General features: G+C 37.9%; 1 protein-coding gene and 1 long non-coding RNA gene across 2 annotated transcripts in view; one reads left to right on the top strand and one right to left on the bottom strand.

Annotated features, from left to right (window-relative positions):
- Positions 1 to 2,662, top strand: part of LOC114671820 (uncharacterized) — a 3,624-nt gene extending 962 nt beyond the window's left edge. Inside the window, exons 2-3 of the long non-coding RNA XR_003721950.2 lie at positions 2,077 to 2,300; positions 2,621 to 2,662. This is a non-coding gene — a long non-coding RNA (uncharacterized LOC114671820). The remainder of the gene's footprint in view (positions 1 to 2,076; positions 2,301 to 2,620) is intronic.
- A 30,412-nt stretch (positions 2,663 to 33,074) lies between these two features.
- SLC5A7 (solute carrier family 5 member 7) lies at positions 33,075 to 57,263 on the bottom strand. Its single transcript, XM_015113065.3, has 9 exons — positions 57,023 to 57,263; positions 55,448 to 55,676; positions 51,595 to 51,708; positions 50,673 to 50,828; positions 46,125 to 46,273; positions 42,322 to 42,465; positions 38,128 to 38,281; positions 35,651 to 35,868; positions 33,075 to 33,787 (listed from the first exon to the last, which is right to left on the bottom strand). The coding sequence occupies exons 2-9, from the start codon at positions 55,623 to 55,625 to the stop codon at positions 33,158 to 33,160; spliced, it is 1,743 nt and encodes a 580-aa protein (XP_014968551.2). The 5' UTR covers positions 55,626 to 55,676; positions 57,023 to 57,263; the 3' UTR covers positions 33,075 to 33,157.
- Positions 57,264 to 72,089: the final 14,826 nt, after the last annotated feature.

Genomic DNA, 72,089 nt, shown 5'->3' with positions numbered 1-72,089 from the left:
CCATAATGATAGAAATGACAAGGCCATAGGCTGAGGCAATTTGAATACAGCTAAATACTGCCAAGCCTGTATCTGAGTCTGTGTACTATGGTGGTATTGTTACTGTGCCTCAGGACAATTTACTAAGGAGGGCTTCAGACAGGGAAGTTGGTAGTGATGCCTTCAAAGAAAGGAAGTCCTCTGAACCTTCACCTAACCCCAGGGGAACATGGCCAGCTTTGGTCTAAGACATTCAGCTTTGGTCTAAGACATTCAGCTTTGGTCTAAGACATTCAGCTTTGTTCTAAGACATTCAGCCTCCTTAGCATAGCAAAATGAAGCTATTCTTGTGTCCCTCTAGTGCAAAAGTTGTACATTAAGTTGAGCAGCCGAATAATAGCCACATATAAAAGGTTTCTTTACTGTGGCTGTCTTCCTCGTGCATAACTGCTCTTTGAGAAGTATGGGAAGGTGAGAGCAGTGATATCACAGTAGGATTTAGGCATTTCTAGGTCTCTTAATTAAAATGTCACCAGCAGAACTTCCCTTATTACTTCCTTCACTGTGAAACTCACCAGGCATAACGAGGACAGGAGAGTCTGCCACAGTCTCTGGCACTGGAGAAAATGAAGTGAACAGGGAACACAGCAAGATAGACCTTGCTTTTTACCAGTGCTTGGAGTAGCCCCAAGGAAAAGGAGGGATCTTTGGGCACCCTGTTCATCCTTGTGACATTGGTGGAATAAAAAGTAAGAAAGAGAGATAGAAGAAGAGGCCTAACCAATTATGTTTTCAAGATTGGGTCCCTAGAACCCTGGGATTGAAAACTGACATGCCCAGTTCACTTCCATGGGTGATGGGTCCCTCCTGAGAGGTAGGGAATATAATAAATATGTAGGATTGGCATTTTACGGGTGCTGGGACCTTGCAGTCTTCTTCAACTGCTCTATCTGCAGAGCTAAGCCCAGATTCTGACATACGGGAGGTCTATAATAAATATTTGTTGCATTTATAAGTGAATGGCCTTTTTCTCGCAAAGGCTGAGAAGGACCTCTGAAGACACATTAACTTACTCAATAGCTTCCATTCAGCTTACCATTACCAGCAATGAGTAAGTTTATACATTCACGATAGTCCCGATAAAACAGCATAGCCTAAGATCATTGTTTCTGGACAGATTTTGAAAGACTCTAGTGAGAAGCACTGTCTTGACTGTAAGTAAGCAGATCCGTTGCGACACTTCCAAGGTGAAGATAGCCAGCTTCAAAACCTATGTCATATTTATATTTTTCGATATAAGGTGTGTCTGTATAATAGCACCTCAAGGAACATAAGAAAGCACTTTTATTCTATCATATGAAATGCACACTACCTATTTATCATTGCTTTTTTGGGAGGAATTAATGAAATCTGTGACATGTACCCAACAAAAGTTTAGGGTAAATGGAGTCACTGCTGGTACCAACCACAGGGTACTCTGTTGCTGCTGGGTTCAGAGGGGATTGCTTGAATTTCTTTTCTTTTCTTTTTTTTTTTTTAATCCTGTTTTTGTGTCTTTCCTTCTCATTTTCAAGCTCTGTCTCTTCTCAATTTATTTATTTATTTTTGCTTCTTTTTTACATGCTATTTTCATTTCCTTTTATGTTCAGCTCTGTTCTGGAATTCCCCCAGTGTTACTCCCCTCTCCAGTAAACTCCATGCAGAGCAATGGCACGCAGGAGACAGTCTCAGCTTCACATTTGGAATGAGCCAGTCTAAGAGATCATCTCCTTATGAAGGGACAGAAAGGTTCTCCCTGAAGTTATGCCAACACAGAGGTATTTGCCAACTAGTTTTTACCACTAGAATTGGAAATTATATCACAGCAGTTTCTAGAAGCTGTGCCTAATACGTGTAGTCACTGAAGAAAACTATGTGTTGACTACATGACTGGCTACTGAATGTATATATAAATAAGCAATGTAAATTTTACAACTTGACATAAACAGATGTAGACTGTCTGTAGTCATGCCATCTGAAAAGGGTGAACAGCTTTGCAAAGGTTCCATCAAATCTCAGGAGAGCAAAAGCCTCACATTCCTTTTTCTCCATCCCCAGGGACTTGCTTGGATTTCTTCAAATCCATCATTTGTGTCGTGTCAGGCCATGACTATTTATCTCTGTGATGAATACTTAATGCAAATGGAAAGCCATCCTGAGGGAGGCTGGCATCCGTACCTACTGAGAAGGCCAGTAAACGGTGTGTGAAGCACCAACGTCAAAAGCCATTAACACAAATGAAAATTAACATTTTTCATCAAGGTCTAATAGTACACCAACAGGTAGGCCAACCACTGTGCTGCCTGTTTACAGAAACACGTTGCTAATCAGTCAGCACAATCTTCTCAATACCAGTGTTCCTCCACATTTGCTTCTTAAACCTTTCGAGAGCATTAAAGTAGCTTCAATTAGTAAAGCTAATGTGCGCAGAAATATTGAACATTTTAAGGTAATGGAAAACACCCTGCTGGCTGAGAAATATCATTTCTATCTGGAGCCCATTTTTGTAGCACAAGCTGCTGGCTGCATATCTTGAAAGGTTAACCACAGGTTCATTACAATCCAAAACATTGATGTTGACATTGTTTTGCATTTCTTACAGATCATTAAAAAGCTTAATATTTATATCTCTAGTGATGAGGTTCCATCTGGAATTTAAGGATTTAATTCATGGTTTTGAATTTTACCTTTTTCCCTGTTAGAGCACAAAAGAAAAACTATCGCACCATGAAAGTCCTCTATCATGTGAATAGTGTCCATACACATACAACAGTGAAATATGACCAAGCAGCAATAATGAAACAGTCACCCTTTTCCTCATGATAGCCATGTACATTCTCAGCTCTCCAATTCGTTGCCACCGTTAGCTCTGTTTTATTTATTGTGCCTGAAGCCTGATTTCCAATGGGAGGCCTTGTATAATGGAATGCCAGTAGACTTTTAGCTCCCTGTGATTTAGATGCCAGCTTTATTCTCCATAATAAAAGGAGAGAACTAGACACACATAATGAGAAAATACATTTTATCTACTGGCCAATGTTCATATGTTGAAGGTTAGAAGGGCTTTGGTTTTCAGCTGTCACTAAATTTCACAGAGTTGGTGACATAATTTCACACCTTCCTGTGGATAATAATAATGACAGGAGAATTTTAAATGAGAGATTTGACATTTGGCTATAGTAAAGTTTACTACAGCCATCAAAGAATGTTATCTCAGTGATCAAATACAAAACAAAAATTAAATACAGCATTATACAGGAGTAGTTATTTATCTTCACCCATCATATTGTGAAGGAAATTATTGTATCAATAAAAATGAAATAAAAAATAGTCTGGTGTTATAGCTGAAGGGGAAGAGTGAAGGTGGAGGGAGGGTGGGAATGAGAGACAGGGAGAAAAGATACTAGTGTGTCCCATGGAATTCAGAATTTCTACTTTGAAAATAGAGAAATCTGAAAGTCTTGACACTGATTTATGGTTGGGTTTGGACCATGGAGAGCAGCAGAAGGAGATCACAGGGAAGGAAAAGGGGTGAGTGACCGACATGCCAAACAGCGGAACCAACTCTGAGATTTCACCTTTCATCATACCCCAGGGGACCAGCCAGTCACGTGGTGGCTGCTGCACATATTAGACCCAAATCCTTGCACTTCATGGGTAGGCACATATTTGACTTACAGATTTGATTTTCCTACCTACAGCTCTTCTTTCACAACTACTATTCCTGGACTTACGGAATGCCATATTCATTGACACACAATGTTGCCACTGCCCAAGAGATGTATTTTACGGCAAAGGAAGTGTAGTAATGAGCTTGCAACTATGAGGTTCATGAGTTCTTACCAAGATCCCCATGCCTCAGGAGCATCTGGCCTGATGGAACAGTGAATAGGCTTGCTGAAGATTCAAATATAGCACTAGTTAGAGCACACACCTCACGATGTGGGACTACACTCTTATACGTGTTGTATATGCCTTTAACCAGTGGAGAATACATGGTGTTATGTCTATCATTAACACAATGCTCAGATCTGGTAACTAAGGAGAAGTGCAAATGGTCTCTTTCAGTATTCTTCCTGTTAACCTACTTGAATTTTTTTCCTTCTGTTCCCACAACCTAGGCCTTGTGTTTTTAGATGGCCTAATAACTAAGGAGTGAGTGCTTCCATCCAGGAATATTATCATCCTTCCATTGAGCTGGAAGCTGAGATTGCCACTTGCCATTTTGGCTTCCTCAAGCTATAAAACAAACAGATAAAGATGTCACTGTGGCAGCTGTAGGGATTGATCTCAATTACCAAAGTCAATTTAGCTTGCTGTTATACAGTGGGGATAAGGGAGACTATGCTTGGGTCAGAGGATTTATTGGGGAGCCTTCTATTACCTTCTTGTCAAAAAGTACTAGCCAGAAAAATTATTCAACAACCCCCAGAAAAATAAAAAAAATATATAAAACAAACAAACAAATGAAAAAAACCTACCACCACCAAAAGGCCACCAAGGAATCAAATCCCAGTGAAATAAATTTTGATTCACTCCACTAGGTAAACAACCTCTGCAATACAGCAGAAGGAGAGGGACAAAGAGGAGGTGGTGGAATATGCAGCTGCAATGACCAATTTAGGCTGCTTGAGCAGCTGTAGGACTGGACTCCAAGATGTGTTTCCTGCTAATGAACTTTTTCTGTTTTCCCTTCTAACAGTAGTGGCTTTGAGATTTCAAGTGTAGAATGACAGCATTGACATTACCTATCAACATTCCCCTTGATTGTTGCTGACTCCAGAGTCCTTGTGGTTTCCCTACACTCTGCACACATCTCTGTGAATAGTCACTTATATAAACTATCCTAAAATTATCCAGTTAATGTGCGGTCTCTTTCCTGCTTGGACTTTAAATAATATACCCCTTAAACAAGTATTTCAAGATTATCTTCTAATTTTTTTGATAAATATTTTATAACAATTATTTTCAATATTTGTTTAATTGTACTATATGAACTTCTTTTACACACATTATCTCATACATGACGCTCATACCAATATTTGGAAAATATATTAATGTTTCTACTTCATAGATAAGGAAAATAAGAATAGAACTGTCAAAATGTCCAGATTCGTAAACGTGAAGCAACAGAGCTGAAATTGATTTTTTTTTCTTCTGGATCCTTTCCATTATACAGTAGCTGTTTCATAAATAGCTCAAGTGCCTTTTTTATTGTATACAATAACATTCACTTCTTCTGATGTACAGCTTTGTGAGCTTTAATACCTGCATAGAGCTATTTAGCCTCCACCACAATGAGAACACAGAAAATTCACATCATCTCCCCAAATTGTCTCATGCTATTTCTTTGCTATCCATCTGTGTTCCCATTATTCCAACACCATTTCTTGAGAAGATTATCTTTATCCATTAAATTATTTTTTTGTAAATTTATTAGACAATAATCGACCATATTACTGTGGATCTATTTCTGGACTCTATTTGGTATCTATATTTTTGCTCACAATGTATTGACTATTGAAGCTTTATATCTGGTGATGTGAGTCCTTCAACCTTATTCTACTTTTTGAAAACAATTTGACCATTCTAATTTTTTTTTTGCTTTCTATGTCATTTTAAAATCAGTTTATCTATATCTACAAAAATATTGCTTAGATTTTTATTGTAATTGAAATAACCTAGTATAAATTTGGTGAAGAGTTGTTAAATAAACTATATTAATTTTTCAGATCCATTAACACAGCATGTCCCTCCATTTATTTAGGTCTTTGATTTCTTTAATCAGTGTGTATGAATTTTCAGCATGTAGATCTTGCTCATACAAAGGGTCTTCAAAAAGTTAATGAAAAATGCATATTATCAATTTTTTGCACCAAAATAAACTCTTATTAATGTAATATAGCGTTTTTGAACATGATCTAGTTTGAGACATTAAGAAGGACAAAAGCAACTGTCCTATGGCAAGCATTCTTATCAGAGCAACATGAACTCTGCTAAAATTAGAGCAAGAAAAAATATCAGATTTGTGGTGAATCTTGGATGGAAGAATGTGGAAATCATTGTTGCTTTATAGAAAATTTATAGGCACAATGCCCCCTCAAAAATCAGCAGTTTATATATGGTTAACTCATTTTAAGAAGGGACAAGATGATTTTGAAGGTGAAGTTCACAGCAGCAGACAATCTACATTCACATTAGCTTGCAAGAAAAAAAAATTACCTTGTTTATGCTGTAATTGAAGAGCACCAAAGACGGACAGGTGAAACAATAGCCAACACCATAAACATCTCAATTGGTTCATTGTACACAATTCTAACTAAAAATCTGAAGTTGAACAAACATTCTACTTGATGGGCGCCGAAACCACTGGGCCCACTTCAGCTGCAGACAAGAGCAGAGCTTTCTGTGGAAATTTTAAACAAGTACGATCAAGATATTGAAGCATTTCTTCAAAGAATTTCCACAGGAGATGGAATGTGGCTCTATCAGCATGATCCTGAACACAAAGCACAATCAAAGCAATGGCTACCAAGAGGTGGAAGTGGTCCAGTCAAAGCAACAGTGGACCAGTCAAGAGCAAAGGTTATGACAGCACATTTTTGGCTTGCTCAAGATGTTCTTCTTGCTGAGTATCTGGAAGGTAAAAGGACAATAACATCTCCTTATTATTAAAATGTTTTGAGACAGCCAACTAATTAGCAGAAAAGCACCCGAAGAAGCTTTGCCAGAGAGTGCTTCTCTATCACAATGCTTCTGTTCATTCCTCTCATTAAATAAGGTCAATTTTGTAGAAGTTTTGGTGGAAAATTATTAGGCATTAACTTACAGTCCTGATCTGGCTTTTGTGGACTTCTTTTTGTTTCCCAAATATTAAAAAATCTGTCAAGGGCATCCATTTTTCTTCAGTTAATAATGTAAAAAAGACAGCGTTGACATGGTTAAATTCCCAGGACCCTCACTTCCTTAGGAATGAAGTAATTGGTTTGTGTAGTCACTAACAAAAGTATCTTGATGTTCATGGAACGTATGTAGAGAAATAAAGTTTATATTTTTTATTTTTATCTTTTGATTTTATTTTTCTATGAACATTTTGAAGTCCCCTTGAGTGTTGTTGTGTTTACACCTAACTAATTTTGTACTAATTTTACACCTAACTAATTAGAACTGTTTTACAAATTTTAGTTTACAGTTCTTCAATTTGGAATTGTTTAAGTATGTGGAAATACGAACAAGAATTATAAGCTGACTTTGTATTCTGAAGCCATGCTAAATTCAATTATTTGTTCTAGAAGGATTTTTTTGGTAGATTCCTTGAACATTTCTACATAAATAATGATGCTGTCTGTGAATAGGAAACATTGCATTTTTTCCATTTTGTAGACATTTATTTGTCTTGCTTTGTTATACTGACCAGACAAAACTCTTTTAAAATTTATATGAAACCAAAAAAGAGCCCAATAGCCAAAGCAATCCTAAGCTAAAAGAACAAAGCCAGAGACATCATGCTACCTGACTTCAAACTGTGCTACAAGGCTGCTGTAACTGAAATAACCTGGTGCTGGTATAGGAACAGAAGCATAGACCAATGGAACAGAATAGAGAACCTGACATAAGGCCACACATTTACAACTATCAGATCTTTTACAAACCTGAGAAAAACAAGCAATAAGGAAAGGATTCGCTATTTAATAAATGGTGCTGGGATAACTGGCTAGTCATATGCGGAAAATTGAAATTGGAACCTTTCCTTAAACCATATACAAAAATCAACTGAAAATTGATTCAAGACCTAAATGTAAAACTCAAAACTATAAAAATCCTGGAAGACATCCTAGGCAATACTATTCAGGACATAGGCACAGACAAAGATTTCATAATGAAGACGCCAAAAGCAATTGCAATAAAAGCAAAAATTGACAAATGGGATCTAATTAATTTAAAAAGCTTCTGCACAGCAAAAGAAACTATCAACAGAGTAAGCAGACAACCTACAGAATAGGAGAAAAATTTTGCAAACTATGCATCTGACAAAGGTCTTATATCCAGCATCTTTAAGAATCCAACATATGGAAAAAAAAAGCTCAACATCACTGATCATTAGAGAAATGCAAATAAAAACCACAGCGAAATACCATACCACACCAGTCAGAATGGCAATTATTAAAGTAAAAAAATGACCTGATGGTGATGCTGTGGAGAAAAAGGAACACATTTATACTGTTGGTGGGAGTGCAAATTATTTCAACCATTGTGGAAGACAGTGTGGTGATTTCTCAGAGACCTAAAGACAGAAATACCATTCAACCCAGCAATCCCATTACTTGGCATATACCCAAAGGGGAATATAAATCATTCTATTATAAAGACACATGCACGTTTACATTCATTGCAGTACTATTATCCTTACCAGACGAACACAGGAACAGAAAACTAAACACTGCATGTTCTCACTTATAAGTGGGACCTGAATGATGATAACATGTGGACACTTTGAGGGCAACAGCACACACCTGCCCTATCAGAGGGCCAAGAGTGGGAGAAAGGAGAGAATCACGAATAGTAACTAATGGGTACTAGGCTTAATACCTGGGTGGTGAAATAATGTGTACAACAAATACCCATGATACATGTTTACCTATGTAACAAGCCTGCACATCCTGCTCATGTACCCTTGAACTTAGAATAAATGTTAAAAAAAAGGATTTGAAGAATATGGTAGTGTAGGTCATTGTAAACTCCCAAAAGGTGGATGGAACCACACAGAGAGGATATTTATGAGGAAAAGGCCCAATGGCAAAATCTTGTGATTAAGAGGTAGTGAGAAGAAGGGACTCTAGCAAAAAAGGGGCCCACACCACAGAGTATGGGATGTTCAGAAAACCTGGAAGATGGGGTTTAAGGTCAGTTTCATTTAAAAAACTCCTCTAGAGAGTCTAATATGCAGTTACATTTGAGAACCACAGGACTAGAACGGTAGAGCTCAAACTTTGGTGTTTGTGAGGATGATCCGGGGATCTGCATAAAATGCAGGTTGTGTTTCATTAGGTCTAGGAAAGCCTCGATATTCTTCACTTGGACCAAGTTTTGCAGAGCTCCTGGTTCAAGGGCCACATTTTGAAACACAAGAGTTTACTGGACAATCACATAATGTCTTCCACCATACCCTTAGGGTGTGGTATTTTATCTGCCTGAAAGAGTTTCTTCCCTGGTACCTGATCCCGGTAGATGGGTGTGACTTGTCACCAGGACCTAGCTTCTCCTGATGTGGCCTCAAGACAAGGATATGCCCTGTCCCTACATGCTGCCCTCATTTGGTCTAGTCCAGGCATCAGGCTTCTCTGGGTCTCAGAAACATTGCACAAGCAGATGTGCTTATTCTTGAGAAGCCAATGGGAGCAAAAGTTCTGGAATGTCCTTTTATTTTTGTTATGGTTGAGTTTCTTCCCCATTACCTGTCGTTTTGCCCTAAGTACCATAGGCATGAAGGTCATGATAAAATTTTCTACTTTGGTTTTTCCTCTGGTTCTAGACAATAACCAAAAGTGAGTTTTCTCTCTGCCTTGGACAAAATGTAGAATTGAGCTCTGCTGCCAGGGGGGCATCCTTATACAGCACATCCAACTGGATCCAAGACCTCTCTTCATCTGACCTCTCCCCTACCTCTCTCTATGGTACTGTCAAAACAACAACAACAGCCAAAAAAGAACGAACAACAATAACAAAACAAAAACACCTTTCCCACTAGCTGTCCATGGCTTAAGTCAGTGTATAGGCATACACTGGCCAGCACCTGCCTCAAGGAGCTAAGAGCAGCAAACTTCATGCTTTCCACTTCGTTGCAGAGAGCCTGCCCTTGAACTTTGATGTACGTGATATTCAGGTTAGGGAAGCTGCTGTCCTGTGCTTCTAGAGTCCAAAGCAAAGACTCTGAAGGCATGCAAGTTTTAATTTTCCTGTGCTTGTTCCTAGAAAACATGTAGCATCCAACTCACTGAGACCTTTTGGCCACACAATGTATACATAGGACATGTGCCCCTTGAGGACCGGGATTCCTGAGGGTTGGCTCTTTATGGGCTGGAATTGATGCTGTTTGGCACCTCCTGGCAGGAAGGTGAAGATCCATGTAACCTGCCTCATAGACCCCCAGGGCCCCAGTTCATGCTATCAATTGCTAACCAAGAGTAAGAGAGACAAACTATATTATTGATGACCTGTGTACTCATTGAAATGGGTTTTAGCCAAGTTGGAAAGTATCAGGATGGTGAGATTTTGACTCACAAAGGATTTTCTACAGGCACCACGTATGTGCTAGTAAGGTAATGAGTAAGCACTTAAAATTTCAGAGAGGACTCTAAGTAATGCCACCAGGAACTCAGCAGTGTGACTGTGGATGTTCTTGGAGTCACAGCCAAGGGTGAGAACAGTCAGAGGTAGTCCTGGTCTGTGTGCTAAAGAGAAAAAGGGATCAGAAGTCTCTCTTAGACTTGGCCAACTGCAACTCTAAACAGTTCAATTATGGCTGGGCTCGGTGGCTCAAGCCTGTAATCCCAGAACTTTGGGAGGCTGAGGTGGGTGGATCACGAGGTCTGAGATCAAGACCATCTTGGCTACCTGGTGAAACTCCGTCTCTACTAAAAATACAAAAAACATTAGCCGGGCATGGTGGCTGGTGCCTGTAGTCCTACCTATTTGGGAGGCTGAGGCAGGAGAATGGTGTGAACCCAGGAAGCGGAGCTTGCAGTGAGCTGAGATCACGCCACTGTACTCCAGTCTGGGTGACAGAGCGAAGACTCCATCTAAAAACAATACAAAAACTAAACCAAAAAAAACCATACCAACCCAAGTATGAAATCGCAGGGAGTTTATCCAAGTGCCAGGGTGGACCCAATAAAAATGAGATGGGGCACAAGCCTGCAGAAGCACTGGGGGGATTTCTTGGGGTCATGGAAAGAGGTGGGGATGCACCTCGTGAGAGGTCATAGTTTGGAAACTGCAAGAATCTTATGGGCTGCTGCCCATGGCCCATTTGTACAGTGACCTCACCATGCACCGGGTGCCTACTGCTGAGGCACCATCCTGGTGCCCTCATTTCCCAGTTGTGAGGTCTTGGGGAATTCCTTTAAGCTCACTGCCCTCCAGATTCTCATCTGGAACATGGGATGTAGGGATGTGTCTAAGAAGTTATGGATATGTGAAGGATGGAGCAGTGTCCAGCATCGTGTGATTGCTTAATAGATACTACTTGTTGTTTTTATTATTGTGGGTTGTTATTCTTTACAAAAGATAAATAATAGCTATGATTGGCTATAATAGTCAGTGAATTATTATCTCTCTTCATAAAATAAAACCCCGTACGCCTGAGTGTACCAGTGGAAGTGATGTCTCCTGGCAGGAAAGGGCAGTTGAATGATAGATAGAACTGTCCCCAGTGTCTCTTCTCCCTGAGCTCCCCTCTTCCATCACTTAGGCCCCAGGCAGATGTAGTATAGGGACGTTTCCTGTACCATCTACCTCTGAGCCAAGAGTGGATACAAAAGTTGCCTGATCTCTCAGCAGAAACAGTAGAACCTATGAAACCTCACCTATGGGACAATAAAGGGGAGATAGACCAAGAACGTAGAAAAGCCCAAATATCTTAAAAGTATAATTTTCTTTCTGAAACTTATGGGTCTCCATTTTGAGTGACGTCTCCACCATTTTAAGTGAGGTCTCAGAACAAACAGAGATCTTTGTGCCGACTCCTTATCACTGCCCTGCCTCTGATGCCTTCTTGATGGCTCATCTCTCAAAAGTCCTTGCAAAGGTATCTCTAGAAAGTGCTCCACCCACCTACAGCTTCCCTCCTGATTTCCCCTTTTTATTCTGAGCTATTTTTCATGCAAGTGACCTCTACTAAAATGTAATGAGGGCATTCTACTGTGCACTCCAAAATAACTGTGTCAGAGCACCACAGCAAAGGCATATGGCTCCACGATCAGAATCGTGTATACACCATAACCAAGTTGTTTTGTCATAGGAGCCAAATGACTTTCTTTAATTTGCTTAATATTCACTGAGAAAATATGGTTATAATGAATATTTTTCATTGACTTTCACAGGTTCAGAGTCCAATGATGAGAATTAAATTTATTATTCCAAAAATAGGTACCGTTTTAATCTAGGTTTATGGTATTGTCCAGATTCACTTTCGTCTTGCCCCCTCGACTGTGACATACAGCTGTGTGGGTGGCAGCTCAGGTTCCCTGGGTGGCAGACGTTGGCATGAAGGGGTTTCTTATTGACGTTGTGCATGTTAATACGCAATTCAGTGGTTAGAGATCATCTACTTTGTGCCAGTCATTGTGTGAGAAAGTGGGTAATGGAGAGGACATCGGTCAGACCTTTGTGGCTGCCCCCATCTTTTGCAAATTGTCTGTCCGTTTGACAGTCTCCCCACCTCACCCTATGGAAATCCAATCCCTAATACAGAAAATACATCATGTTTTCTAGCCTTCTTGGGAGCACACACCTCTTCTTAGACTTTCCTGTGAGCATCCGGGACCTGCCCTCTTCACACACATGGAGTATTTCCCATTTCCTTCTTCCAGGGGTGCTGACACAAAGCCTGACAGGCCTCTGGGAACTGAGATCAGGGGACCCTTGAGCCCCTTAGGCTTCTCATCCCTCAAATATCTTTCCCTTGGGGTTTTGTGCTTCCTCCACCAAATTCCTTCTTCTATTCCATGCAGTTTAAGGACATTTCATTTATCTTGTAATCTGTTGTAATCCTTTACATTTTCAGAACATTAACCCTGCTTGTTCTTTAAAGACCCTATAGTCTTTTCGGTGTTCTAGATTGGAACCTCCCTGTTCACCCACACCTCATGTTGTAAAGCCAAGAGAATACATTAGGATTATCCCACTCTGCGTCTCCACTTTAAAACATTCTTCTTCTTCTTCAAAGCATTCTTTTTCTTTGAAGAACAAAGCCTTCCTCTTATCATCATTCTTGTGGCTAAAACTGACAAAAGCTTCCTCTGACTCCCCCTCATTCATGAAGGACTTTGGCAATAGGCTTTCAGTCTTTCTCCAAGGAAACAGTGTGTAACTTCATTTTAACTTTACTCAATTTGAGCTTCCTGCTTTCATGGCTACATTCTGGGTTTATAATGGCCCAGAACTTTGGCACAACTTTTTAGCCTAGATATTTACACTGAAATGTTGCATGACCATATTGTTTTTTCTAACTGTCAACCTCTTTGGCCATCTCTCTGGGAACTATTAGTCTACAATCATTGTGCAAACTTACATGAACTAAGATAACATCTCCAAAATATAATTAGCCTCAATGTTTTATTTAAAAACAAAAGTAATATGTTTTTTCATAAAAAAAGTAGGCTTATTTTTACAGCTAGCTTCCAAAGAAAATCATACTTTAAGGCTTAGTGCCAGCATTTGTGTATCATAATTTTGCTTTCTATTTTATATACTGATATTATTGCCTGTAGTGTAGAAAATAAAACAACAACACATCTGTTTTTTCTTTCTTTCTGCATCTTTCATTTGGGATTAATATACATGCTGAAAGGTAACGTTAGTCAGCACCTGCAAAGTGTGAGAGCAATTTGAATGTGTTTGCATAGGCATACATCTTCATGCCTAACAAAAGATTCCTTCTGGAGTGCGTGTGTGTGTGTATGTGTGTGTGTGTGTGTGTGCATGTGTGCATGCATGTGTGTAGGCTGTCTTATAAAAAATATATTCTGCAGAAGAAATTACATTTTGAAGAGAATCATTCTTTTCATTGCCCTAGAGGATCAGGGTTGAAAATGTATCCAGATAAAGAAGCCTGACTTCTTCCCTTGAGCCATTTGCCATCTCTATGCTAAGCTCCCTTAGTATTTGATGCTGTTTTGGGCAAATGCAGCCTTAGCCTCACTGATCCCTGCTCTGCTGCCCCTACCTCCTGGGCAGCGGTCACCCATGATTTTGGCCTTCATTCTGGGAAACTATATGAGAAAAGAAATGTGTCCATGTGACACCTCTGCCATTTATTTGTCTGTCCCTAGGCTGGTGTTCAGCCTCTGTAAGAGATGAGCCTATTAAGAATACACTCTTTCAACGTCCCCCAGGAAACATTTATATCTATCTCTTTGCCATTCTCTGCTAAGTATATAAGGGTTAAACAGTTCATATTTAGCCAAGCTTCTAGTGGTGTGTTCAGTAGTGTCCTTTTATTTTTCTTTAAGCCTACACACCAGCTCACATTGGTGAAGGTGCCCTTTAGTAAGCAGAGTCATTAGTGCATTACTGGAGCCTGTTGGTTTAGTGAGTGATTCACACGGGCACTTGGGTCCATGGGCTGGCTTACTTCAGGGTGAACCGAAAAAAAAAAATAAATTCAAGAAAATACAAAGCCCCCTAGTTCAGAAAATACTTGGAGGTGGAAGACATCAACTCCAAAGCCTCAAGTTAGGGCCTGGGGCTGTTTATGGATTTTAATTTGGTGTTAATATCTCCTGCCTCCTTGCCATTTTGGTGTTTAATGCTGTGGCAGAGTTCCAGGAGTTACAGGAGGTACACTGTTGTTGGAACCCTGGAAGGCCATATGCTATAAGTTTCAGCAACAGTATTACTTCAGATTTTCTGAAATGTATCAAGTGTCAAAAAATACATACCATATTAACATAATGCAAAATTGGCCACTGAAGCAGGTAGATCCTTAACGTTTTCTCCTTTAGGCTAAAGTTTCAGTTTCTCAATAAATTACCCTTGTGGAAGAAAATATATTGTCAGTGCCTCTATTTTGATTCATGTCAATAAGATAACAGCCCGAGATAGATAAATAATTACAGGTGTACCTCTGTATCTTTATCTTTTTGCATTACTGAGCAAATAGGAAGCTATAACAGTTTTCTATACACATATATTGAAATAACCACAATTTTATATTTATATAGACTATATTTCTGTGGTTTTAGGTTGCAATTATGCTAGCAGAAGCGTATGTGTGCAATTTTTATAACAAGTATTATATAACAAGAGAGTGAGATTTTAATACAGTAGAAAATTAATAGAGGACTAAAAATTAAGATTGTTCAGGACCAAAGTGGCTGACAGAATTAAAAAGAAACTTGCAACTTCTATTTGTCAAATGGTAATTGGTCTTACAATCTCATCCTTTCTGTAAATGGAACAAAAATGTTCTAGCAAGAAATAACATCTGAATTAAAGGGCGTTTGTAAGCCCAAAGCACTGGTATCTACTTCAGGGTTTTATTTCAGTAGAGTAGATTATTGAATTTGAAGAACCAGCCAGCAGGAAGCTACAGTATTTTCTGAAGATTTAACCGAAGTGTCAAGCTTTTTTTTTTTTTTTTAATTTTGCACCAAATTATGAGCTATAGGTCTGTCTAGCATTAACTGGAGGTGAGCAAGCCTGATTGATAGGCTCGTTTAAAAGGGAATTTCATAACCTGTTGGTGAATGGAACCAGCAGCAGGAGGCTGGGGGAAGCACTTGGGGCAGGTTTGTCTTCCAGGACTCAAAAATAATTTCCTTCTTGAGTCACTTAAAAATATATTTAACTACGAACTGAATTAAATTACATAGACACAGCCGGCCCTCTGTATCTTTAGTACTGCAACCTCCTGTTTCATATCTGTGGATTCCACATACCCATGAAAACAATAAAAAATAATAATAATACAAGAAAAAATAATACAGATTAAAAAACAATACAGTATTACAACTATTTACATAGTATTTACGTTGTATTAGATATTTTGGGCTATTTAGAGATGATTACATAGGTTATATGCAGATACTATCTCATTTTAGATCAGGGACTTGGATTTTACTACCATGGGGGTCCTAGAAGCTGATGCCCCGTGGATACCAAGGGACAGCTGTATTTAATCTTAAGGTTACTTCTCCAGTGGTATTGAGTTAAGTCCATTTACTTTCGATAGTGAATTGAGGGAGGTTTATACTAAAAAGGGCTGACTACCCAGGAGGTGCTTTCAAAGCATCACCTTCCCGGGAGGATGCAACAGCTGTGAGCCATCCCCATCACCTCTGCAAAACTGATTTATCTACAGACTTGCCCATCATCACAATATAATTTTAGAACATTTTTATCATCTCAAAAAGACACCTGTGCTCAGCTACAATAGGCCCTCACTGCCACTCCCAGGCCCAGACAATCACCAGTCTATGTTCTAATGTACATTTGACTTTCTGCACACAATTCATATAAATCGAAGTACACAGTACTTTATTTTTTAATATGAATGATTATTATTATTGTGGATGTATATTGCATGTTTTTATATGTGATACAGCTCTTAGTAAATAAATAAAAAACCCATACAAATAAAACAGTCATGTGTTTATGAGTTGAAATTTTTAATTGTTAATTATTTTTAATAATTTTTTTCAAATTTGCTTTAATAATTCCTATTGGTAATGAATGCACTATGTACAAAGCAACTCACAACCTCTTAATTTTGTCTGTAAAATAGGATGCTGTGAAGATTAATAAAAATAGTGCTATGTGCAAAGGACGTTGTAAACGGTAAAGAATCATTATGACAAGGCTGTCGTATTGCTTCTATATTTTTTCATCAAGAAGGCCAATTTTCCAACTAGAAAGTTGGAATAACATGATTAAGAGAGATTTGGAAAGCAGGAACTAACCATAGAAGAGTATCCATCGCTTTTAAAAGAATTATAACTCAGGAGGCTAAAAAACAAACATGTGATCAAAGACTCTGGCCAGGCTCTACCCTACAATACGCTGTTACTCTACATTTGAATGAAGAGACACAGGAGGTATTTTACCTAATTAAATTGAGCCCTGAAACTGACATTACATTTCAGGGTCAGGTTTTTGTCTTTCCATTTGTGAATCTAATTAACAGAAAATACTCGCTCATTTGCTGACTGTTCAAGCCTTGCTGATGGAAATCTCGGAATATGGGTATGTAACAAATATCTTTGGTGATTCTGGTTGTTCGAGACGTTTGGGACATGATGCCTAAGTTGTATTTGTAAGGTGAATTTGCTAACTGGAAAAAAAAAAAGAAACAGCACTCTATGAATCATTCCAATAGTCAAAGCATTATCATGCAGTAAAAAGGAAACACAGGTATTTGTAAAGTATTTCAAAGAAAATGCTGAGTCTGCTACTTAAAATTTTTGTGTGGTTGGGAATGGTACCTTCACTCCCTCAGCTGTTTAACAGAGGTGGCTAGTATTCACTCTCTCTGCCAGCCTCCTCAAAGTTATGAAGGTAGATATTTGGCAAAGACACAGCGAGATCTGCATTCATTTGATTATTAAAATGACAGTTCGCTTATGGTATAGACGTGAATGGATTGTATGTACAGCAGAAAGGTCACAGACCAGAGAACATAACTATGTTAGATTGAGCCAGATTTGGTAGTGCCTTTTGAGTTGACAATGATTCCTTGTCAGAAGAACAGAAATCTAAGCTTGTTTCTCTTGCAAATGTTCTGCCGTTTTTGAGGCATCTCAATCCTCTCCTCATTGATGGGGCCCGAGGCTGCCGCTCAGTTGAGTGAGGAGACAGGTTCCACCTGGGAGTCCCTGCATAGTCCGAGGCCTGGGTCTCTTGCAAAGGACTGATCATGGTTTTGCAGAGGTGATGGGGATGGCTCACAGCTGTTGCATCCTCCCGGGAAGGTGATGCTTTGAAAGCACCTCCTGGGTAGTCAGCCCTCTTTATTTATTTATTTATTTATTTATTTATTTATTTATTTATTTATTGAGACGGAGTCTTGCTCTGTCGCCCAGGCTGGGGTGCAGTGGCCGGATCTCAGCTCACTGCAAGCTCCGCCTCCCGGGTTTACGCCATTCTCCTGCCTCAGCCTCCCGAGTAGCTGGGAGTACAGGCGCCCGCCACTTCGCCCGGCTAGTTTTTTGTATTTTTTAGTAGAGATGGGGTTTCACCGGGTTAGCCAGGATGGTCTCGATCTCCTGACCTCGTGATCCACCCGTCTCAGCCTCCCAAAGTGCTGGGATTACAGGCTTGAGCCACCGAGCCCTGCCAATCAGCCCTCTTTAGTATAAAACTCCCTAAATTCGCTATCGAAAGTAAACAGACTCAACTAAATAACACTGGAGAAGTAACCCTAATATTAAATACAGTTGTCCCTTGGTACCCATGGGGGATCAGATAGTAAAATCCAAGTCCCTGATCTAAAATGATGTAGTATCCACATATAACCTATGTAATCATCTCTAAATAGCCCAAAATATCGAATTAAAATAAAAATCATTGCATTGTACAATTCAGTGTACAATTCAGAACAACACTGTTGGGAAGTAGAGTGGAAAAATTTGGAAAATTAGTAGCCCAACGCCATGTCAGCACTGGAGAGGCTGATGATGGAAATCAGCCTCAATTAACAATTAAATGAAGGAAATTTCTGAAATTATTATAGCAAGGAAAATAATTGGAAAATGGTAACAATAAATTCTCTGAATGAGTAGCAGATTGGCAAAAAGTTTTCAAGAAAGGACATTTTTAAAACTTCCAACTCACATCTCCTTGAATGGTATTATGTGCTCTATTTATAAACACAATAATTGTTTATCATCCTCTTACTTAGCAATAGGTCAGAATTTTTTTTTTCTTTTGAGATGGAGTGTTGCTCTGTCACCACGCTGGAGTGTGCAATGGCGTCATCTCGGCTCACTGCAACCTCCGCCTCCTGGGTTCTAGGACTCTCCTGCCTCAGCCTCCTGAGTAGCTGGGATTACAGGCACATGCCACCACACCCGGCTAATTTTTTTGTAATTTTGGTAGAGATGGGGTTTCACCGTGTTAGCCAGGATGGTCTCGATCTCCTGACCTCGTCATCAGACCGCCTCAGCCTCCCAAAGTGCTGGGATTACAGGCTTGAGCCACCGCGCCCAGCCTAGGTCAGAAGTTTTAGCAGTCACTGTAATGAACACCCAAGTCACAATAGTTTCTTAACAGCTTTAGCCTTTCTATGCATCACAAAACCATTTAAAGAAAAAAGCCCCCAGAAGTGTGGCTCACACTTATAATCCCAGCACTCTGAGAGGCCGAGGCCTGCGGATCACCTGAACACGGGAGTCAAGACCAGCCTGGGCAACATGGTGGGATCTTGTCTCTAATTAAAAAAAAAAAAAAGAGAGAGAGAGAAAAGCTAAATTACATAGTCTTATTTTAAAACCATATTTTAATAAAATTATTTTCTAAATCAAGCAGCTTTTATTTTTTCTAATGGTGTAAACTAATTTGCTGGCGAAATTGTACTTATCATTGTTTCTGAATCAATACTATTTAAATAAACATAAATGTATATATTAAAAGTCACCTAAGAAGGAAAGATATTATAAAATCTTCATTGATAAAGTGCTTGAGGCAATGCAGGGAGTAAATGGCAAAATTAGTCATTTTGTTCGGAATGTTTTTTGCAATATGTTTTATTAAATAAAATCAAAATGTGTTTCCCCAAAAATAAGAACTATTTCTTTCAGAACAAATACAGTTGGAAGTATTACTATTGCTTGATCTTTGATTTCTACCAGTACCTAATAAAGCTGTTTTTCATATTCATAGAACTTAATAAATGATTCTCTTTCAATCCCAGAAATACTCTTGCCAGCCTTAGGGGTTTTTTACTTGGCTAACCAAGTATGGCATGTGTTTGCTGGAAAGTACCTGTACGTATGCTGCCGGCCTATGAACTTACTAATATCTCACTGAGGAAAGCTGTCTGAGGTCCTTGAATCTCTACACATCTCAACGTTTTCTAATGACTGCATTAACATGAGCAAAGGTACAGGGGCTGGCTTCTGTTCACATTTGTCTCTGTATGATCAAGAACCAGAGGAGAAGACATGTTCAGTTTCATTTCCTTTTACTTCTAATTGGTTGAAACATCTCTAGTAAGCAACTATATTCATTTCTTCTTAGTTCCAATTGGCTGAAACATCTCTGGTAAACAACTATAAAGACAAAGGCGGGGAATCCTATGCTTTGCCTCCATCTTCTTATTACATTTTTGACGTATCTATAAGGATCACAAATTAGGGCACTTCCCCTGAATTATTTGAAGGTTTCTGTACAATCTGTCTGAAATCAACAGCCTTTTACTATGGGCACGAGGCCAGACAAGATAAGTAACCTCCACATAAATGATGGATGAGTCCATGTACTCATTGAGGCTGTTCCCTTGGTGAGGAGGGAGGATTAATATACAGAATATGGAATTCTATAACTATGTGGGTGAGGAAAATAGTCAGTCTTGGGTAAGCAATGCCTTTTACTCTGAAAGTTAAAAGCATTCCTCTCATTTGTTTTCTTTTTTTTTTTTTTTTTTTTTTTTTTGAGACGGAGTCTCGCTCTGTCACCCAGGCTGAAGTGCGGTGGCCGGATCTCAGCTCACTGCAAGCTCCGCCTCCCGGGTTCACGCCATTCTCCTGCCTCAGCCTCCCGAGTAGCTGGGACTACAGGTGCTGCCACCTCGCCAGGCTAGTTTTTTGTATTTTTTAGTAGAGACGGGGTTTCACCGTGTTAGCCAGGATGGTCTCGATCTCCTGACCTCGTGATCCGCCCGTCTCGGCCTCCCAAAGTGCTGGGATTACAGGCGTGAGCCACCGCGCCCGGCCCTCTCCTTTGTTTTCATCATTCTAATTTATTTTGTTAATTGTTTGGATTTTGTAACCATTTCTAAAATATGGTTTTAGAAAATGTGAGAAAGTTGTATTCTAGAACACTGGCAGAATTGACATGCCCAAGTATTGGGAAAGTAGGTTTTGACACAAATGGAAGTGGGCTTTTTTGTAGGTTTGCCACTTTCATCCTACTGATCCGGGGTACCGGATGAAGATACAGGGTTGAGGCAGACTTGAGATTACTGAATCCTTTCAACCTGAGGGAAAATAAGCAAGACAGGTTTGCAAAGAAATGCTGGTCAGCTATTTTGAAAGGAATAGACAGAAAAGGGAGATAGGGTAGGTATAGGCCCTGTGGGATGTCGTAGAGTAAAGTGAATAAAATTTGGCTTTATGTGGAGTGGAATATAATTGTCCTTTTGGGTAAACACTAAAAGTGCAATTGCCGGAACTTCCATTATTTTTTTCAACCAGAATTATGGAAAAGGAAGGTATAATTTGCACTCTGTATGTAAATAAAATTTTTATTTAAAGTCTGTGGGAAATGCGGATTTTATTCAATAAAGTCAATATGCAGGAACTATGTTGAATAGTAGGAACTGTTTAATATTTGAGTAAGCTGACTCAAGATGGTGTGTATCCTTGACTGGTATGCTCCAGCGTGAACTGGAGGACACTTGGAAAGAGGGACTAGGCAAAAATTACTTAGGAGTCTAAACAGTCATAGCTTTAAGTGACCTCCTCCACAGTCCCAGTGGACCTCTTCCTGGGAGGAGACTTAGAAGAGGATAGTAATTGGGCAAACAAACTACAGTCCCCATCACTGAACCCGGTTTCAGGGCCAAAACTAATACTCATTGTGTTCCTTCTCTGCTGTCCATTATAAATTACCTTCATCCTCAGTTGGCAACTCTGCTGGCTTTGGTGGAAAACTTGTGATGTACCCAGACTGTCATCCCTGAGGGGGTCTAAGGATGGGGCTCCCACGTCCTTTTCAGGCTGGTGTGTTGCACCTGCCCATGTGTTTTCACAGGTAAGCAAGGCAGTACCAAAGACATTAAAGGAATCACTTTCGTGCCAAATGTATTTACTTCTGTTCTCACTGAGTAACAGCAAACCCACCTCCTTCTGATGACCAGGGTCAGAAACACCAGTTAGGGTGATGACTCCTCTTCCTCCCTGGGATGACTTGATAATGGGAGTTCAAAGTGTCCAAGTGGCAGTGTGGCTACTAGTCTGATGAAACTCCTGGGAAGCAGAGTGGAAAAATTTGGAAAATTAGTAGCCTGATACCATGTCAGCACTGGAGAGGCTGATGATGGAGCTGGCTGGGATCTCGTGTACTCCATCTTTATCTTGTAGTGTGGCAACAGCCTCTCCAGTGATGGAAGCACTCTCCTGAGATACAGGGTGTAACACCCTGGCAAAGACTCCTGAAGATGATGCATACTCACTGCTAGGACAGCTCCTAGAAACATGAAAATGTTTTGGCCCAACTCAGTGAAGTTGAAGACACCAGAATTGTCATCTCAGAAAATGAAGGAAAGGGCCGAAACACTCAGAGAAGCAGACTCGCTGGAGTGGACATGCCAAGTAGTGCTGGAAAAGCACCATATGGTGTTTCATGGAAGATTCAGAGGATCACAGCTATGAAGAATGTGGTGGTGAGAGAGTTACCAGCACCATTAAGAAATGTAGTGATGATTTCCTTTGTTTGACAAGGAGAATGGTAGCAGGAGCCCACTAGTAAGCAGTAAGGATGATAGGACTCCAAAACAGTAGGGTCCAGGTGGAGATGCTCGACTATCAGAAGGCAGGAGACACAATTATTGCAATAAGCAGCTAGATCAGTGGCAGTCAATGGGTGTTTCACTTGAAGAAAGGTGTGGGGGTGGTTTCTGGAACAGTGTTCCTGTGTGTTGGATGCTCCATGGATGATGTATGAGAAAAACAAACAAACAAAAAAACATGACCTTGCTCTGCTTATAGAGGAGAAGGAGGAAGCTGTGATCCTCACCTCTTGAGTCTCCTTGGAAAGGTAATGGGTATAGGTCCTAATTTCAACCCTTCAGTATTTAAATAAAATCTCTCTAAACTTCCGATATACTGGTGTGCCTTGGCTTTTGTGACCCAGAAGTGCCTCAGATTTCTGGAACTTTCTGTCTCCCAAAATGTGTGTAGGAAGGTAACACTCCAATCTCCCTGACATGCTCGAGTGTAAATTAGAGCCCTTGTTGGTCTGTGGTCACTTGGTGTTCTCGGGAATGAGAGAAGCTTTATTATACTTTCAGATCAGATCAAATAACTGGAAACATGGTTACAGAGCTAATTATCATGGTATCCACGTGGCATCTTAGAACACTAGGTCTCTTATAAGAACTTTCTCCAGGGAAGCTGTTTCCCCAGAGTTCTATGCAGTTAGATCACATGTGTAAATTTCTATAACCACCAATAACAGTCAAGATAGAGAAAAGATTCATCACAAGTTTCTCAGCCACGATTCCCTCCACGTTATTCTCCGTCAAGACTGTTTTAACTATTTAAATGCCTGGATTCTCTTGTGGGTTACTTGAACGTTTTTAGAGTTATTTTTTGACTTGTTTATGGTGTTTTTGAGTACATCAATTTGTACAGTTTTCTGAGTGCTGTTCTAGGTGTTATAATATACATATGCCTCATGCATGTGATTCCAGGGCTTTGGGAGACCAAGGCAGGAGGATGGCTTGAGCCCAGGGATTTGAGACCAGACTGGACAACACAGTGATAACTTGTCTCTACAAAAAAAAAAAAAAAAAAATTCCAGGTGTGGTAGCACACAGCTGTGGTCACAGATACTCAGGAGGCTGGGGTAGGAGAATTGCTTGAGTCCTGGAGGTTGAGGCTACAGTGAAGAGCAATCAAACCACTGCACTCCAGCATGGGCAACAGAGTGAGACCTTATCTCAAAACAAACAACAAACAAACAAACAAACAATATACACGTGCATTTCATCAGTATGCAGGTGTTGATATTTTGTGACATAGAGTGAAATAGGTGGAAAACTTACCCCTGTTTAGGGCCCCTTACCCTCCCTGTTTTAAATATGTAATTTTCTTAACTATTCCTTCTACACGTGTTGGGCACTTTGTGAGATGATTTACAATTTTTGCTTTAACAATCAAATGAGCAATCTTTCATTTGAGAATGTTTTTATTTCCTCATCATTAGTAACGAATATTCTCCAGATATATACCTCAGGGTTGACATTTGTTTTTCGTTTTTGTTTTTGTATTTTTTTCAGTACTTGAAACAGGTAGTGTCATTTTCTTCTGGCCTCCATGCCTCCGGGTGAGAAATCAACTGCTATTTGGATTGGAGTTCCCGCATAGGTAGGGAATAGTTTATCCTGTTGGGAATTTGTTCAACTTATTGAAACTTTAGGTTTATGTCTTTTGTCACGTTTAGGAAAATTTCCGTTATTATTAGGTTAAAAGCAATGTCAAAAACAGCAATTACTTTTGCACCAACGTAATATTTGTGTGAATACTTTTTCAACTCACTCTTTTTCTTCTCTCCATCTATGCTCCAGAGATGTAAGTGCCAGATCTGTTGTTATTGTCAAATGGGTCTCTGATACTCTGTTTAATCCTTTTTCTGTCCATTTTTCTCTGTTACGCAGTTTCAGTAATTTCTATTGTTTTATCTTCAAGTTTGCTGATTCTTTTCTCTGTCATATTCATTCTGCTCTTGAGCTCAACCAGTGAGTTTTTGTTCTGTTTATTTTAATTTTATTTCTATGATGCCCATTTGGTCATTTTAGTACCTTTTATTTCTTTGCAGGCATTTCATGTTCTCATGCTTTTCATTTGTTTCCAGAACATTTGGGTTTGCTCGTGGGAGCCATTTTAGGATGACTGCTTTAAAACCCTTGTCATATAATTTCTACATCTTACTCGTCAGCCTGTTGGCCTTTGTTGATTTACCTTTTCTCATTCAAATTGTGATTTTCCTGGCTTTTGGTATGGCTGATATTTTTTATGGTATTCTGGATATTTTGAAGGGTATGTTTGCAGTCTCTGGGTTTTATTTTTATTTTGTATTTTAGCAGGTAGTCACCTTGTTTGGGTTTAAAGTTTAGGCGCTGGCCTACTTCTATGAGCTGTGGATCCAACAGCAATTTAGTTTTTTGTTGCTGCAGCACTGTTCTGGTCGGCTATACTTAATTGGTGCAGCTGGGTCTCCTGCTTCATCACTGTAAGTGCCACCTGTGGGTCTTAAGTGCGTGCTCTACACCTGGTGCTGTTAGGTGGGGGTCGAAAGCTTTCCCCTGGCTGCCCTGCAAGTATGGCCCATGGGTAGGGTTCAGTTGCACTTCCCTGGTTGCTTAGGGAAAAGCTCAGTGGTAGGAGGATGAGAGAGACTCCCATAGGGCAGACGGCGCACTCTCTGGCTCAGCTGCCTTTTTACATGATCTCAGTGGTCACTGGTAGTTTCTTTGCTATCTATTATGCAAAGATATTCCAGGTTCTTCTTAACATTCCTTGCCACAGACTGGAATCAGTCATTCCCTATAGGGAGTCCTGATTTTCTTTAAAGGGAAATGGTATTTGGAAACAATCTGAGCAGTGATTTAATGTTCACTTACTGTATGAATGGCACTTCATCATTTCATGTATTAAACAACTGAGGATGTACTTGCCCAAAAGCACAGATTAGATTTGTTCCCCTTTTTAGGCACTCATACATGCCCCATACTCTCCCTTTCACAACACTTTTAACCCTTAGGCTTCATTGTTCAATGTTAATTCTTCTTGTTAGATGAAATCTGTAATGCTCAGAAGTCATCTGTCAGACAAGTAAAGAAAGGGGAAGCTATGCTTTCATTTCCTGTCTAGGCATCAGATTAGCGATTATGAGTTCTTTATATCCCAGAGATACAGACTCTAAATCAATTCTTCTTAACCTCAGCTACATATTAGAATAATTTGAGAAACTTTTTGAAAAACACTGATACTAGTCCCTAATTCCAGAGATTCCAAGTCAGTTGGTCTAAGATGGACCCAATACTTTTCAAAAGCTTCTCAGTTGTTTCTAGTGTATATCCAGGACTGAGAACAGATGATCTAGATTAAAGACTCGTTCCTCAATAAAATCTTAATCTAGAATAGCTTCAAGCACATGAAATACATTTTCTAATGCATACTATATTCCCCCTCCTGGAAACTGTGTAAAAAGCTCACCTGAGTATATAAAAAAGCAAATTAATAACTTCTCCCCAGGTCAGCTCCCCCCAGCTCTCTCATGCCTGTGAGTGGGCCCACAATATAATAGGTTTAAATCATTGGAATCAACCTTCTGAATCTACTGGAGAATCAACTTTCGGTAATCTCTCAAGTCCATTTTGTTTTTGGGGGGTTTTCTTGGGTCTTTGTTGCCCGGGCTAGAGTGTAGTGGCATGATCATAGCTCACTGGGCTCACACAGTTCTTCTGTCCAAGCCTCCTGAGTAGATGGTGTTCAATAAACATTTGTTGAATAATACACAAATAAGTGGATGAAACTTATATAAAAAATAACCCAGTTTTGGGGGGCAGTTTATGGGTCTTAGAAGGCTCAACATAGACTAGGAGGCAGATATTTCAGAGGCTACTAGGATAGGCCAGTGATTCCAAGGGGGTACCTGCTGGGTAACTCGGAGTTGTTCAATACCTTAGGCTTTTGCCAACTACCTGGACAAAGTGAAGGGTATATTTATAGCGAGACTCAATTGTATGTTGTTAACATCACAAGATGGGCTGAATTCACAGATAGAACATTTCTGAAGGTAAGAAAACAGGACTTGGAGGGGACAAATGAGTGTTATTTTCCTTGATAAAAAGTGTCCCCGCTTTCTATCTCCTAGAAGAAGAAAATGGATAATTCACTAGAGAAGATGCTATCATGATGTCACTAACCAGCTGGCAGTGGCAGTGAGGGAGAGGATAGGAAACGAGGTCTTGGGGTAATTCGAATAGCTGTAGTGTAAGTAGTAAATTACATCTGATCTGACATGGAGGGGAGGTCTAGACCAACATAGGGTTAAATTTCAAGTCAGAAAGAAGGCTTAAAGAGCCTTTATAGAAATTTAGATCATTTATAGAACATGATTTGAGATGGGGAAACGTCAATTAAGTCATCCAAGAGCAAACAGGAGGAAAGCCAGGACTGAAGGCAGCATCTCCTAACACCTGGGGTCAGGAGGTGATGACAGTAAGAAAGAAGAGTCTCCAATGTAGACTCTAACAGGCCACCAATATGAATGCTGAAAACTCACTTCTACTTCAGATTTTGTTTAAAAAAATTTTTTTTTAATTAGGAGATGGAGTGAACTAAAATCACTTTTAAGGATTTTTTTTTTAGCCCCACTGAATAACTGTGATATAGGAGACTGCACCAAACGTGTACAAAGCCATAATCAGGTCTTTTTATTCTATATTATGTTTTAAAATCTGTAGTTTTAAAAACTGATTTTTCTGGGATTTTGTAGTTCTCTCTGGAAAATGAAATGTGGGAAATATTTACTACGTATATTGTTATTTAATGGAAATTTTGCTATACAAATGAAAATGTAAAAAGGAAGTTATTATAAAATAGAACACTATGTAGGTTAGATTTTTTTCTTAAGGATGAATTTGGACTTAATGTTGATTAACAGAAACCGGAACATGTGGCGTTCATTGTGTGTGTTCAAACCCTGTGAACACGAACAAATGGGTTTGAGACAGCAATTGCTCTGCATGGGTTCAACCCAAATTGTTCCTTGCACTTAAGTCCTAGCTTACATTTTGTGCCCATGGCCATCATCTATGCCTGGGAACATTTTAACCTACATACAGTAATGTGGTTTGCAATGCTTTCTTGACCTTGATGTTTTCAAATTTCATATTAATTTTCACTGGAACCCATTAGCACGTATTATTCCCACCCCCAACCCACCTCAACATACACATTTATGAGTTTCGAAGGCCAACTTTGGATGATTTGCACGTTAGAAAATAATTTTTAATATCCTATCATTGTTATTACCTCTTTAAAAATTATTTCAATCATGTGATATCTTCTAATGAAATGATCAGAAATCCACATGGCAACTAAGCTACAGAAATTTTTCAGACTTTCCCAAGCCTGCAAAACTGCCCTGGGCTTTTTCTCTTTCTGTTCTTTACTCTGGGCACAAAGTACTCTTGGTTAGCGGTATTGCCCAAAAATTTCATATAAATGCAGAGGTAACCTTTACCGTGGACTTAGCCACGCCTAGTGAAACCAATGGTCAGGTATGGAACACAATTTGGGTGCATGCAGCAGAGCAAAAAACTTGTGTTGAATGAGGTCATTGAAGAGCCAAGTGAAGCAAATATGACCTATAGGTCAATGTAGTTTAAAACTTGTCCCTTTTTCTTCATCGTTATCATAGAATCCATGCTGATAACTAGTTGAACGCAAGATTCAAAGTCAAAATGATTTCCCAAAAGCTAGATAACTTTTGTCACAGTTTTCCCAGTTGGAAAGACAGTTTCAGGAAAGCTTGTATGCATCATATAATGTACTAATAACAAGTAAATACCATCTACATCTGGGAAACTGAGGCCCAGAGAGGTTAAATGACTTGGCTAAGACCATGCAACTCTTGTGGCCCTCAATCTGATGCTGAGCTGCTATTGGAAGCCATGTGTGTCTGGTTCTATAGTCCCACTCCCAACTACTGTCTACCAAGCTATGCTACAATTCTCCAAAAAAGTTTCATAATAAGGGAGTAATGAAAAATCTAGAGATATAAAAGATCTTAAAGGTTATCCAAATAAGAAGCTTTACAAAGATAAAAGAGATGCAGAGAGTTTCAATAATTCTCCCAGCTCCGTCCACTTTCAGGCCCCAAAAGAGTGTGATTCCTGGCACCATGCTTCTACTGTGTTCTCTTCAGCTGCATGTGCGGCACGGCACTATTTTCAATTATTTCTTTCAGTAATACTTACTGCTCTAAATTCTATCACTAGGCTTTTGGTCTTATCTGGTTTATGCTTCTAACTGCCTCTGTATGACAAGCTGATAAATCGACACAGCAGTTTGGCTCCAAAATACATAATGCATTGCTTCTTTTAAATAGATAACTATAGTTTTCCAACCAAAAATAAAAGCAGAGTCACCACATATTCTCTGACTTTAGAGAATTTAAATAGGATACAATGGCTGTTTTTACTGTTTTGGAACTTTTCGTGAGGTGATAGTGTAAAAATTGTAGAAACAATAATTATCATTATCCCATAGCTTCCTGGATCTCTCTCAAGAATGTCTGTTCTAGGAGAATGTTAATGATCAAATTTAAGCTCTCTAGACACAATGGTTAAAATGAAGATAACGTTCATGGGCCCTAATATTATATTCTGATACAGTCTCTTTTCTGGCTCTTAATAATTCCCCCCACACTATAGATTTGTGATAAAGCAAAAATGTTTAATCTCCAGAAGTGTGTCCACAAGACAGACAACTCGATGTGATGTTGCCCTGACATACCTACTTATTCTTTCCTTCATTCATCCCTATACTCGTTATAGGCCCTTCTGCCCTATAAACATCCAAAGGCACTAAGGTTTATCATAATTAAGGCATGAAAGGCCAAGGTTCTTCTGAGAGTGTATATAACTACCTGTCTAAAGACATCTTGAGAGAATAAGATGACAGATACAGAGCACATAGTTGGAGCACAATGACAGCCACTTATCACTTAGAGATTGGCTTCACATAACAACTGTTGGTCAGCTGTTTGGTTTGAAAAATGCAGATCTTCTTTTTGTGGTTGGAATGAATATAACTGGAATCACCTGGCTGGCTCAGTCAGTAGAGCATGAGATGCTTAATGGATATTAATCTATTGATTTCTTTGATTTACACAAGACCTGTGTGCAATGGTAGAATGTCTTTTCCAAGAAAAACAATTTACATTTGTTTTTGAGCTATGACATATATTGCCCCAAGACTTACGTGAGGTGCAGCATTTCCACGTGGCATTTACCTATCCTCCAGTAATGAGATGGTTTATTTTGATTTCATTGCATAATTGTCTTGAAGCACCATATACATTTAGTTTCAGAGAGGGCCCCCAAAAGCCAGATTTAGACAGTGATATCCTAAATTGACCAGCACAATTTAATACATTGCCATTACACTTAAACATTTACACAGTTGCAAATCTACTTATTTTAGGCATAATTTTATATAATATTTTGACAGACAAAAATATATATTCTGGAACCATTATATGCATCTGTCTATGAAGTAGCAAACTTACAATAAATTATATATTATACCATTGTAAATTTACATGAAGGCTAAAACAGAAAAAGAAATCATAATTTATGTTTAAAATATAATGTTAATTTATTATTTCCAAGTAAAAAGAGGAATAGCCATTATATTAGATTCACTTATTTTAAGCTTATACTCATTTCATATTCACATAAAATTCATTCCTTGTAAGTGTAGCAATGAAGTTGTATTTGGATGCTGAGTGTTTGAAACAACTAGTTGTTGATATTGCAGTGCAGCTACAGGCTTGCTGATTTGAATATGTGTGGGAAAAAGAAGCATTTAAATTACTCAAGAAATATGTTACAATCATATCAAAAGTATGAAAATAAAATATATGTTTTCTTCTAATGTTTAATCCACAGGTATTGCCTTCCAAGGTTAATATAGCCAGTGTCTGAATGTTTTGTTTATTGTATTTTCATTTGAGGGCAGATGTTGAAAATCAGGTTTACTGATTGAAGCTGGAAGAACACATAAATGTCTGCATTACTCATTCTGTCAAAACAAAGCAAATGATGGGTAAAAAGTATACTCTTGCACATTTCACAGCTTTGTGATACAACTGTCTTGGAAATTGGGTGGAAATTTATGCACAAATGTGCTTAAGTAAAGACCTTGTGACCATTGTTTCCTTCCTTGTGATCTTAAACCATTTTTGTATTTAAAAATCATCTTGCTAACATTTAGCACATTTGTGGATTAATAACAAACTAGTCTTTTATATACCTACTTTGAGGGTAGGTGAGGAATAATGGGTTAAATATAATATAATATTATTTATTGGCTTAAATAATTTAAGTTATCTAGTTTTAGCATTTTGAACAGGGCAAACATTTTCCCCGTTTCCGTCTATTGTGAGAAATTGAATTACATGGAAGAAATTTTTAATGTTAACCTTTTTTTCCCCACTGAATTTAAGTGTGGTTGTTGGGACAATTGTTGCCTAATGGAATGGTACAATGTAAAGAGACCTGTAAGGAGACGATGCCTCCCTGTTGCATTATATGACAGTATGAGTGAGTGTTTCCTGATGCACATGGTGGAAGCCTGTGCCTCAGCAGGTTGAGACAGATGCTCAGGGTGACAGGTTGGATAAAAACCACCATTCAGGTAGCATGCTGGGGAGCATGGTGCATCTGGAACAATGGTGTTTGCCAGGAATTGTAGTCTCCAGCAATTCATCACTTTTATGTGTCAAATGTGTTAATATCTGTGGTTTTTTATTTAATGAATTTCTTGCCCCTTTCTCTTTTTTCTTTCAATACCTGAGAATCATGGACTCCCATACTTACTGGCTCCAAAAAATATACTCCTTCCATGTACTCCATAGGGTACTGAATAGATTCTGAGAAAATAGATGAAGAAAAGTAATTCTCTTTTCATTTAGATATATGTGATATTCAGTGAAGATTTTGAATGCAATGTAATATTCACATCAAATTTTGATAAAGCACTGAAAATATGAGACATATAAAATTATTTAATTTCCCCTTTTAAAAATTATCCTAGACATTAAATTCATGTTTAATGATAAAGATGTATTATCTGATGCTTTGAGACAATTACAATTAAATCTTATGAAAGGAATTCTAGGGTCAAGATACAACTTTCATTCTTAATGTTAAACACTAAGTTAACTTCATTTTGTTCATGATTTGCAAAAAAGAAGTATTTTTGAAAAAAAAAAGTGCTTTTGTTTCAACAATTCAGACTGACTTTCTTTATGGGATCAGATTCCCTGATCACTTTTCAGCTCATCACTTCACTTTGCTTTTGTAGAAATGGCTCTAGTTATTTCTATAATGTGTGACTGGTGTGAAAACACTTGAAACGGACACAAATCATTACACACACACACGTGTGTTTATGAGTGTGTATGTGTAACAGCAGAAAAGGAGCAAAACAGTATTTAATGACCAATCTCATGAATGTTATCTAGACATCAAATGTTAAAATTGATGGCTTCTTCACTTTAGAACTTATTTTATTTTCTGCTTTCCTCTACATTTTAAAATTCACTATGTACTTTTTGTAGTAGTAATTTGTCTAGTCTCTAAGACTGGCTTATGTGAAAAAGTGCCAAAGAGTAGATCCCTTAACACTAAATCTTTCCTATTAATGAATATCTAAAAATTAGTAGTTTGTTTTTTTCTCATTTTTACTACTATCATGAGGTGTTGTGAGGGCTTCCCATAATAATCATTCAATGAAATATATGTAAATTTAGCAGTGTGCCTCTCGTTAACCATAACTGATGCTGTGTAGCTAACTCTCCTTACATAAGGCCCAATTTCACTTCCAATATTAACTTACATATTAATTTAGATATATTTATTTTATCATGGAGCAAAACTTTATATACTTGACATAAAGATAAAAATGTACTGTTCCTCCTATTACCTTCTGCTTAATTAACTTATTGCTTTAAGGTTGCTTAATAATCCTTCAAGTACTCTTTCTATGCATACAGTAGCTACGGAAACATACAAATTAACCCAGTGCTCTTCTACAAAGATGGATTCTATTTTCCTATCACCTTGCACGTAAATAAATGCCAGTACATAATATTTTTTTGTGTTTGCTTTGCCCATGCTCATACTACATGCCATTAATAAAAGAATAACAAATTGCACATTCAGCAAATGTTATAGCTCAGAACATGAAAGAAGGGGTTAATCATCGCACTAAGAAAAATAAGCTGGTTAATTCATTGCACCATTCAAGGGAGTGACTGAAGTTATTCTCATAGCTTCAGTGCTATAATGAAACTAGACTCATCAGTGCATAAGCAAACAAAGTTTGTATCAAAACTATCCAATTTCCTTTTTTTCAGTCTCTTTCACATCTACTTCCCTTTTTTGTAACAAATATAGATGCTCTATTTGGCCCTTTGTTCTCTCAGTGGAACTTTATTTTTTATACCTAGCAAAACTATCTAGCATCAAAATCAATATTACTATGGATGAGAAAGAAAGTTGTTGCTTTCATAGGTGCTTCCTTCTAGCTTGGCTTGTATTTGTGCAACTGCACTTTATATGAATTTTTACCCTCCTGAACATTGTTTATATTTTAAATATATTTTTGTATGCTGCAAATCATCTCTCCAGAACTACCCTATTACAGTGTTCTGTTTGCTAAAGCAGTATTTTATTTAGATGGGGTCACTGTAAATTATCTTCAGTCCCAGAACCTTCTGGACTGGAATCAACATCAAGGAAGGCCTCTTTATTGGTGAAAGTTGAGCTGAGGGTCATGCTCTGTCGCGGCTTCACAAGTGCAAGTTCATCTAATTTAATATTTTCATTTTTGACAAGAATTGTCTTATCCATGTTTTCTTCACTGTGTCTTGCAACAACAGCATCAAATAGATCTAATTTAGGTGGCAAGCTTCCACTTTCAAATAGATATTTGGCTAGATAGGAGATGCAAATGTTGGTTAAGAATGAAGTAACCATGGCAAGTGTTTTAAATGGGAATTTCTGATTATATATACCATTATCATCAGGGTAATAGCCAGGGTAGAAGATCAAGGGCTGAAGATAGAGGTATGGCTCCCCTCCAGTTATTCTCAGGAAGAGGCCAGAAACATAACCTGCCACAGCCCCATAGGTGTTGGTTCCCTTAACAAAGAGTACACAAAGCAGCTGGGGGAAGATAACGATGTAAACAAGGTCAGAACTGAGGTACCAGAGCCCATACACAGTCTTCGTCAGCAAGGCCATGGCTGTTGCAGATGCTCCAAACACAAATACTGTGATTCGCATGACCCAAACGATTTCTTTGTCCGAAGCCTGTAAGAAATTGCCACAGTGTCAGCTTTTTGCACAGTGTCTTGACTCATGTAGGTCAAGAATGAGACACATTTTTTGCTTCAAAACTAGTCTAAAGAATTCCCCTGGTTCAAATGGCTCAATCTATGGGAAAACTCAATACAGCTACAGCACCCAAAGGAAACAATTAAGGTGACTTCCTGGGTGGACCTTTGGGAGGGGTTTCTGTGTACCAGATGCATGACACGTAGGCCACCTAGGCCTTTTCCTGAATGCATAGGGGGAAAGGCAGGATGAGCTAACACGGTGTCAGAGAGGTATAATAAAGCACGGGAGGATTTCCCCACTTTACATATTAGGGGACAGTTCTTATGTGGCATTGACAGATCATAGGCCATCCCTACTTTATCTCTTTGTAGAAGTGCCACCATCCTTAAAGCTAACCACCTTCTGGTGCTCTTGAAAAGACACATGTGGACGGGCGCGGTGGCTCACGCCTGTAATCCCAGCACTTTGGGAGGCCCAGGCGAGCAGATCACGAGGTCGGGAGAGCAAGACCATCCTGGCTAACACGGTGAAAACCCGTCTCTACTAAAAAATACAAAAAATTATCCGGGCGTGATGGCAGGTGCCTGTAGTCCCAGCTACTCGGCAGGCTGAGGCAGGAGAATGGCCTGAACCCAGGAGGCAGAGCTTGCAGTGAGCCGAGATGGAACCACTGCACTCCAGTCTGGGCAACAGAGCGAGACTCTGTCTCAAAAAAAAAGAAAAATAGGACATGCACATGTATGTTTATTGCAGCACTATTTACAATAGCAAAGTCATGGAACCAACCCAAATGCCCATCAGTGATAGACTGGATAAAGAAAATGTGGCACATGTGCACCATGGAATACTATGTGACCATAAAAAGGAATAAGATCATTCCTTTGCAGGGACATGGATGAAGGCGGAAGCCATCATCCTCAGCAAACTAGCACAGGAACAGAAAACCAAACACCGCATGTTCTCACTCATAAGTGGGAGTTGAACAATGAGAACACATGGACACAGGGAGGGAACAACAGACACCAGGGCCTGTTAGGGGGTGGAGGGGGGCGGTGCAAGGAAGGAACTTAAGAGGATGGGTCAATAGGTGCAGCAAAGCACATGGCACATGTATATTTATGAAACAAACCTGCACGTTTTGCACAAGTATCCCAGAACATAAAGAAAAATTAAAAACAAAGAAGAAAATGCCTTGTCCAAGGAGTTCCTTTGGTTACATTTTTAAAAATCAAATCAAATCAAAACAAAACAAGGCAAAAGCAAAAACATTGGGATTGTTTTGTTAACTAAAACCTAGAGAGAGGCAAAGATTTAATCAAGCAAGAAGCATGCTGTTTTGCAGCCACTTTGATTCAATAAAGAAAATCAAATTGAGAGGATATCTTCTAGCAAAGGTGGACTAGGGAGTGCAAGTATAAAACAGTTTAGAAGTTACAAAAATACGTGTCAGACAGCTTACCATGCCCTGTTTCCACCAAGATTCTCCAGTGTCATAGACAATTTAATTATACTAAATGTTTTGGTAGATAGTTTAAGTTTCATTACTCTTTCATCAGAAAGACAAGAAGGTTAAATGATAGCCCTGTGACTGTACCTCTTGGGAAATAATTATATTGATTTGTTCCCTTTAGTATTGACATGAATAATAACATGTATTGATAGCATCCATTCAGCATAGGTATAATTTGTTATTTAATCTCATATGCTTAATCAAAGTACAGTCAGATTTAATGTAGAATATTAACAAATATATAATAAAGTATATACAACAAATACAACATCAGCAGCAGCAAGAGCAACGCTAGTAAATGACAGGTTGAAGGAAACTGTTCTTACATTTTGTCTGAAGGAAAGCTGGTAGATGTTCCGTGCAAACATGGAACTTGCTGACAAGATGGAAGAGTCTGCTGATGACATAACAGCAGCAGAAACTGCACCAAGACCAAAGAAAGAAATATACACAGGGCAGAGATACTGCAGAACAATTGGTAAAATCATGTCTGCTTCATCTGTAGTCTTGGGATCTGGAAGCCCATATGCAGTCTGGTTCCAGTCTGTTGAACAGAATCAACAACCATTACAACAACCAAAGAGCCAAATGTTCTTTATCCATCTGGGGTCATCCTATTTACTAGGTTGTTTTGAAATAAACTCAGAATCATGTACATTAGTCTGCTTAGGTGTGAAGTCCATGTGCTGGTCAAGTGGAAATATCTTATGTCTCCTGACTTCTAAAGGGTATTGGTTACAATTAGGGTTATTCACAATGCCTGCACAGACACTGGTAGTAAGAAATATATTTCCTTCCTACAGTGATGGTGTTACATGGCATAGAATCATAGAAAACAAATGCTTATAAACATAATTCTAGAGTATTCCTTCGACCACTTGGAAATGTGGTGGGACACTCACTGTTCCTTCTTTAAGGCTCAGTTATTCATATGTAAATGAAAAAAGACAATAGTAGGCCTATTCTCAGCCATCATCTCTCTGTACATAAACTTGGTTTTGAAGCTGCCTCAGCATTAATTTTCAACTATTTCCACCTTGCATAGAATTTCACTGGATTAAGAACAGTCCCTTTTTATTGAATAAAAAGTATAGTCATGTGGCTGAAATTTTCAGAAACTTTTGGTTGTGGTAGGGTAAGAAGACTTGGAACACAGATTTATCTTTGAATACATAGCTTCTTTATTATTTAGTTGTAGCATGTGTTGAAAAACTATGGAATCCTTAAATGTACATTAGCATAATTGGCTTTTTATTTGCTGAACTTCTTTAATATCATGATCATTGGACCAAATAAGAATTGTTCTTTTTGGATCCTACCATTTTTTTCTTCCCTCATTTTCTATTACAATTGTCTCCAAAACCTGCTTACATGCAGGCAACTTTGTGGCCTTAACTGAGATGTTACAATAACAGAAATAACAAACAAGAATGTGTATCTAATCCAAGAAAAAATAGGCTTAGTGCTGTTTCTGTTAGCCTGTGTTCCTACCATAAACACACACACACACATTCATATATGTTTTCTGCTTGTGAGAGAAATACTATCCTTTTTCAAAGACAAACACTACCTACCACCTTTGTCAGTCATCTTTACAACTTTCGAAGTGTTTGTCTCCTGGACGAACAACTGGAATGGAGAGTCTACACTATGAACCAGGACTGCTCTCCTAAAAGTTAAACAATCCAGTAAAAGACTCTACTAACTGAAAGTCAAAGTTGCCATAGGAACATTACCCTGGATCACCTTTACAAAATAGAACAGGGCAAAAGGTGAACTTTAATCTATTTTATTCCCTCTACCTAGAAGATGCCTTCAAATTTGAATTAACATGATGTATTTTCATTGAGCGCTCTTAAAAGTTACAACACAGGAACATAATGGTCAGGAGTAATTAATACATTTCATTAAGTTAAAGGTGAGCTGTTGAACATGTTCCACATAGAGACTAACAGGGAGATAAACATTTCATAATGCTCCTTTTTCAAAACTGTTTTTCAGTAAGTTATTCTCTAAGTGACTTTGTTTCTTAGCTTGTCTTGACCTAAACACTTATTCATTGCTTTCTTCAAGAAAGAAAACTCTTAATTAAAATCTAATAAAGATGTAAAGCAGAAATCTCAAGTTCAAAGTGATCTTTAGGGAGGTCATGAGAATGACAGGTAAACTTCTCTAAGCCTGTGACTCTCCACTCTGGCTCTCAACTCACCTAGGGGTTTTAAAAGAACACTAGTGCTTGTCTCTATCCTCAGTTATTGAAATAAAATTCCTGTGAAGTAGGCCAGATGTCTGTATTTTTAAAAGATCCCCCCACCATTCCCCAGCTGATGTCAGCAGGAGCCTTGGTTGAGATACACTGCTGACAGGAGTGCATATAAACAATCGATAAATATACCACAACTGGAAGGAGGGTGTGTTTGCCAGGGTTGCGTAGTGGAGTGAGCAATCAAAAACATTGGAGGCTGGGTGCGGTAGCTCACACCTGTAATCCCAGCACTTTGGGAGGCCAAGGCAGGTGGATCACCTGAGGTCAGGAGTTTGAGACCAGCCTGACCAACATGATGAAACCCTGTGTCTACTAAAAATAAATAAATAAATAAAACAAAATAAAATAAAATAAAAATAAAAAATTGGAGACCGCTGAACTATAACACAATTTACTGAATGCTATAACAAATTTATAAACATAAATGTGATGCAAAAGAATTCACCATGTGGAGGTAAGAGGGAAGTGGGACAGAAGGGTGTCTGGGTGGGGACTGTAAACTAACTGGCACATGTGGTGAAGCTACAAGAGATTTACCTGTTGATGCTCCAATGGCCCCAATGAGTATGGCTGGGACAGCCATTACCAGGCACCCGAAAGCTGCCAGGAATGACAGCACTTGAGCATAGGTGGCTGAAGATGAAGAGAGAACCCTCTGGAAGTACGCTTGCCATGGGATTCCACCCAGCATCTGTGTGGGAAACACGAGGATGGAGAGTGAACTAGAGGCAAACATCTATTCTATTTTTTTAAAAGAGATTTATTGCAATCACATTTAGAATAGTCATAAGTACAACTTAGAAGTATTTAAAAAAGTGGCATGTAGTCACAAACATCAATTAGTATCATTATGTTTGCTATGATCTGATGTCCAAGTTCCCCCTAAATTCATACAATGAAATTTTATCACCAAGGTGATGGTATTAGGTATCAAGTTGGCAACTTTGGAAGATAATTATCCCATGAGGGTGGATTCCTTATAAAAGAGAGCCAAATGAGTTTTTTTTCTCTTCCACCATGTGAGGAGGCAGCAAGAAGGTGCCTTCTATGAGGATGCGAATCCTCACCAGGCAGTGAATCTGCCAGCATCTTGATCTTGGACTTCCCAACCATGTGAAAAACTGTGAAAAATAAACCTGTGTTGTTTATAAGCCACTCCGTTTATGATGCTTTGTTACCCAACTGAACTAAGACAATGTATCATCAACTTTCAATTGTGCAGAATTTCCTGAAGTTCTTTTTCTCTATAATTACATAGAGCAATTATTTCTTTTCATTTATTTACCTATTTTGAACTGCATTTAAACTACCCTAGAGGCCTTCAATTTGTTATCATCTGGTGGTTCCAACCATCATAAAATATTCTCAAAAAATATTAAGATTTTGAAAGTATGACATTTAACCTGAATCAGTGCAACCCAAAAATATTTTTACACTCCAATCATGTGCCAGGCAATTTAATGGCTGTAAAAGCAAGGACATGAATAAGGTATGGTTCTTTCCCTGGAACTTACTTTCTACTGGGAGAGTCAATGTATGTGGTGTTTTCCAAAGTGAGCACTGCAGAGTGCTCAAGGCAATACAGCCGGCATCAAATAAAATACTAGAACTTCTATGTATTTTACTTTGTATTTTTCTATGTATTTTACTTTGCACCTAAATATTGTATGGTTGCTTTTATTCAATGATTTACATCATATATCAGTACAGAATATATAAGCAACTGATAGATATACATACCTCTATTGCAATGTGCTTAAATTTCTTATTGAGCATATGCGATCAAAAATGTTTAAACTATAATGCAATTTGTTGCATGATATAAAGAGGTCTGTATGGAAATTAAAATGATAAACCATTAATTATTTGCGATAAGAAAGAGGTGGTAAGAAGAGAGAAAGGGTAGCTGCATGTTAACAGGAAAACCTGCAGAAATGAAGTGCAGATTGTCCGTAGGCTTTGAGAGCATTTTCATAGGTGGAGATCGAGGGAGAAGAGAGTACCTGAGAGAGAAACTAATAGGAAAGAAGAAAATAACGACAGCAACCAGGCAGCTGAGACCACTGGGTGTTTGGTGTGATGAAGGTCAGTGAGTGAGGGAGTGGTTGCAGGAGAAGCTGGAAACACACTTTTGGCTAGATTACTGCTACTTCTCTTCCTGGCATAAAGTCAATATTCCATAAATATTGGTCACATGAACGAATGAATGAATTGATAAATGAGCTTGCCGTAGCGCAATGTATTGAGGTTTCATTAACTGCCTGTCTGTCTCACTGGGCTCTGGTGGGGACGTCTGTCTTATCATGGTCTCACTTGGGCTAAGCAGAGTATCTGTTACATAGATACCATAACAATCTCCTTCTTATAAAAGCCATATATGTTCAAAAGTAATTAAAGGGAAAAATTCTAAAATTCATAACCCCATTCCTCAAGTCTACATTCTTCCAAAACCTTTTCCTTTCATTTTGTGACCTGTTTTATCAATATATCATTAATTGACAACTTGCATGTCAATGACTTGAATGGATTGACACATCATAAATTACATATTCATCACCCTGGACATTTAGGTCATCAGAAGTTTTTAAGTAGGGTAAAGTCTGACTTCATCTACAAACAGAAGCTCTCATGATGCAATGGACTGAATGTTTGTCCTCCTAAAATTCATACGTTGAAACTCTAATCCCAATGTGATCATATTCAGAGGTGGGGCCTTTGGAAGATAATCAGATCATAAGGGTGGAGTCCTCATTATGGGATTAGGACCCTTTTGAGAGGAGGCCAGAGAGCTCTCTCACCCTCTTTCCACCATGTGAGGCCACAACAAGAAGTGGACAGTCTGCAACCTGGAATACTGCCATCTTGAGAACCTAATCATGCTGGTACCCTGGTTTCAGATTTCCAGCCTCCAGAATTATAAAAATTATATTCTTCTGTTTATACATCACCCAGTCCATGGTAAATTGTAACAACAGCCCAAACTGACTAAAGTAGTTAGCAATATGGAAAATGGGCATGGGGGAGTAAGAGGTGGGCAGGCTGCCATCAGGGAGACTGGTGGGGGTTATCATAGTAGACCAGGTAAGGAATGCAGTCTACCTAATAGAGAGCAAACATGGGGACAGTGGGCAGGTTCCATGTGTGACCGGGAGATACACTGACAGTATCATTAGCAGGACTTGACAAGTCATCTTCATGTAGGGGATGTAGGAGAGACAACTGGAAGATCAAGACTATTGATGCAGCATTTCAAGGCTGATTTCTATAGTTTATTCATTTCTTCAACATGTACTATTTTAACTTGTCTTACAATTTGAATCATGAATACGACTAAGTCATATAATTTTGTAAAGCTGGAAGGAATTTAGCAATCACTTTATACAATGTCTTATTTTAAAGATGAATAGTCTGAAGACTAAAGCTTGGTGTAGGGGAAAGGACTTTGAGTTCTTAATATTCTATATCAGTCTCTAACTCAGACAATGGTGTGATTATTGACAAATTGCTTAACTGTTCTAAGTCTCATCATCTCTATGATGTAACCATAAGCACATCTACTATGCAGGTATAGTTACATATACATATTTACTCTTACTCCAGTTCATAATTTTAAGCCATTCCAGAAAAATGAGAGCCAACAGATTTCTCAACAATCCTTAGGCAAAGAAGCCCTCCAGTCCACCACTGGAAATATATATTTTCCCCATATTTTCCTATCCCTTACTAGAAACATTTTTACTGGAAAAGACACAGTTACTTTGAATGTTGAGATAATGCTAAAATTCAGCCACGTGCCATGATCACAAAGTCATACAATATTGCCAAACTTCTACAGAGAAAACAAAAATAACCAATTTACCTTTAAGTTTAATAGAACAAGTAATCTATTTCTTTTTTAAAAAAGATTATTTTTGTAGAGATGGGGTCCTGCTATGTTGTCCAGGCTGTTCTCAAACTCCTGGCCTCAAAATGAACCTTCCACCTCAGACTCCCAAAGGGCTGAGATTACCGGGCTGAGCCACCACACTCCACCATAGTCGATTTCTTACGTTGAAATCAAATACAGTGTGTTATTTTCAGGCCTAACTCCTCTAATTTAGCACAGTCATAAAATCTGGTCAGTTCTTCTGGTTGTTCCCTCTTGCCTCAGTGGGATTGGCCATTATCTCTTCCATGTTCTCCTCAAAGTGCCTGCACCTTTGCCCCAAAGTTCTGCCTGTTTTCAAGCTTCCTCTGGCTCCTGAGGGCCTCTCTCTTGGCATCTTTCCCGAGTGACACGTACTTTTCCAACCCGCCTCACTTAGGGCCTCTAGCAGTAGTAATTCTCTTACTCCGTAATTCAAGAGTGAATGAGAGACTTATTCCATAAGTCGGGTTTCATGCCTTAATTCAAAACACAAAATAAAGCTTTTACGAGGTTTTGCCTTCAGGTTGGGGAAAGTTCTAGGGGTGGGGCATGTTATTCCTTGACTTACATCACAACGGAAACGAGGACACACCACACAGAACACCTCGCGCTGTCCCCTTAGGGCCTCATTTGTTTTCCACCCTGACACTGTCAGCCACGACAGTCCGGCCCTGGCTCCACCCTCCCAGGAGAACGTCCTCAATTCAGAAATGGCCATGAGCCCACAAGCACATTTTTTTTTTACTATGAATATGAAAATCGTGAAAATAAATTTGATTTTAGGAACAATTAGATCACATTCCTCAGGTAAAGGCAATACTTACCAACAACAGAAAACTATCAAGCCAAGAGTAGACTTCAGATGAGTCAACAGTTCCCAGCCACGGCTTTTGGTATTTGGCATGCACAGCAGTGAACCCGATGTCTGCGACTGCAGGATGTGACAATGCAAAGGGGACGCTGATCCACTGCAACAGAAAGTGACACTGGAGCCCTAGGCCATGATTTTCAACTGTCTGATAGATGCAAGATTTATACACCTCACACACTGCACAGCTCAGTAATTCCTCCAGTTCAGACAGAGAAGGACCAGAAATCATGTTCTCTGTTTTCTGTTGGGCACCATAAAATACTGATTTAGATAAATTAAAATAGCACTTTGACTATTTCAATGCTTGATTATACCATGTCATACAAACTATAGCAGCAGCAACACAAAATCTCTATGAAGAAAATATTAGATTTGAAATATCTGTCAATCAATCAATCTATCTATGTATCTATCTGCCTGCCTATCTATCAGCTATCTGTCTCTGTCTGTCTGTGTCTGTCTGTCCATACACACACACACACACACACACACACACACACACGTAAATAGATAGGTAGCTATTGAGATATATATCCCCTTGTTTGTGGGTGGTGGGAGGAGGGGAGAGATGTGGATTGTTTTCGTTTTCCTCTTCTGTTAAATGTTGGATAACACAAACTTGAGTTCTAATAAAAAATTGTATTTCTCAGCTGCTCAGGAGGCTGAGGCAGGAGAATTGCTTGAACCTTGGAGGCAGAGGTTGCAGTGAGCCAAGATTGGACATTGCACTCTAGCCTGGGCAACAGAGCAAGACTCCATCTAAATTTTAAAAAATTGTATTTCAAAAAAAATAAATGGGTGCCAGGCACTGTGGCTCAGGCCCGTAATCCCAGCACTTTGGGAGGTCTCAGGTGGGCAGATTGCTTGAGCTCAGGAGTTCTAGACCAGACTGGGCAACCTGGTGAAACCCCATCTCTACAAAAAATACAAAAATCAGCCAGATGTGGTGGTGTACACCTGTAGTCCCAGCTACTCGGGAGGCTGAGGTGGGAGGATTGCATGAGCCTGACAGGCAGAGGCTGCAGTAAGCGGTAACTGAGCCACTGCACTCCAGCCTGGGTGACAGAGCCAGACCCTGTCTCAAAAAAGAAAAAAAAAATGGTCAGATACAATGGCTCATGCCTATAATCCTAGCACTTTGGGTGGCCAGTGTGGGAGGATTGCTTGAGTCCAGGAGTTCAAGATCAACCTGGGATATATGATGAGACCTGGTCTCTACAAATAATAATAATAAATAAAATAAAATAAAATATTTTAAAAATTATATTTGAAATATATATCCATATAAAAGAGTGTGTGTGTATACACACACACATATATACACACAATTCTTGAAGTGGAAGTGTGTGTGTATATATATGTATGTGTATACACGCACACACTCTTTTATGTTTTCTGTGAATTAAGGAAAGATATCCATTCATTAAAGTAATAAGAAAATATGTGATTGAGAAATATATGGGTGACATATAAGCCTTCAAAGATGGGCCCGATAATAACAGGTAGAATAATAAAGAATTGAAGGAAGAGATGTTTAGATGGAGCAAGGCAAAGAATAGAAGAATATGTGGTGTGTGTTTGTGTGTGTGTATGTGTGTGCACCCACATCTGTTGGTGACGGGTTTTGCTGGCACGGGAGTAGTTTGGGGAAATGGGAGAGATAAAGATGGATGTGTGGAGAAAACCCACATTGCAAGTTAAAGGATTTGTATTTTGTTTTTGCAGGCAACTGGAAGCTAGAAAAAAATCTTTTAAGTCTTAAAAAGATTTCAGTGGAATTTATTTTGAAATTTAATAACATAGACATGAATAGTGAGTTTAGCAAAAAGGAAGTGTCAGGGACAGTGGCAGGTGATTTCAGCTCCACCTAGATGAAGGCCTGAAGTACAGCAGTGACACTGGGAATGAAAAAATACCAGTACTAAAAAGGATTATGAAGAGCAAGTCAACAACCCTTACATTACAAGAAGGAGAGAGAGGTCAGAGAGAGGGAAAATGAACAGAAAAACCTCAAGTGTACAGTTTTGGAGCTCCGGGGGTGATGATAAAATCAATAATACTAGAGAATTTGAAAAAAGACTGTTTAAGGGGTAAGTTGATTAATTATGTATGCTCATACAGTAATTAAAGTTTGGAAAACAACATCATTTAGTCTTTTATTCAGCCAATTCAATAGGGCCTTAACTAGTAACCAACAAAACTTCATTCCTTATCAATGTGGCTACATTTTGTGGCAGAAAAAATATTCTAACATCTTTGCACTGTCATCTTTACACTTGTATACTTGATTTATGCACCCATGGGTTTTAAGTTCTAGTCTCATACAAAGCAATGAGAAATCACATATATCATCAATAATAGGTTCATTCCCTTGGGTTGTGTTTCTTAGAATACCTAGTACATCAGTTATGAGAGCTGTCGTTGCCAAACCAACCTGGCTCCTGACATTCTGAAGAGGGATTTATTTCTATGTTCCCTATTTTATTTCTGGAAATTTATGTTGATGCTAAGGAAAAATCAGAATTTCAGTACAGTCCACTTAATTTTGGTAATCTAAATAGAAATAGTGGGAGTCCTTGAGTAAATTAAATATTCTTGTATTCAGTTACAATATGAATGGATGAAATTCCACGAAATGCAAAATGTCTAAGGAGAAAAAGAGAAAATATTATAATCTTTGCTGGCACATGTAAATTCATAGTTAAACTGTACATCTAATTGTAGTCCGCTTTTTAAAATTTTTCCTCTAGGACATTATTAGAGATGCTGGAACGTTTATGAAAAGGAGAGAAGAGCATGAGATTACTTCTTCATTTTTAATTTCTAAGAGTTTAGTGTCAAAAGTAAAATATAATGAAATGCTTTACATTGTAAGATAAATACATAAAGATGAGGAGAACCAAGAGTACTTAACCATCCTTGGGAAAATGAATCATGATCTCTAGTGTTAGCTTGCTCTGTCCGTGGGCTTTGCAGGAGGGCATTGCCGCTACAGAATCTACAACTGGGATAATATATGTGTATGATGAGATAATGTATGTGAACCTATGACAACCCTAGCCCAGCATGGATACACCAGTTTTTATACTTCTTTTGCTACATCTTAGGTATTGAATATTATATGCATAACTGTACTGTTCACATTTCTTCAACATTGACTAAAATGTGTTCAGACACACACAAGTGTTTTTAATATAGTGCTAATAATACTCATGTCTCATAATTATAATAAAAACAATAGATAATAAATCTTTCTGGTGCCTTATATAATTATGAATTGTCTTTGTTTTCAGACCACAAATAGTGATGATTAATATTTGAAATCCACAGTTTTCCAATGGGATCATTTCTATGTCTTATGAGCATTCTTAGAATTCACCAACTAACATAAAAGGAGACTTGTACAGGTTGCCACTAAGGTTTGAATTTTGTTATCTCTGCCGAGGAAAATGGATTGTCTTAAATACTCAAAGGAGATCATGCATACGTTTCCATCAAATCTAGGCATGAAGGAAAGGAAGACCTAGACCTTTCTAACAATTCAACATAGAGCACACTTTTCGGTCAAATGTTATCAAAATGACTAGTTTTTCATCTAATTAATTTATGGAGAAATTTGAAATTTCATATAATATGTGATTTAGCATGTATTACTCATGAGGGAAAATAAGATTTCTACTAATTTTTAAAGAGTTAGTATGAAATACATTGTCTTTTACAGAAAAAAGGAGGAGAATCTTGGGTGCTCCCACTTACCAGCCCCACAAAAATGCAAAAGAGCTGAACAACATCGGTGTAGGCCACAGAATAGAGCCCTCCCACCAGGGTGTACAGAGTGGCAACGAGTGCAGAGATGATGACAGAAATGTTCACATCCACGTCAATGATCACACTGATGGTGGCTCCTGAAACAAACAAGAGAGTGCTGTGGTCAAGGTGCCCAGACAGATTCTGCTCTTTGTATAAGGACACAGTGCAAGTTTAGTGATAAACAACATTTGTCTCTCTCTCATATGAAATGTGGTGGATGATAACACCTAAAGTTAATTTTTCTATTGAAATTTGTATATCTTAATAAATTCAGTGAGACACACACTTTTGCTTTCTGAAATGAGTGGTTTGCTAACTTATTTATGTGGAGGACACACAGATCCGTAGTATGCTTATGGAAGACCCTGAATTACTGAGAAATTTAATTACATTACGAGAACTCAAAATAATTTCACTATCTGGAACTCTGACTCAATCAAATATAGCCATGTGTTGCTTAACAATAGGGATGGGCTCTGAGAAATGTGTTGTTAGGTGATTTCATTGTTGTGCAGCTTCACAATGTATACTCACAAATCTTGATGGTATAACCTACTACACACCTAGGCTACATGGTATGGCCTATAGATCCTGCGCTACAAATTCATACAGCTTGTTACTGTACTGAACACTGTAGGCAACTGTAACATGATGGTAATTATTTGAATATCTAAACATCATATCTAAACATAGAGAAAGTAACAGTAAAAATATGGTATTATAATTTTATGGGACCACTGTCGTATATGCAGTCCATCATTGACCAAAATGTCATTACATGGCACATAACTGTATATGAAATACATTAGTCACATCTATGAAAAACACAAGGCTTTCTGAGAAACATGATCATCCATTTCCACATTTTACAATTAACATTCACTTGCTATTTTGCATTTACTCTGCCCCCTGCTAGCTTTTGATAGCTAACAAATGGTTCAGGCGGCAAAGAATTGAGAAAAATTTGTAGGAACAAATTATCAAATTGGTAAATGTTATTAATCACTCTCTCCTGCTTTAATTTGTGACAGATCACTCTTATTTTATTTAATTGTTAGAATATACCAGTCCTGCTCCTAGGATACCAATATACTGAAGAGCCTAAGATTTGAATATCATACTTTTTTAAGTAATTTTCATCATCAAAATTTTAAACTTCTCTTAGAAATCAAATTTATGTTTCTCCTTATAACATTGTTTATTGTGTTTGTTGGTCCTTATATTTCCACTGAACGTATTGAGGTATGACAAGTTTGGGCCACTGTGGTTCTTGGACTGACAGTTCATAATTCACTTGTTGCTTTACTAGTCCTTTCCCTATTGTTCTCAAAACTATACAGTTTACATGTCACATTATTAAATGCATACATGAAATGGATCTGTGGTTTTATGTATCATCAGTTGCAGCCAGCTGAGTGGTCTTACACGCTACCCCCATTCCTCAGTCGGCATGCTAGTAGTATATACAGCTCACTGGAGATGAAACTACATTATCTCAATATAAGATGTGTTGATCCAAAATATCAGTACAAAATATTTTTCAATGCTTTTGCTATGGCGATAAAATAAAATTATTTTCCGGAGTAAAGACCCATTAAAAAGAAAAATCTAGTAAGAAGTTGGAGAAAGAAGACAAAGAAGAGAGATCAAGTATAGATGAGTGACTTTAGATAATTGACTGAGCTGTTTCATAGATATTTGAAAAGTAATTGTTTTCCTGAGATCATTTACTTCAAATTGAAACTTGCAATTCTTTGTTGTTTTTTGTGTGTGTGTGTAGTTCTCCACTTTAATAACACTTCTAAGCTACATACCATGAATTATGAACAGTTCAATTATAAAATAAAGATTACCTGACTAAAATCTCAAAGATTTGGGGTCCTAGTAGATGCTGTCACTTAACTGTAACTCAGAGATATTAGAGACGTCAATCACCTCTCCATTATCACTATTAAAATTAGATAAAAATGTCTCTAAAATATTTTCTGAATAATTAAATCAATTGCAGTAAGTAAAACAAAGTGACACTTTGAGGTATGCTAGTAAATATTAGTCTACTCATGAAGCTATAAAATAAATGCACTGCAAAATTATGAAAATCCACTGAACTTGAGCTGTTAGGAGTATAAATACACATTTCTTTAAAAAGTTGGAAGATGTCAATTTCTACCAAGAAAATAGTTTAAGATTCTCCTATGTTTCAATGGTGAACTATACACATTCACACTAAGGTGGTAATAGATCTTATATATTCTTGAATATATCAAATTATTTGTAATAAACACTAAATTTTAATGAAGTCCAACTATTACCTTTTATTTGTGTAAATTTAAAGATTACAGTTGCAATGATGTTACCCGGGTATACTACGTAGTGGTGAAGTTTAGACTTTCAGTGCTTTCATTACCCAAATAACGTACATAGTACCCAGTAAGTAACTTCACACACACACACACACACACACTCACACACTCTCTCTCTCCCCCTCAAAGAGTTCAAGCAATTGCAGCAATGTTTTTACATATGTTGTTTGATAGATGTGTGCATGTGAGTGTGTAGAAAGATACAGACAGTAACATATTTTATATATGTAATAATGCATTACATAATAATGTTACCATCAATGATGAACCACAAATACACAAATTCTCATAAAATCATAATGAAGCTGAAAGAGTCCTATTGCTTAGTGATGTTGTAGCTATTGCATTACAATTGCCTACAGTATTCAGTGCAGTAACATGTTGCACAGGTTTGTAGCCTAAGAGCAATAGGCTATACCATATAGCCTGTGTGTGTAGCAGGCGCTACCAGCTGGGTTTGTGTAAGTACACTCTATGTTCACACAACATCAAAATTGCCTACTGATGCATCTCTCAGAATGCATCTACATCCTTAACCTGACTGTATATTGTAATACAGGCACGAACATAGACACACATATATACAAAACTAATTATAACAAAGTTCACAGTTTCGTTACTATATATTTCCAAAATACTTTAGAAGCATTAGCTTATTAATTCTATTCTTTTTCAGGACTCTATTATATAAGTTGATCTTTATTCAATGAGTGAGCATTTTGTATTTTGTTATATACTCGGCCCACTCCTTTTTTGATACCTCAGCAGGTAATTTGTTCTTAAAATTAAAATTTTTTGGTGTTGAAAACAATGGCAAATAAGCCCCCATTGCAACTCAACTAATGAGAGGCAGGTGGAAAGCAAGGTGTAGTTTTACACGTAATATCATTAGAACATAAGAGCAGCAGTGGGTGTAGAGTATTATTATCCAGCACCAGGGAAGTGCAGCATTTTCCACCTAGTTCTTACTGTATTTTATAACGATCAAATACTCTTGTTTCCGCAACAGTCACTCTGTTTTCTAGTTGGGAATCAAAAAAGTCCTGACTAACCTGCAGGATGAAATTGGATGTGCTGAAGGCGGGGCAGTGCACGCCTTTATGGGGAGCTTCCATCTCCCAGCTGCCTCAACAGCCTCAGTCAGGTCCAACATTCTCAACTGGCCCCATGTGGTACATCTAAGCCTGTCTCTAAGGGTAGATTGGAGCTGAGGAGATGCTAAGGCATGGGCAAACTTTTTCATATGAGTTATTGAGAAGACATTTAAACTGAAGGGGAAATTCTTGTTACACTCTACCATACTTATTTTTTTCCACTACTAAACCATAACATTGAGCTTTATAATATCAATTTATTGAAATATTTCAAGTTTGTAGTTTTGCCGTGTGACTTACATTATTTAGCTACTCTGTCAGCAGAGGGTTAGTGATATCTCACTTCTCCAGGAATGTTATTTACTGCTGGAACTGACTTTATTTTATATATTTTTTAATTAGACATTTTATTTAAAAAGCCAACATCTCTAAAAATATTAGTGCTTTTAGAATAGCATGCAACACTGTTGTCTTGGGAATTATCTAAACTATCTAAGTTTTATATTTGTGTTTATGCCAATTAACATGGCAGTTATTAGAGGGAAAACAATGGTAAAAAGTTCTCAGTTTGCAGAAACAACACTTATTGGAAGAAATTAAGATATAAGTCATTTATTTAAATGTATTCAACGTCAAAAATATATGTTAGTATTCTCACTAACCCCTGGCTCATGAATCCTTGTTTTAAACATTTCTTTTAAGTAAACTGCACTTTTTAGCTATGCTTAATTCACTATGCTTTGTTCAAAATCATATATGACTCATAAAAGCAAATTGATCATAATAATTCATGATTATTGGTCTAAAGAGGCAATTCAAGTATAGAAAGTGTGGCTGAGGTTTTATTTAACCTCTGCCACCATATTGCAAATAAACATAAAATTTCCATTAAGCTTTTATGCATATAAATAAGGTTCAGTATATGTTTTTAATAAAAATGTCTTCAGAAGCCAAGGCTGAAGAAAGTAAGGTTGTGTATCTGATTGATGTTTAGTTCACTGCGGAGATGCAGCTAGAACAACTTAGTTGGGTCTTACCCAAAGCAGAGAAAATTGCTGCAGCCCAGAACATTTCTCCCATCAGTGCAGGTATAAACAGGAGTCCGCCCATGCGTTTTCCATAGATTTGCTGAAACGGGTCTAACATGGTCACATACCCCTTTGAACGCATAGGTTTTGCAAAGAACAGGCCACCTAAAAATTAAGCGAGTGTTTAGGAGGAAATAAAAAAATGTAATATAATAGTCTTTTACTATACTGCCACTTCTCAAGGGAAATGCATTTTTCAGAACACCTGTATGGATTGAGGAACCAGTCTGAAATATAATGTGCACACAGTACCAACTTACTCTAAATATTAGGTTTAGCAATCTAATGTAAATTATTTAGTACACTTACCATCGTATGTGTCCAAAGACAAGTGGATCTCATTGAGGCATGTGAATTGAAAAACATGAACCAACACATCGCTCACTTAAATGCCTCAATGCATATCTATCACTCAACAGAGCATTTAGAGGTTTTGAATAAGCACAGATTCAATAAAAGCCTTCTGAGTGCCCAAAAAATGAGGTACCTTCTGTTATATAATACTTTTGACCTCTTATTCATTTGACTTGCTAAAAGAAATACAGGTACATTTCAAGCTGATTCATTTTTAATGATATATCCATACTTGTTTTGAAAGAAATAAAACATGATTACGTTAAGAAATTCACTGTGCTGATAGCCACAGGATCAAAGGATTTTAAAAATATATTCCATAACCAAGAGATCAAATAATCTAAGCACTAGTGTTCTGCTACTTACCAATTTCTGGTAACGGCTCCTTAAAGATCTCAGGGGACATTTTTTTTTACAATGGTTATTTACAGTGTTTGACTGGTTATTCCACTTGTCATTACACTCTTGTTCTGTATGCTTTACTGAGTGAGTCACTGAGATTTGCACTTTCACTTACCTAAAATCAGACTAAGAGAATATCCAATGGGTGCCTGAGCCCAAGCTAGGCCATAACCTGGTACATAAACTGCTTCAGCTGTGCCATTGATATACCCTCCTCCGACCCAGGTAGCTGAAACAGAATGAAAAGTGAGGGAGTGATACTGTCTTACCTGTTACACCCACACCTCCCTGCCAAACCAGTGGCTACTGGAGGTTACTGAGCACCTGAAATGTGACTAGCCTGGATTGAGTTGTTCTAGGAATATAAAATATACACCAGATTTCAAATGTTTTTTCTTTCAGTGATCACATGTTGAAATGAAAACATGTTGGATGAATTGAGTTACCTAAGTTATATTATTAACATGAATTTACCTATTTCTTTTTGTTTTTAGAGGTTTGTAGAAAATTCAACATTATGTTTATGGCTCACATTATATTTCTATTGGATAGTGCTGCCCTGGATGTTTTCTAAATGCATTGAGTCAGCAATATTTTCATGATATTATATATAATATAGTCTGAGGTCATGGGGTAAAATTTCTTTATTTCAAGGTCCTTCCATTTTAATTGTATTGATGTTTACATACTGTCCTCAGGGAGTGGTATGTGTGTGTACATGCGTGTGTGAACACATGCATGTATGTAGGTGGGTGTACGTATGTGGAAGTGTGCTTCTCACTGATAGAAATAGAGTCTTTCTTGAACACTCTGGGGATATCGGAGCTTGCAAATGTTATCTCCATCACCACTAAGTTGCACTTACTACCTTAAATTATTAGGAGTGAAGAGAGGATCGAGATGACACTTCTACTACAAGGTGTCCAAAGTGAGTTTAAATGTTACCTTAAGGCCTAGACTACCTAGCACTCAGAAGAATATAAAATGTGAACTGTGTACATACTTGCAATTCTATATTTTAATATGGATCTTTTAGTAAGATATTTACTATTTGACAATAAGTAATGAAAAATGCCTTATTCAGATAAATAAAATTTCTGTAGCATAATAGCTGAGGGAAGGAGGTCAAAGAACCAAAGAAAATAAGTTTTGACTTGACAGGTTTGAGCCAAGCATGAGCTACAGATTAATATTTTTCTCCGAGTAGACAATGTAATACTAGTACCATTTTCTCTGAGGAAACAGTATAATATTGAATCCTTGCTGAAAAACTAATGCTGAAGAGAACACTAAACTTTGCAGTTTATACCTTTTCGAGGTTACAGTGTGGTTGAAATATTCAAAACAATCCTTATGCAGAATTTGTGTAAAGTTATGATGGTCACAGGTTGGTAAAAAAATTTATCAGATATGAGGCTGAATTATAGATTGCATCATCCCATTAGGAATAACATTTAACTCTGATGAATTTTCCAAAATCTCACAGTTAGAATGTAGGTAAATGAAATAATATCTATACAAAACTACCTAGGATGTATTTCTATTGTGTTTGTGCCAAAATTTATCTGGCTTTTAATCTAATACAAAGCAAAGAAGAGGGAGTCTTAGGGTTGACATAAAAAGATTTTCCTACATAGGAATTTTAAGTACATTTAAATGAAAAGTTTATATATAAAATCCTGGAGCCAAATACATATTTAGCAATCACTCCCACCTTTGCAGTAGCTTTTACACCCAGTGTTAACAAATAACAAATGGCATTATTTGTTTTCTTATTCTAAGCCCTGCTGAAATTTTTTAAATGGTTTTTTTTTTTTTTTCCACTGTGTGTGTAACCATGACCTGAAGAAATAAATTCTTACAGGCAGAAAACTTGAGACTTTATCTTTCTACTAGGTAACTGGAATTGCTAACGCGTCAATGCTTCACTGCATAAAGTAAATGGTCTGATGGTCTTACAAATACAAAGCTCATTAGTGATCATTTGTCATTGTGTAAGTTCACTGTCCCTTGTCCAAAAAGAAAATGAGTGCCTGAATCATTGCAACTATTGTGGTATAGAAGTGAGGGCTTGACTACTTACTAAGATTTAAAAGTCCCCTTTTTAAATGAATTTAGTCTCTTCTGTAATAGCATTTGCTCTCCATGTTTGTATATTTTGCGTCAGATCCATGAGTGAGATCACAAACTCTTAAACTATACTCACTTTTAAAAGAATCAACATTTTTTAAAAATCTCTATTCTTTATAAAATATATCCAAGTCAATCAATCTGACAAGGTTAGGTAGTATGGTTCAGATTTTAAATGAATTATGATATTGACCAGGTTATTTTGAGTTCTGAGAAAGAAAAAAAAAGTTTTACAAACTGAGGAAGATCATGGCCCTTTATAAAAAATAGCATTATTCAAATATTTTCTGTATCTTTTAATAGCTTATTAGGTTGGAAAAAAACCTTCTAAATGGTAAAAGCAAATTATAAAATATTATTTTTATGACCATATTGAACAGAATATTAAATGAGAATATAGAGGGTTATAATTATTTTCAACAAACAACATAGTTTGATATATAGCAGCTTTCTTATTCTTTCTACAGTGTTTACAAACTGTGCACCTTTTGAAAGAAAGAAAGTGAAACTAGTTACAGGGCTGCATGTGGCACAGCATGCGGCGGTCGCCAGCATGGCCACCGGAGACCTGTGTTTGGTTCTGCCTGCAGCCTTGGTCCTTGTTAACCTTGTAACCCGGGATCTTCACTTAACCCCAGAGCGTCATCATAGTGCTGTTAGAAAGACCAAATGAATCCACGTACAGTGGGTGAAGAGTTAAACAAAGATAAAATGTCAATGTCTGAAAGATCAAACTGATGGCTCACATAGAACACTGTAGGTTTCAGATGGCCAAAGTCAAGGGGTTCGGAACATGGATGACCTCTTCCCAGACTGGTTTGGTAAACTACCTGATACACAGGGTGAATCATTTTAAAATTGCACTTCGAGACTGAAATTGGGCATCACTTGATATAATTTCCCATGGGATATTTTTCCAATGAACACTCAGAGTTCCTGCTATGTTTCAAATGTTTAAAAACTCCACTAAGACTCTGTAATGAAATATGTGTTGTTAGTGCAACCGTATTAAATATTAAACATATAATTTTAAGTTGATGTTTTCAGAATGATTTTCAATGACCAAGAAGAATATAGTAAAGAAACAAATCACCCCTTAAACAGAACCACCTTAGTGCAAAGTAAGAAAGAATATCAGCTTCTGCTAACATAACGAAGGTTTGAATGAGAAATGACTACAGATGGTGGCCTGGGGATTCCTATGAGGACACGCCCTAGGTTTTCCCTTTTATAACAAGGTTCATGACATTTCTTTATTAGTGCTGTGGAGTCATAACATGCGATTGTCTTCCTGTGAGGAATTAGTTATTAAATGAAATTATTTGGTTTCAAAACAGGGAATTAATTGGAAATATTATCACCCCCACATTTATTTATGCAGATTAAAAACCATCACTAGTTGGTATTCACTGACACTTATCATTTAAATCTCAAAGTCACAACTTTATGCACGTATTACTGGACACGTTGAGATGCTGCCTATCACATTAATTAGCGGATACATAGCTTGTAATACTAGGACAGCTTCCCCACCTCTTTGTTTTCACTCTGTTTCCATCCACTCAACAGCCCAGAGAGCCAAGATTTGTTTCATGGCTCTTCAGTCCAGTGATTTTGTTTTGATAATAAATTTTTCAAGTACTACTGAGTTGAAACCAATTTATTTTTAGGTTTTAAATGAACAGAAAATTATTTTAAAATATATATAACTAGTGAACATAAAGAATCCCCAAAGGACAAAGAGCAACATTTGCTTTGTCACTCTGAAGCCACACGCTGCACACACACAGATGCCAAGGAAGGGAGGACTGCATGGAGCCGGCGGCGTCTGAACATACCTGTCATGGTAAATCCACCAACCAATAAACCAATATCTCGGCCACCAACTATGATGGCTTCGCTGCGTTCTTCTGCGCTGCCACTGTTTTTGGTTCTCCAGGCAGCCCATATTCCAACCAGCAAAATGAGAAGGTAGAACACGATGATAGCTATCAGTCCTTCCACATGGAAAGTCATTTTTATCTAATGATCCAGATTCTTCTGCAGCTGGCTACTTCATTAAGACTTCTGAAGAAAATACAGGAATGCATGATAAATCAGTCGAGCACTATGCACACGTAGGCAGCCAGGAGTAAACCAGCTGGATCATGAGAGACCCTGTGTCACTCACAGAAAGAATACAACGCTGAAACCACATGTAAAATGGGCAGTTACCAATCAGTGTCCACTACATTATCCTACTTTTATTTAACAATGTAACATTGCTTTGAGTTTGCAAGAAACAGAAAAAAAAAATGGAAATGTAGTGTAATAAATGGAATCATAATCTTTGTGTGTTTCATACATACTTTAAATTTAAAATTAACCTTGTGTATATCTTAACTCAGTAACTGTCAAATCATTTACAAAGAGTAGAGCTGTATTTGCGTTTTGGAACTAAGTTACTCTTCTAGAATTATTTATTCACTTTAAGTGTTTTACAAATGACTATTCTGAAAATTTTAAAATATCCATTAATTTATTCATTCTTTTATCAGTCCTTTCAAACGACTTCAGAGAATGGCTTCAGTAGTAATCTGATATAAAAATATCTGAAAAAAAAATCTTTAGAAAAATTCATTTCAAAAACACATCAAACTCCACATTTTCAACAAGTTTCTGTAGTTCAAGTTACTATAGCAACTAAGTATGTTTTCTGTTTAAAGGGTCCACTCTCTTGATCTTCTTCGCCCAATATCCTTTATTCAATTCATCACCCCCCATTAATGGTACATACAGGAAAAGGATTTTTGTTGTTGTGGTGGTTGTGGTTGTTGTTGCTTTTTAAATACGATTGCCTAAAAGCACAACAGAAGGATCAAAGATACTAAAATCAAGACTCTTAGAAGACAAACGGCAGATTGGAAAGCATTCACCTTCTGAAATTCTTGTTCTTATTTATTTATTTATTTATTTACTTTTTACCTTTGTGACCACGGCTGTTCCCTGAACCCAAACTCTCAAACACAAGTTTCTGGGGGAAACTCTGATATTTGTGCATGCAGGTGGCTGAAGAGCCTTTGGGGAAAAGAATCAGCCTCTTTGGAATTTAAAAGAGGCAACAGAAGCGCCCGCGGGCTGGGTGGTCTCTGCCTTTGTGAGCTACCAAGCAGGCAAGTTCTTCTCCGCGGCAGCCCGATGCTCTCCCGGCCCCCTGCGGCCCTTCCTCGGCCCCTTCTACCCATCTCCTGCGCCCAGACTTTGTAGCCTCTTGCACCCTGACAGCAGCGGTGCCAGACAGCAAACCCGCCCTTGCATCCCACCGAGAGGCAAAAACGCCGCGTCCCTCCCCTCTAAAACCGCCCGGGCTCGGTGCCCAAGGCGTTTCCGAGGGTGCGGGCCCCTAGGCGCAGGAATGCCCGCTAATCTCCTACCTGGAGTGGTAGCTGCACGCGAAAGCGCTCCGCCCGGGGCCGCCGCCCCCTGGCACCGTGAGGGGTGTGGGTGCGAGGGTGAAGAAAGGGAGGGTGCGGGGTGGGGCAAGGGTGCAGTGCGGAGGGGGGCCAGTCGGTCAGGGCGGCTCCTCACCCGGCGTCTCCAAGAACCTGGGAGCGCGCGGAGTTGACAGGTGTGGGCGCCGGCGGAGGGCGCGCGGCGCCGGGCGAGGTGGCAATCGATCGAGTATTGGGAAAAGTCCCCTTTATAAGGGCGGCCGGCGGGGGCGATCGTCAGAGCTCAGGAGGCGGACGTCAGAGGAAAGTGGTGCTGGGGCGTGTGCTGGGGAAGCTGCCCTCGCGAGGAGGGTGGGTGTGCGGGATGCGAAGGAAACGGGGCCCAAGGAGCTGGGGGGCAGGCTGGGCTCTGGTCGGCGCTGCCAGCCATGTATCCCCAGCCATAGGATCCCCATCCCGAGGCAAGTACCTGCCACTCCATTCTCCTCCTCCAGAAAACTGGGCAGAGATCCCTTAGGGTCATTCCCAATCTAACTTCTCATCCCTATGGTTGGAAGCTGGGAATGGGGAGGGTCTCAGAGGACTATATTTTCAGAAGCAGCAGCAGCTGGAAGCCTAGTGGAGAGAAGTTCTTTTCTTCCCAGGTCAGAGTCTGAAATTGTTTCCTGAGAAGTCTCTCTGAGAGGGAAGGGGTCCTTCCCGCGGCCTCTCCTGGGCCCTGTTGGAAGCTGTTCCTGGGGTCCCTGGTGATGGGCTCCCTGAAGGAGACATTTCAGGAAGGTTTAGAAAGTCCTTTTTACATTCATGACCCTGCCACTTAAAAGTAGGGCTACCATGAAGGACGCTAGGAGTGGTCCAGATTAACATTGAGGTTATCACAGAAGCCTGAGAAGATGGCTTTCCTGGTGGAGCCCTTTGGGCTGCTGGCCTGCTGAATATCCTATTCCAGCTTACAAAAATTTGCTGTTAGTTTACAATATATCAATATACCTACCTATTTTTTATAGATCATTTATATATTACACATATAAATATGTATCTACAGATGTATTCCTAAATCTAGGTATATATGGATAGATGCAGATACCTATGTGAATGTGAATGGAGGAAGAGAGAAGGGTGGGAGAGAATAAGACGGAAGAGCCACAAGCCACAAAGCCACAAGCCACAAAGCCACAAGCACTCGGACCACTGTCTCACTTCTTTCCACATTCCACCATGAGAGTGTATTTAACAGTGAAATACACAAATCTAACAAGGGATAGAATAAATAAGAGTACCTCTGAACTACTGTTCACCTCTCTAGGCCAGTCAGACCATCTCCCCTTTTCTTACACTGGATTTTGAAATTCACCTTCAAATTTATATTACTACCCCTTTTCTTTCTTCCCTGTATAAACAATAACTGCATCCAACTACCTCTTTTGAGGTGAGAAAGCCTAGGGAATTCGAACAGAAACTAAGACGGGCCAAAAGGCCTGCAAAGATAGTTATTTCCCCTTGGGTTGTATGACTAGTTCATTGATTTTTCTGGAAAAGACTTAGGTTGCCTTTTAATATAACCCCATTTTTACATATAAATTTTATTAATTTAAGCAATTTTAAGGAACTGGCAGAGGGAAACAGATGGGGTTTCATATAATTACCCACGTGTTTTAAAAGAGGTTCATTCATTCATTCATCCATCCATCCATTCCTTGATTGTTTTTGTTTTTGTCTTCTATAACTCATTTTCTGACTCTGGGCCTTAGCCTCAGGTTAACTTATGTATTTCCTGCCAGAATATACTTACGATGATGATGACACACAGCTTATTGCTGTAGCAGGGCAGGCCTGGGCAATTGCAGTGTCTGAAATAGTGCACAGGCCTAAGGTCAGGGAGCTTGACTCAGATCCAAAGAGAGACTGAAGAGGCAGCCGTCCTCAGAGAACATCACCCGCCTTTAGGTATGAGAATTGGGAGTGCAGCCAAAGCACACCTCCAAGAGCCCACCTAATCCACTTTGAGAAGCCAGGCTTGCCAGACTCTAGACTTACTGCCAGATCTGAGAATGGACAATGACCTTGGCAGTGGCCAAACTAATTCTGGCCTGGCAGAGCGGCTGTCCTCCACGACAAGAAACACCAGTTGAAAATGACAACTGCTGATGTATTAAGTCTAGTTCTGGGGAGACATTTCCTCATTTGCTCAGTCCTTTGCACTCTGCGTCTGATCTAAGGATGAAGCTGCATGTGAATTTCTGTGCCAAGGTGTCATTTCCCAGACACCCATTTCTCCTTTGTCTTTAATATGGGTACTTTAATATGTACCTCTTCCTCCCCTCTCCTGAGAATATGTGATCATGCATGGATTTAGGGAACTATGTGTTAGTGGGAGATGAATTCCCTCTTTGGGAGAGAAAAAGCAGGTTTTGCATTTACAAATCATTTATTAAAAAAAAAAAAAAAACCACATTTTCTGAGTGCCTTTTACATTCTGAACACTGTCCTCAGTACTGAGAATACATCTAGAAAATGATATAAACCTTACCCTCAAGTAACTTATCCATGAAAAGAAATAAAGAACAAAGACGCAAAAGCTCCACTTCTATATACTATTGTAAGTGCGTATCTATACACACAGATTTTAGGGAAAGTACAAACAAAAGGTCTTAATCAGATGCAGGAATTCTTCCTGGAAGAGCAGGGAGAGTCATTTATCCAATAAATGTATAAAAACACCTGGCCAGGCACGGTGGCTCACGCCTGTAATCCCAGCACTTTTGGAGGTTGAGGTGGGCAGTTTACCTGAGGTCAGGAGTTCGAGACCAGCCTGGCCAACTAGGTGAAACTCTGTCTCTACTAAAAACACAAAAATTAGCTGGGCGTGGTGGCAGGCACCTGTAATCCTAGCTACTCGGGAGACTGAGGCAGGAGAATTGCTTGAGCCCGGCAGGCAGAGGTTGCAGTGAGCCGAGATAGTGCTATTGCTTTCCAGCCTGGCCGACAGAGCAAGACTCTGTCTCAAAAAAACAACAATAACAACAGCACAAAAACAAACAAACAAAAAAGAACACCTGTTGCCTTGTGCTAGGTATATACTCAATTGATTGAAATGAAAAGATCCCTGTCTTTAATAGGTTAACAGTCTCTGACCTTGCCATTCAAAGTACATTTCATGGAACAGCAGCATCAGCATTACATTTTTTTTTTAAGTAACAGCTTTGGTAATTCGAGAATGTCATCACTTGGTCTATACATTTTGAACATGTTTCAAATATGATCCAAATGCATGTTGAGGTTGTGGGGGCCCATTTTGCTTAATTTATTATCCTTCCTAATGCTCTAGTTTCCCCATACAATGTTAACTTAAATCTTTCATACCTTTTAATGGATTACATTTAGCTTGAATTAAAATTGACCAGTCATTTCCAAACCAGGTTGATCATCAAAATTATAGAGTTCTTTAAAAATTGCAGCTACTAAGGTCCCAGAGCACAAATTCTGACTTTGTAAATCTTGGGCAAGGGTTTGGAAACCTGGTTTTTTTTCAACCTTTCCCCAGTGATCTTGATGACAAGCTGGGATTGGAAGACTATGTTGAGTTTCAGAGTGGAAATAACTTTGAAAGTCAAAACAGACAACTTTAGCTCAGGTTAACTAGTTATGGAATCTTTATCAAATTATGTTATCTTCACTGTGTTTTAATGTTCTTATCTGTAAAGTGGAAATAAATAAAAGGTTGTTTCAATCTCATAGGAGTGTGAGGATTCATTGAAATGGCATACAGTCAGCCCTTTGCACCCATGGGTTCTGCATCCATGGATTCAACCAACTGGGGATTGAAAATATTGGGAAAAAAAGCATGTCTGTACTAAACTCATAGACTTTTTTTTCCTCATCAATTTCCAAACAATATAGCATAACAACTATTTACATAGCATTTATATTGTATTAAGAATTATAAGTATTCTAGAGGTGATTTAAAGTATATGTAAGGATGTACATAGGTTATATGCAAATACTATGCCATTTTGTATCAGAGAATGACCATCTGCCGATTTTGGAAGCAGAGGGTGATCCTAGGTATGGAGGAATGACTGTGTTTTTAAACACTGAGTGCAATGCCTATTTCCCTTTGGTCCTCAATGTATGGTAAGCAATTGCTGCTGCTGCAGTTTCTGTTACTGTTGCTTTGATTCATTATTGAAGCCTGCTGATGTTCTGGCCTCTGGTGGCAGTCAGTTGTTAATCCATTGCTAGTGCTGTGGATAAATGCATCTGACCTTTCTTTACCTAATGGTAAATAAATATTTTGCTAATAACCTCAGGGGTGCATCAGAGGTTCATATATTCGGCACATCACACCATGGACTAAAGTCTAGATTCTATTTCTTAACCAAATTTTAACATAATCCAATTTATGACTTTGTAGATCAAGCCAGGAGTAGTGTCGGTCATCCACTTTCATAGAGATACATGTGGAAGAGTCCTCTCGCTGCTTCTTTCTCAGCCTTTTCTCCCTCAGTTTCACACTCAGTCCTTAGCAACAGTTCCCAGCTTCTTTTTAAGGCACTTTTTTCCCCACCTAGTATGAAGCTAACCCTTTCTCATTCTTTTAGACTCAACTCAGATATGGAGAGAAGAGAAACTTCCCTGATTTCTGTCTATAACCAGACTGGGTCATGTGTTCCTTTTCTAAGCTGCTCCCCCATGGTACCTACTAGTATATAACAGTGGTCTACAGATCTCATGCCTGTTTCTCAATTAGTCTGTGAACTCTGTAAAGGGGACTACCCTATTCCATTTACCTTCACTCACAGAACACTTAGCACAGTGCCTGGAATACTACTAGACAAAAACTTAGTTAAACTGTATTTGTTTTACAGAAGGAAAATATGAGACTCAAAATGAGTGAATATCTGAGAAATCATTTAATCAAAATCTAAGTAGAAAACAGATTTGGAGGAGGCAACGGGACCATTCTGGTTATTAAGTACATGTATGTCATCATGGGTTGAAATTGCATTGATTCGTATAAGGTCACACAACCAGTTAGTGGCAGATATAAAACAGAGTTCTCTTGCCTCCCAAATGAATGATTTTTAACCTTAGGTAAATAGTGCTCTTACACTCAATTTGATATTACTCTATCTCAAAATGGTACATAGTCTTTATTTAACAATTTATATTTATGTTCATTTTGTAATATAAATTAAATGCAACTATAATTTTAAAAATGCAGTCATAAGAAAGATGGAGAAAAAATAGCTTAGGGATTAGAGCTGATGGGGGAAAACTGACATTTTTGGTAAAAATTCTATTACGCCAATCTGAGCACGTTCGAACAGACCTCTGTGTCCTCACTATAACAATAACACTAGAATTAATCACTTGAGTACACATCAATTTGATTGAAATGCAATTGCCCAACAAATGCCAAGTTATTTTCTTATGTCCTTATGATAAATGACATATGGTGACTAAATCTTCATACTTCTAAAACAAGCAGTTATATAGGAATTATACAGTTGTATACCTTCATTGTTATAAAAATGTATGACAGTGATAAAACGTATTTTAGCGTCAATGATTTCTCTCCATTGGTAGTATTAGAGTCATTCTGTGCAACGTTCTTATAGTTCTTCATATCAGCATAAGATATTTTTCCTTCTGGTTATTATTCCAGTATTTTATTATGAAAATATTCAAACAAATATCAAGGTTAAAACATATATCAAAGTTAACATCCATATACTTACCACCTAAATTCTACCATTAACATTTCTTTATCAGTCTATCTTTAACCATTCATCAATTCATCTCATTTATTGATGCATTTCAAAGTAAATGGCACAAGTACAATTCCCCTAAATACTTCAGCAAGTGTATTATTAACTAGACATTAACAATTTTATATATATATGTATATATAGTTGTTGAGGTAAAATTTATATAGAATAAAGTACAGGACTCTTGAGGTTATGAAATGAGTTTTGATATATTAAATAAGTTTTGATAAATGCAAGTATCACTGTAAATCAAACGCTGATCAAGATATAAAGCATTATTTTGGCCCCAGAAATTCTCTTATGTATTTCTGAGTCCCTGCCATTGAATCTAAGAGACAATGTTATGATTTTTCTTCCACTATAGATTAATTTTGTCTATTTTAGAACTTTATATAAAGTGAATCATACAATGCATATTTGTACTTCGCATATTTTTGAGACTCATTTATAGTGTCAACTGGAAAACTATTTCTTTATTTTTTCCTGTCATATTCTATTGTGGGATTACACCACAGTTAATTATCTATGTTCTAATTGATAGGCACCTAGGGTGTGTCCAATTTTTCATGATTATATATAAAGCTGCTCTGAACAAGTATTTCTGTGAACACAGGTTTTTATATATTCATATCCTTGACAGCATTTGATGTTATCAGTCTTGTTTTAAAATATTTTTATGTATATTCTTTTAATTTTCATCATTCTGGTGCTTATGTAGAGATATGTCATTGTGAACTTAATTTGCATTTTCCTTATGCCTAATAATGTTAAGCACGTTTTATGTGTTTAATGATTAATTCTAGGCCTTCTTTTGTGAGGAATATACTCAAAAATTTTCCTCATGTGTGATGAGTTGCTTGTCTCCATTATTGAATTGCAAACATTTATATATCAGGGATATCTGCATTCTATGTATGTTTTGTGAATGTTTTCTTCTCATCAATGGCTTGCCTGTCCATTTTCTTAATGAGACTCTGAAGTTTTCAGTTTTGAATAATTCTAATTATTTTCTTTAGTTTCAGTGTCGTCTCTGTAAACCTTTGCTTATCTAAAGTCAAAAAATGTTTTTTAATGTTTTCTTTTTTTTTTTTTTTTTTTTTTTGAGACGGAGTCTCGCTGTGTCTCCCAGGCTGGAGTGCAGTGGCGTGATCTCGGCTCACTGCAAGCTCCGCCTCCCGGGTTCACGCCATTCTCCCGCCTCAGCCTCCCAAGTAGCTGAGACTACAGGCGCCCGCCACCACTCCCAGCTAGTTTTTTGTATTTTTAGTAGAGACGGGGTTTCACCATGTTAGCCAGGATAGTCTCGATCTCCTGACCTCGTGATCCACCCGCCTCGGCCTCCCAAAGTGCTGGGATTACAGGCTTGAGCCACCGCGCCCGGCCATGTTTTCTTTTAAAACATATAATTTTAGGGTTAACGTTTTGTTCTATGATCGATCTCAATATGTGTGTATGGTAGAAGGAAATATTACATCATTCTTTTTCCAAATATTTTCTGTCTCATTCTCTTTCTCCTCTTCTATGTCTTTGAGCATATGCATGTAAGACTCTTGAATTTGTCTACAGAATCTTAAGGTTATTTTATTCAATCTTTTAAAAATGATTTTCTGATTGGATACTTTTTATTGATAAATCTTTAAATTCATTGACACTTTTTTGTGATCTCCATTATGCTGTTACCCCATCCAATTCTTTTTAAAATTTATGGGTTTTTTTTATTATTATACTTTAAGTTCTGGGTTATATGTGCAGAATGTGCAGTTTTGTCACATAGGTATATATTTGCCATGGTGGTTTGCTGCATCTATCAACCAGTCACCTACATTAAGTGTTTCTCCCAATGCTATCCCTCCTCCAGTCCCCCAGCCCCGACAGGCCCCAGTGTGTGATGTTCCCCTCCCTGTGTCCATGTGTTCCCACCATTCATCTCCCACTTACAAGTGAGAATATGTGGTGCTTAGTTTTCTGATCTTGTGATAGTTTGCTGAGAATGATGGTTTCCAACTTCATTCATGTCCCTGCAAAGGACATGAACTCATATTTTTTATGGTTGCATAGTATTCCGTGCTGTATATGTGCCACATTTTCTAAATCCAGTCTATCATTGATGGACATTTGGGTTTATTCCAAGTCTTTGCAATTGTGAATAGTGCCACAGTAAACATACGTGTGCATGTGTCCTTATTGTTGAATGATTTATAATCTTTTGGGTATATGCCCAATAATGGGATTGCTGGGCCAAATGGTATTTCTAGTTCTAGATCCTTGAGGAATTGCCACACTCTCTTCTACAATGGTTAAACTAATGTGCACTTCCACCAATAGTGTAAAAGCATTCCTATTTCTCCACATCATCTCCAGCATCTGTTGTTTCCTGACTTTTTAATGATCGCCATTCTAACTGGAGTGAGGTGGTATCTCATTGTGGTTTTGATTTGCATTTCTCTAATGATCAGTGATGATGAGGTTTTTTTCATATGTTTGTTGGCTGCATAAACATCTTCTTTTGAGAAGTGTCTTTTCATATCCTTTTCCCATTATTTAATGGGATTGTTTGCTTTTTTCTGGTAAATTTGTTTAAGATCTTCGTAGATTCTGGATATTAGTCCTTTGTCAGGTGGATAGATTGCAAAAATTTTCTCCTGCTCTCTAGGTTGCCTGTTCACTCTGATGATAGTTTCTTTTGCTGTGCAGAAGCTCTTTACTTTAACTAGATCCCATTTGTCAATTTTGGCGTTTTTTGCCGTTGCTTTTGGTGTTTTAGACATGAAGTCTTTGCCCATGCCTGTGTACTGAATGGTATTGCGCAGGTTTTTTTCCAGGATTTTTATGGTCCTAGGTCTTACATTTAAGTCTTTGATCCATCTTGAGTTAATTTTTGTATAAGGTGTAAGGAAGGGGTCCAGTTTCAGTTTTATGCATATGGCTAGCTAGTTTTTCCAACACCATTTATTAAATAGGGAATCTTTTCCCCATTGCTTGTGTGTGTCAGATTTGTCAAAGATCAGATGGTGGTAGATGTGTGGTGTTATTTCTGAGGCCTCCATTCTGTTCCATTGGCCTGTATATCTGCCTTGGTACCAGTACCATGCTGTTTTGGTTACTGTAGCCTTGTAGTATAGTTTGGAGTCAGGTATATTTTTTGGTCTGAAATTTCTGCTTGTTCCTTTGGAATTGTTATGTGTGCTGAATTTTTGATCACTTCATTCAGTATGACATATTTTCTTTATATAGTCAAGCATAGTTAAAATAAATGCCTTGTCTGCTTATGGCAATATCTGTGCCATCTAGGGTTTGTCCCCGTTATTACCTTTTCTGTTGGGAATTGGTCACATTTTTCTGTTGCTTCCATGTAGAGGGATTTAGCTCATATTCTTAATAATATTAATCATAAATTTTGGATCCGGCATATTCTTCTAACCACTTTTCCTTTATTTACCATTTTATTTTCATCTAAATACTGCTTTTGTCCCATTTTTAAAAGTAATTTATTGAGGTAAAGTTTACATAACATAATTTCAACATTTTAAAGTTAAGAATTCAGGGGTATTTAATGCATTCACAGTGTTGTGCAACCATCACCTGTATCTGCTTCAAAAACACTCCAAAGTAAAACTCTTACTTGTTTTACAGTTTCTCATCACTTCCTCACTCTTTTCAGCCCCTGGAAAAACCAATCTGCACTCTGTCTCTATAGATTTATTTACTTTGACTATTTTATACAAGTGGACTCAAACAAACTGTGATACTTTGTGCCTGACTTCTTTCACATGGCACAATATTTTGGAAGTTCATCTATACTGTAGCATGTGTCAGTGGTTCATTTTACTGCAAAATAACAGTTCATTGTATGTGTATATTACAATTTGTTTATCCATTCATCATCTCATTTTCTTGTTGTACTCTTTGCATGAAATATCTGCTTTATTCATTTCCCTTGGGTCTAAACGGAGTCTCTTGTACACAGAAGACAGAGAAAAAAATTTAAAAAAAAATTTATTCTGTCGATCTCTGCCATTTTTTGGATAGTCTAATCGAATTACCTTTAACGTAATCATTAACAAGAAAAGATTTATTTTAGACATTTTGCTATTTGTTTCCTATAGATTTTATAACTTTTTTATACCTTATTTTCTCCATTACTTTCTTCTTTTTTTTGAATATTTGTGTGTGTGTTGTGTGTGTGTGGTGTGTGTGTGTGTCTTTATCTCTTTCTATTTTGGTCTGAATTTTGTCTCCACCGAATTCATATATTAAAGATCCAGCGTTTGACGTGGCTGTATTTGGATAGAGAGGCTTTAATGGGCTAATTAAAAGTAAAAGAAGGCATAAGGGTCAGGACTTATTCTGTTAAGATTCTCCTTACTGCTTATAGTGTAATGCAAGAGAACAAAAATAAATCGAAGGAAATTCAAACGTGAATTTTAGCCACTTGTTTACAGTGTGAAAATAAGAAAGTATGTTCTGGAGAGAATACCAAGGGTATAGCTGAAATACCACGCTATAGAGTGATTATCCATGTATTTAATCAGCTGTCTTAGCTGAATCTAGAAATAGAGATCAGATTATAGCAGCAGAAATATTGTCATCTGGCATTAAAGAGTTGATAGAGACACAGGACATAATAAAAGAAGGCTACCTGATTTCTGAAATTTTACAGGATGGTACAATAGGGCTGGTGGCATTCATCCACTCATTTCTAACTATTGTAATTTAAACTTTCTCTTTTTTAATTTAGGCATACACACCTATAAATTTCTCTTTAAGAACTGATTGTGCAGTTATCCTACAGCTTATGACATTTTTAAAATTTTCATTCATCTTAAAGTATCCTTTATTTGGTAACTCTTTGGATTTTTATTAGTGTGATGTTGCATTTTCATGTATTTATGAATTTTGCAGTTTTTCTTCTAATATTGATATTAGTTTCATTCCATTGTGATTGCAAATGATACTATATATGATTTAAAATTTTAAAATATATTAATAGTTGTTTTGTACTTAACATATGACCTATGCCAGAAAAGGTTGCATGTACACTTGAGAAAAAGATGTATTCTGCTGTTGTTGAATGCAGTGTTCTGTACATATCTGTAAGGTACAATTGGTTCATAGTGTTGTTCAAGTCCTCTCTTTGTTGTTTTTCCTGGTTATTCTATCCATTAATGAAAGTGAGGTATTGTTTTATTATAATTGTTCATATAACTGTTATTTTAGTGCTAATTTTCCCTTAATTATGTACATGTTTGCTTCATATACTTTGGGGCTTCCTGTTTGGTGCATATATATTTATAGTTGTTATATTTTCTTGGTGAATTAACCCTTAAAGTTATGTAACGTCCTTCTTTGACTCTTCTAACAGCTTATTATAAGTCTATTTTGTCTGATATTAGTATATACGCATGTTGGCTCAAATGTTTGATGGTGTCTTCCATGTCCCTTAGGCTCTATTTAATTTTCTTAATTTTTTTTCTATATGTATTCCTTAGATTTAATAGGTTCAGTTTCTCATCTTCAAGTTTACTCGTTTGTCTTCTGCTTGTTTTAAACTGCTGTTGAACCCATGTAGTAAATTTTTTGTTTCACTTATTAAAATGTATAGATCTAGAATTCTTTTTAGCTACTTTTTACAATTTTGGTATCTATTGATATTCTCATTTTGTGATATATACAGAAATATAACTATATATAGAGTTATAAATATGTGTATATATATAGTCATGTATGTGTGCGTGTGTGTGTGTATATATATAAAGCTTTTAGTTTATTGTCCATGTTGCCCCTAAACCCCTTGTGTATATTTAAAAGAATTGTTCTAAAGCCTTTATCTAGTAAGTCCAATGTTTTTACTTCTTCAAGTACAATTTCTATTTATTTTGTTCCTTTGAATGAGCCATGATATCTTGTTTCTTTGCATGCCTTGTGACTTTTGGTTGAAAATTAGGCATTTTATGATTAGAATGGGATAACTCCAGAAATTAAATTTTCCCCCTCCACCCAAGGTTTGCTGTTTATTTTGATTATTAAAATTTGAAGAAGCCAAATTTCTAAGGCTTTTCCAGTTATTTTGCAAAGATTATTTCTTATTGCATATAATCACCAAAGTATCTATGCCTTTAGCTCCTTAGCTAGTACTTTGATAGAGGTTTATTTGAGTGACAAAATAGCAGGGAGGCAGGGAATATTCACCAGATTGTCTCTGTGCTGGTGTACTCCATCACCACTTAGCTTTACCTTCTCTGAGTCTGGTGATTATCCCTAAGTGAAAGTGTAAGGCCTTTGCAGGACATTTATAAAAACGTGTCTGTTTTTATCTTTGATGGTTCTATGGGGAAATATGAACTTAGTGATTCCTAGTTCACAACTTTGCTAATGTCACTCCTAGTGTCTCATCAGTTATGGGATTCTGTGATTTTATTTTTATTACTCTCTCAATATTTTATAATTTAGCTTGTGATTTCTTCTTTGACACATGGACTTCTAAGTGTGTTTAATTTTCACATATTTGGGTTTTTTAAAAGTTTTGTTCTGTTATTGATTTCTAGTTTTATTTCACTGTGATTAAAAATATACTTTGTGGGTGATTTCAATATTTAAAAGTTTAACACTTATTTTGTGGCATAAAATACATTCTATTCTGGGTAATATTCCATGTGCACTTGAGAACTATGTGTATTCTGCTTTTGTTGGGTGAAAGTTCCGTATATGTCAGTTTGGTTTAATAGTGTCATTTTTTTCCATGTGATCCTTTTTTTTTTCTTTTTTATTATACTTTAAGTTCTAGGGTACATGTGCACAATATGCAGGTTTGTTACCTATGTATACATGTGCTATGTTGGTGTGCTGCACCCATTAACTCGTCATTAACATTAGGTATATCTCCTAATGCTATTCCTCCCCCCTCCCCCCACCCCCCAACAGGCCCCGGTGTGTGATGTTCCCCTTCCTGTGTCCAAGTGATCTCATTGTTCAATTCCCACCTATTAGTGAGAACATGCGGTGTTTGGTTATCTGTTCTTGCGATAGTTTGCTGAGAATGATGGTTTCCAGCTGCATCCACGTCCCTACAAAGGACAAGAACTCATCCTTTTTTATGGCTGCATAGTATTCCATGGTGTGTATGTGCCACATTTTCTTAATCCAGTCTATCATTGATGGACATTTGGGTTGGTTCCAAGTCTTTTCTATTGTGAATAATACCGCAATAAACATACATGTGCATGTGTCTTTATAGTAGTATGATTTATAATCCTTTGGGTATACACCCAGTAATGGGATGGCTGAGTCAAATGGTATTTCTAGTTCTAGATCATGGAGGAATTGCCACACTGCCTTCCAAAATGGTTGAACTAGTTTACAGTCCCACCAACAGTGTAAAAGTGTTCCTATTTCTCCACATCCTCCCCATCACCTGTTGTTTCCTGACTTTTTAATGATTGCCATTCTAACTGGTGTGAGATGGTATCTCATTGTGGCTTTGATTTGCATTTCTCTGATGGCCAGTGATAACGAGCATTTATTCATGTGTCTGTTGGCTGCATAAATGTCTTCTTTAGAGAAGTACCTGTTTATATCCTTTGCCCACTTTTTGATGGGGTTGTTGGTTTTTGTCTTGTAAATTTGTTTGAGTTCTTTGTAGGTTCTGGATATTAGCCCTTTGTCAGATGAGTAGATTGCAAAAATTTTCTCCCATTCTGTAGGTTGCGTGTTCACTCTGATGGTAGTTTATTTTGCTGTGCAAAAGCTCTTCAGTTTAATTAGATCCCATTTGTCAATTTTGGCTTTTGTTGCTATTGCTTTTGGTGTTTTAGACATGAAGTCCTTGCCCGTGCCTATGTCCTGAATGGTATTGCCTAGGTTTTCTTCTAGGGTTTTTATGGTTTTAGGTCTAACATTTACGTCTCTAATCCATCTTGAATTAATTTTTGTGTAAGGTGTAAGGAAGGGATCCAGTTTCAGCTTTCTACTTATGGCTAGCCAGTTTTCCCAGCACCATTTATTAAATAGGGAATCCTTTCCCCATTTCTTGTTTTTGTCAGGTTTGTCAAAGATTAGATGGTTGTAGATGTGTGGTATTATTTCTAAGGGCTCTGTTCTGTTCCATTGGTCTATATCTCTGTTTTGGTACCAGTACCATGCTCTTTTGGTTACTGTAGCCTTGTAGTATAGTTTGAAGTCAGGTAGTGTGATGCCTCCATCTTTGTTCTTTTGACGTAGGACTGTCTTAGCAATGTGGGCTCTTTTTTGGTTCCACATGAACTTTAAAGTAGTTTTTTTCCAATTCTGTGAAGAAAGTCATTGGTAGCTTAATGTAGATGACATTGAATCTATAAATTAGCTTGGCCAGTGACCATTTTCACAATATTGATTCTTCCTATCCATGAGCATGGAATGTTCTTCCATTTGCTTGTGTCCTCTTTTATCTCACTGAGCAGTGGTTTGTAGTTCTCCTTGAAGAGTTCCTTCACATCCCATGTAAGTTGGATTATTTTCTCTTTGAAGCAATTGTGAATGGGAGTTCACTCATGATTTTCCTCTCTGTTTGTCTGTTATTGGTGTATAGGAGTGCTAGTGACTTTTGCACATTGATTTTGTGTCCTGAGATCTTGCTGAAGTTGCTTATCAGCTTAAGGAGATTTTGGGCTGAGATGATGGGGTTTTCTAAATGTCCAATCATGTCATCTGCAAACAGGGACAATTTGACTTCCTCTTTTCCTAATTGAATACCCTTTATTTCTTTCTCTTGCCTGATTGCCCTGGCCAGAACTTCCAACACTATGTTGAATAGGAGTGGTGGGATAGGGCATCCCTGTCTTATGCCAGTTTTCCAGGAGAATGCTTCTGGTTTTTGCCCATTCAGTATGATATTGGCTGTGGGTTTGTCATAAATAGATCTTATTATTTTGAGATACGTTCCATCAATACCGAATTTACTGAGAGTTTTTAGCATGAAGGGCTGTTGAATTTTGTCAAAGGTCTTTTCTGCATCTAATGAGATAATCATATGGTTTTTGTGTTTGGTTCTGTTTATATGCTGGATTATGTTCATTGATTTGCATAAGTTGAACCAGCCTTGCATCCCAGGGATGAAGCCCACTTGATCATGGTGGATAAGCTTTTTGATGTGCTGCTGGATTCGGTTTGCCAGTATTTCATTCACGATTTTTGCATCGATGTTCATCAGGGATATTGTTCTAAAATTTTCTTTTTTGGTTATGTCTCTGCCAGTCTTTGGTATCAGGATGATATTGGCCTCACAAAATGAGTAAGGGAGGATT

Source organism: Macaca mulatta, chromosome 13 (assembly GCF_049350105.2).
Source record: "Macaca mulatta isolate MMU2019108-1 chromosome 13, T2T-MMU8v2.0, whole genome shotgun sequence".
Taxonomy (NCBI): domain Eukaryota; kingdom Metazoa; phylum Chordata; class Mammalia; order Primates; family Cercopithecidae; genus Macaca; species Macaca mulatta.
This window is presented reverse-complemented; position numbering and strand designations above follow the sequence as displayed.

Coding starts and splice junctions, on each gene's coding strand:
- SLC5A7 (XM_015113065.3), bottom strand. CDS start 55,625: ATGACTTTCCATGTGGAAGGACTGATAGCTATCATCGTGTTCTACCTT. Junction 42,466..46,124: donor TTTGCATTTTTGTGGGGCTG/GTAAGTGGGAGC, acceptor TTTCTGTTGCAG/TGGATCAGCGTCCCCTTTGC. Junction 33,788..35,650: donor AGCTTTCCTTCAGACAAAAT/GTAAGAACAGTT, acceptor AATTTCTTACAG/GCTTCGGACAAAGAAATCGT.